This window comes from Nannobrachium achirus (genome assembly GCF_963921795.1).
Source record: "Nannobrachium achirus genome assembly, chromosome: 2".
NCBI lineage: Eukaryota > Metazoa > Chordata > Actinopteri > Myctophiformes > Myctophidae > Nannobrachium > Nannobrachium achirus.
The window spans coordinates 1,619,514-1,691,602 of NC_137811.1; the positions used below are offsets into that span (position 1 = coordinate 1,619,514).

At 41.4% G+C, this 72,089-nt stretch overlaps 1 protein-coding gene across 1 annotated transcript; it reads right to left on the minus strand.

Annotated features, from left to right (window-relative positions):
- Positions 1 to 4,608: 4,608 nt before the first annotated feature.
- Positions 4,609 to 46,893, minus strand: LOC308300811 (phosphatidylinositol 4-phosphate 5-kinase type-1 alpha-like; the record flags this gene model as incomplete). The annotated part of the gene is made up of 14 exons (XM_080744710.1): positions 4,609 to 4,680; positions 5,525 to 5,624; positions 9,382 to 9,444; positions 9,687 to 9,822; positions 13,902 to 14,081; positions 14,885 to 14,969; positions 16,206 to 16,254; positions 17,214 to 17,297; positions 18,642 to 18,916; positions 19,301 to 19,600; positions 25,587 to 25,739; positions 28,059 to 28,176; positions 45,204 to 45,334; positions 46,798 to 46,893. 14 exons carry the CDS (start codon positions 46,891 to 46,893, stop codon positions 4,678 to 4,680), a joined length of 1,773 nt encoding a protein of 590 aa, XP_080600836.1. The 3' UTR covers positions 4,609 to 4,677.
- Positions 46,894 to 72,089: the final 25,196 nt, after the last annotated feature.

The following is a 72,089-nucleotide window of genomic DNA, read 5'->3' on the forward strand; positions in this document are numbered from 1 at the left end:
ATACAATATCATGATATTTTCCCAAGCTGTATCACGATACACACTTTATCACGATTCTTTTTCACGTTGGCTTTTATGGTTATTTTTCAAGTTACTTGACAAAAACTAGACTCTCTGGGTTCCTTTTGGGAGGTCTAAATTGAACTTTACGTGTTAAGTGGAGACCTTGACATTTTAGAGTTTGAGAACTACTGATTTAGACCAAAATGCAGGTTTAAATTCAATTTGAATTCTGCAATGAATGTATTAAAGTTTAAACAGGATTTTTTTTAACAAGGCTCACTCATTGTATCACGATACATACAATATCTCTGAAAAGGCATATCGTGGAGACATTGTATCGTCTCAACGATAATTATCACCATATCGCCCACCCCTAGTCAAGCTTGAGTGAAAAATGCCAGCGTGAGAAAAAGTCCTTCAAAACCGAACTATTCATCTCCTGTCCTGCTGAAAGGTTCGATGAGTTCTGTTAACGCAGGGTTTAGAAGTAGACTTCTAAACCTTACAAACACAAAGTGTGAATGCTGTTGGCCTTGTAGAATAGCAGTGCATACAAGGCACAGGTAATCTGGACAAATCACTATAGAGGCATGATACCATTCTACTGCAAGTGAGTTAAAGGACAACTTTAGTTTTTTACAACGAGGGATTTTAGATTTTAGATTGTAATTAGAGAAAAGAAAAGATGTTTAAAATGTTTTCATTTACTGCTTTTTAACGTTTTATCCATTAGTATTTAGATTTCAGTGTGTGGGGGCATGCGTACAAGTGACTAAATATGTATTTTAGACACAATAAGCCGGCAATGTCTTTGTTACTATTTACACCAGCCCCCATAAGTCACATCTGCCCATGAAATATTGCAGTGCATCTTGGGAATGGGCTTATCGTGTCTAAAAATACATATTTAGCCACTTGCATGCATGTCCCCAACCTGGGGGCATGCATGCAAATCAAAACCGTTAAAATCACTAAAACAATAGAAAGAAGTAAATGAAAACATTTTAACACTCATCTTTTCTTTTCTCCAATGACAATCTAAAATATGAACCCTTGTTGTTAAAAACTAAAGCTGTCCTTTAAGTGGTTTTCAAGTGTCACACTGGAATCAGAATTTCGCACGGTTATCATTCAAGGCCAAACCCATGGCAAAACAATAAAACAAAATAAAATATTCGGTCAAACATTCTTTGTCTGCGATTAGGTCAGAACATCCAGTTTTCAGCCCGGTTCACTCTTGGTCGTGGCGCAAAAATAGCATATCTAAGAGCTAGGGCATTCACGAATAGTGATTTTTAGTATTCAAATTATTTGATCTCAAAGTTCTAATAGTTGAATATTCTACAGGACTGGCCAAATGGGCAAATATTAAGTAAGCAAGAGGCGAACATTGTGAAAATAGCCGATCTACATGCTCAAAACGCCTCGCAAAATATTTATCTGCGGAACAGAGTCACATTAAATGTAATACCTACAATTCCAAGTGCTTGTCAGGGTGGGGGTCCCCAGTTCAAATATGTTTATTTTGGGGGTCACGGCCTAAAAAGGTTTGAGAAGCCCTGGTATAGAGCATTAACAAATTCATCCACCAGGGGCATTGACAACTCATTCTTATGACTTCCTATCTAGCCAAGCTTTATAAACTATATATTTTTTAAAGATAAAAATAAAATAAAAAAAATGAATACGTCGAATCGTGACTTTGATATTCGAATATTCAAATATTTGGTGAATGCCCTACTGAGAGCTCACAACACGTTGTGAGTTTATTAGATGTGCTATTGTTGGCATGGAACACTAAAGAGTACATTCAGGCTTTTACACATCATGACTTGATGAGAACAGCATGGATTGGACCAGAGATGCACTTGAGGAACATGAAAACACAGATAATAAGCTTGGCACACATAGGGCCAGTGGAGGGAAGACCATGTAGACAGCAACACAGTCTGAATGAAGTGAACATTCTAATGTTACATTCTAGAAAGCTTTTCCCCTGCGCTCTGCAGCTGGGTTTAAGTTCCACGCATGGCAGTCAGGAAAACGGCTTGGTAATACAAACTCACTCGAACCCGGGCCCACGAAAAATCTTTCAAACTCGGTCATCTTTTTCTTTTTTTCAGTCATTCCCAGAAATGCATACATAATGACTACAGTAAACAGCAGCACCTGTTGCGGGTAATATTGTGTTACTTCTTTGAGTTAAATACAAGCAAAACGGGTTTGTTTTGCTCAGAATGCTGTGCGTGAAAACCGCTGAGGAATCTACAAACTTTTTTTTTAATCCAGTGTGAATCCTATCGGCTTCTGTTGCGTTTGGCTGGCGGCGATCCTCCCGCCGCAGAGAAAGCGACACACACACACACACACACACACACACACTAGTCAGTCCATGTCCTTTACAAAGCGATAGGATTGACGCTAATGGATATTGGGCAACGTTGCTCTTCGACAAAGTTCAAAGATGTTTGACACAACAGAAAAGAAGAGGTTGCGTGGGTGAGAGAGAGAAAGACAAAAACAAACTAATAACCAATTCCAGGCAGTGAAATGTACTTGGACCCGGGCAGCTTTGAACTCTATAGCAGTGGTTCTCTTTTTTTTTTTTTTTTCTAAATTTTTATCCCACGATTTTTGTAACCCATTTTTTCACCCGGTGCCAATTGCCTAAGCTGTGATCCTGGGCTCTGCTCTCCCTCTGCCAACCTGGGGAGGGCCCCGAACTGAGCTCATGCTTCCTTCAATGCATGAGGAGTGAGCAGGCCGCTTCTTATCACCTGACAGGGGGAGCTTCCCCGGTTGGACGTAGCGCGTGGAAGGAACACGTTATTCCAACCAGTTCCATTCCCCAGCAGTGGTTCTCAAAGTGGGGTTCAAGGACCCTCAGGGGGTCCCTGAAGGGGTTCCGAATGGAACATTCATTGTAGGTGTGCAACTCTGAAAGTAGAACCAAATGGACCCTTAGGGGTTCCCAAATGGAACCTCGTAGGTGACAGGTCCATTTGTACACTCTCAGAGTTATGGGGGTCCAAGGGATAAAAAAAAAAGAAGAAAAAAAAAAAAAAGCAAGAAACAATACTCTATAGCAGTGTTTTTCAAAGTGGATTCCAGGGACACTGTGGGTTCCTTTATGGAGCTCTAAATTGACCCATACAAGTCTGTAACTCTGACAATGAACCATTTGTACACCTTCAGAGTTAAGGGGAGACCTTGAAATGTGAAAGTTTGAGAAATACTGCTCTATAGGGTCTGAGGCACAACCACGGAATATTTCCCATGAGCTAAATGCTGGGGTTAAACTTAAAAAAAAAAAAGAAAAAAAAAAGTGTTGTTTCCTTCAAGGGCCAGTGAGCTGGTGAAGGAATGAACGTCTGTTGCTCACAGCATCCTGACTCGCTGGCTCCACCTGGTGGGCAATGTGCTTGGAACACAACGACTGACTCTGTACAGTGCACTCTGTTGTACCGCTAAATATAACATCAGGCTTAATAGGATATAGATTAAATCAAATAAAAAGATGAAAACGAAGAGCAAGAAAGCAATACACCCGTATCACTTCCTCCTCCCCAAAAAAAAACAACAAACAAACTCTAGAAGTATTGGTTTGTTTACCCCTGCAAGCGGTAAGCTGATGGCAGCCATTATCCTTCCATCTGGTATGGTGTGAGGTGTTCATGGGTCTAAAGCTCTACTATGATGACGCCATCTTAGCAGCACCGCGGTCCTAAAATGAACACATCAACTAAAATGGATTAATTCCACCTTGATAAATGCATACAATGTAAATTGCACCCACAAACTGAAGGGGGAAAAAATGGGGCATGAGTGCAACTTAGGACATTCCACGGTCAGTTTGCGGGGCTGTGCTCTCCGTAAATCCTTTAGCCCAGGGGTCTTTACAGGCAGAGGACCCCTTAGCTGAGAGAGAGATGAAGCAGGGACCCCCACGACCTTGTCATAGATTCCATATAGTTTCATTGTTTGACAGCACAATCATCAGTGTATTTTGGATTTGTGTCAATTTGTGTTTTCAGATATATTTAACCACTAGAAACCGTCAACACAAGTAATAAACTTGACCTTTCACTCTGTACTTAGTCTGCTCTTTTCCCCCTCTTCACCAAAGCTCTTAGCCAAAAATAGTGGCTAAGAAAAGTGGTTAATATAAAAAAAAGGAGAAAAAAAAGGTTTCTATCACTGAAAGACTTGGAGGACCCCCTGTAGTGACTCTGATGAGGACCCCCTGGGGGTCCCGGACGGACCACCTGTTGAAGACCCCCTGCTTTTAGCCTGATTCATACTTTAGTCGCTTGCCGAAAAACAAGCAGGGTTTTTTTCTTTTCCCGTTCGCTGTGCTCTCCGTCGAAAGTCCTGTGGTCGTTCCCGAATCCAGAGACCCTTGGTTTTTGCAAGCAGTATACCCTGTGTGTAGCCCCCCCCCCCCCCCCCCCGGATAGCCCCTCCTCCTCATCTGAACGTCTCTCGCAGGCATGGAGGAAAAAGAGAGAGAGTGTAGATTGGCCGTGGATGAGTGACTCTCTCTCTCTCTCTCTCTCTGTGTGTCTGTATGACTCTCGCCCACCTCTTCTCTTCCAGAAGTGTTGTTGTTGTTCGCGTCGATTCCTCGTCGTCGTGGATCCGGCTTTCCTTTCTTCTTTTGTTTATGTTGTTGTTTTACTGCGGAGGGAGAGAATTGTACACGTTAAGGATGTGCGCATGCAGGGACTCGCTGTTTTTTGGGGGCAGAGAATGAGTAGGTTAACCCAGGGGTTCCCAAACTTTTTTGTCTCAGGGCAGCCTGTGAATATTTTTATTATCCGAGGCACCCCTACATTATAATTTTTTCCTTCTATGTCCAAAATTGTTTGTTTTGTATTTATCATCTATAAAATGTATACTAAACTAGTGAAAACAGCAGATCTACAAGCACACAACGCGTTGTGTGCTTGTAGATCGGCTGTTTTCACTAGTTTTGTGCGACAGTCTTGTATGATGAAGCAGGACTTTGCTTTACCAAAAGACAAGTCGACTTCATTAAACAAGTCGACTCCCACCAGAGAAAGTCGAAGTTGAATAAAAAAAACTAAAAGACTTTAGTTTTGCGAGGCGTTGTGAGCATGTAGATCGGCTATTTTCACAATGTCTGCTTCTATATATTTGACAATTTGGACAATGTTTAATTTGTCATTTTAGAGGTATTAAAAAGTCCTTAAATTGTCACTTTAGAAATGTGCAGATACCCTCTAATCACTTAAACTTTATGTTGGTTTGTTTACAGTTGAGTGAGAAAACAATGTTTCACATTAAGTTAATCATATGGTGAACCCCCAAAATAATTGAGGGGTCGTGTGTGATGTGATGACGTCATCAAACGATAAAGTCGACTTCAACTCAACTTTTTACCGAGTCGACTCGCAAAAATCACAAGTCGTTAATGCCCTAGTGTGTGTGTGTGTGTGTGTGTGTGTGTGTGTGTGTGTGCGTGCGTGCGTGCGTGCATGTGTGTGTGTGCGTCTCTTACAAAGCAGATGTTGGTCTCAGGGATGATGTCAGATAGGGAGACCACGTCTTCACGTCCAGACAGATTGTCGGCGGCGTCCAGCAGGGCCTCTGCTCCCACACTGGACAAAGTTCAGATTAAAATTTTTTGCAAATATCAAGTTTGGGTTATTGTTAATCTTTAGCCTACATCAAGGCAAACTATGGTATGGAAATGAACACGAACTATCATCAGCATGATAAGGCTATGCATTAATAAAGAAAAAAGATGGTGCTACCTAATTTCTGGTGGTGCTACCTAATGAAAAGGTAGGTGGCACCAGTGCTACCTATGAAAAAGTTAGTCTGGAGCCCTGCCCTTAGTTGAGAGAGAGATGAAGCAGGGACCCCCACAACCTGTTCATAGATTCCATATAGTGTACATCAGTGTATTTTGGATTCATGTCAATTTGTGTTTTCAGATATTTAACCACTTGAACCGTCAATATTTAATAAACTTGACCTTTCACTCTGTACTTAGTCTGCTCTTTTTCCCCTGTACACCAAACCTCTTTGGTGTAGCTGATCTACAAGCTCACAACGCCTCGCAGCGCGAGGCTTGTAGATCGGCTATTTTCGGCTAAAGTTCTCAGAATATGGACGTTAGGGTTAAAGAGGTTAATATAAAAAAGGAGAAAAAGAAATTCTACCACGCAAAGATTTGGAGGACCCCCTGTAGTAACTCTGATGACCCCTTAGGGGTCTCAGACCCCCTGTTGAAGACCCCTGCTCTAAATAATTAAAACCTGCAAATATGGTTTACTGGCAAATTACACAATTGTAAAATAATGTAATGTAGTGTAATGTCAGGTATGCACTTGTACTGTATGTCAGCACTGTGTGTTTTGCACTATTCTTTTACATTTTCTGTATTTCTGTTTGTCTTGTTGTATGTTATGTACAGCCTGCAAGTCCAAGACAAATCCCCCTCGGGACCAAATAAAATAAACTTGAATCTTAAAACTGTATGAAACAAACAAGTCATACAAGATCTATGTCAATAGCTCAACCATAGACTAAAGATTAATGGACAGCGCCACAACAGTTTCTATCGACCGCAAATGAAGCTTATTTTTCAGCAATTTCAAATCCGCCACATCCTTCTATATTCAACGGGAACCCGGAAGTATAGGTTTCAATTCCAGCGCAACACAACTAATATTGAGTGGTTCCTCCGCATTCAACACAAAATGCCACTTTTAATGACTATTGCAGTGTCAGAATTATTCAAACCCTTAACTTTACCGCTTCGAACGTCAGTTTGGCTACAGCACAGATATAAGTGTCCATTGAAAAAGATTTGGTTTGGAAATAATCCATAGATAATTTTCTATAACATCGCAAAGGTAAGCTACTTTTTGATGTCACCAGCACAAATAAATAAATAATTGCGACCAAAGGTCGCATTTACCCTGAAAAACATTGTCGCTTGAGTGTACGTACGTACGTATGTATTCTGTACAGGAAGTGATGTCAGTGAGTCGAGACATCACTTCCTGTAAATGGCGGCTACACAAGACTAAGAAAGACAAAAAAAAGAGAAGGATACACAAGACTAAGAAAGACAAAAAAAAAGAAGAATAAAAAAGAAAAAAAGGAGGAGGAGGATAAAGATACCAAAGGAGAGAGAAGAAAGGGTAGATGAGGTACAATGTGCTGTATCCTCCTCCGATCTGATACGGGGCGGCTGGACTTAGATCACCTATGAAAGAATGTCCATCCACCTGGATAAAGAAAATGTAACAAGGAGGTGGCAACGGGGCGGCCAGATAAAGTTATTAGGCCTGGATCCGACTTTAAGTCGACGCACAGGATTCCAGAAGTGTAGTGCTTATTCGCTCTTGTATCAAACCGGTACTCGAAACGTTCTTAGAATTTAACATATTTTCTAACGTAAACATGGGGGCGGCTGTGTTAAGAACGTTTTGTTGTCAAGCTCAACGTTGGGCATTTGGACCTATACATGGAGAAATGGAGCAAACCTGTTTGGCCTAAACATGGAGATGTGGAGAACACTATATAAGGAGATAGTCCAGTCCATCATGTCATATGGGACTACCGTCATAGACAGTAGCCATTGTTAGGCTGGAGTCAATGGCTGTCTGACTGTCTGTACAGGAAGTGATGTCACATGACATACTTTTTATGCCCATATATGAGTCATTCTGTACCACATCTCCATGTTTAGGCAAACTCCACACAGAAAGGCCCTATCGCCAACCCCACCTAGGGTGTGGGCGATAGGGCCTTTCTGTGTGGAGTTTGCATGTTCTCCCCGTGTCTCCTAGAGTTGATAGCCTCACAAAAACATGAACAACTAGAATCGTCAGAGAAACGCTGTGGTTGGCCAGATGGTCAAGAATTGGCGCGACCTCGTCCTTTAGGGCCAGGTCGAATGTCACCCTGAGGTCGCATGTCACCCTCAGGTGTCTTACTAGTAAATATGGCACTAGAACTGTTAATGGCAAGTGTCTTAACCCATTTAGGCCTAGGATTATTGACCGCTTTAACAATTGAAAAATAGCAGATATACAAGCTCACAACGCGGCACCGAGTGCCGCGCTGCGAGCTTGTAGATCTGCTATTTTTGAAAAATCATGATATATTCTTTGCAAGTCTTTGAATATATCTATTTAAAAGCGAACATTTGTAACTCAAATATTTGCTTCTGGGTGGTCCCTGGAACAACATATTTTGAGATGGGGGTCCGCGGCCAAATACCTGTAATTTTGGGAAAAAGTTTGAGAACCACTGATTTAGAGGAAGGATTTAGAAGTCGGGTCACAGATCGGGTCAAAGATATTCAAAGACTTGCACACATTTTCACGATTTAAAAAAAACTAGCCCTTACCCGTTCAAAGATATGAGCTCTGAAATGATGTGCAGTGTGTGGGTTATGGGGTGTGCACTGTGCACACAGTATATGAGGGATGGAAAGTAACTTTAACTGGTGCTTACATGATAATATGTAGGAGCATCAATGTAAGAAATACCCGTTTCGTTTAATGGCTACAGAGATACTGTGTACCGATCTGCATGATTTTTGGACAACATCTATAACGGGGCCAGACAACCCCCCCACCACACACACACACACACACACAAACACACACACACACACACACACACACACACACACACACACACACACACACACACACACACACACACACACACACACACACACACAGCTGGTTAAACATGTTGCCTCATGCTAGATGCAGAATAGATAAGCCTCATGCTAGATGCAGAATAGATAGTAGATACACGATCAAAATGCTAATATACAGCATATGATTTGTGAAAGTGACAAACGGGCTTCACAGTTATGTCAGGTGTGTTCATATGCTTATGGTGATGCGATTTCAGATCAATTGCTCCAGCCATTGAGGAGAAACGCTGTGACAGACACTCAGACACTCAGACAGACAGACAGACAGACAGACACTCACTCAGACATTCCGAAAATTATATGTTAGATAGCAGATCTACAAGCTCGCAGCGCGGCACTCGGTGCCGCGCTGTGAGCTTGTATATCTGCTATTTTTCAATGGTTAAAGCATAAAAATAATGGTTAAAGTGTTTAAAATCTAACGCGACTCGGGCACGTTCCAGGTATTTGAGAGTTAAGTACTTTGTAGAGCAACCTTTTGCTATTATGAACCTGCTGGCAAACGTGATGCATAGCCAGGAAGCAGCTTCTAGCAGCATTCCTGGGGCATTCTGAGCCCCATTCCTCCCGTGTAGAGGCCTACTGTTCACCAATATTCCTGGGTTTGCGTTCCTAGACAAATAACATGTTCTACTGTTCTACTCCATGATGCCGTGCAGTAACGTTACCTTTGGGAAGCACTGTGCTCTACGTCTGTGTTGGCTGACTTGTGAACCTCTACACCGACAGACCTAGAGAGAGAGAGAGAGAGAGAGAGAGAGAGAGAGAGAGAGAGAGAGAGAGAGAGAGAGAGAGCGAGAGAGAGGGGACATGAATGGACGCAGACAAAACAATACAGTACAAGTAAAGCAACATCAGTGTTACCAGATGGGAAATGTTGAATTATCGTACCGGAGGCTCAGAATTATCGTATTTGACATGAAACTATCGTACACGGCCAAAAAAGAGAAATGTATAATGTATATAATGTTACCGTAGGGGGGGTGAGGAGGGGGCCAGTCCGTTGCTGCCTAGAGATGAGGTGGACAGGTTGGCCTCGGCGTCGCCGGTGCTTCCTGCGAGGGGAGGAGGCGTCCTGGGAACCAGGTCTGGTCTGCCTGACTGCACCTCTGTGGGTCAACACAAATTAACACAACTATCAAATGTCAAAATCGGACCCGTGCAGGACTCTGGCTCGGAGTCAATTTGAAAAAGAAAAATGACAATCGCGGCAATCAGTGCTTTTGTAACGGCCGGTAGAGAAGCAGTAAGAGCCGCTCACTCTTGACGTCCTCGTCCCGGACGACAAAGCAGACGCGGACGGAGCTGATGTGTGAGCAGCGGGAGCTGGCGATTGAGAACGGGCTGTGAGGAAGACGAACGGACGGGAAGAAGTTCTCACCCCCACTGAGGTTAAGGTTAGGGTTTGGGGTAGGGTTAGGTGGTCGTTAGAATCCACGTTGTCAAAGATAAAAGCACAAAAGAAAGTAGACTTCGGTAGCCAGGTTTCGCTAGCTCAGTCGGTAGGGCAGCATGAATGAATATTCGGGTCAGCATGTGTCGGCACATGCACACAACACGCGTACTTCGTCCGTGAAGCCGTCCGGACGAGGACGAGGAGAAAGAGCGGCTGCCTCTCTAGAGAAGGGCTCGTTTTAAACACGAACGTGATCTGGAGTTAGATTTACGAGATAAATCCACTTTTGTGAATCTCATAACACTGGCCTGTATAGGGGAACCGGACCTCCTGATCACGTTATCTGCCGTTGCATTCTGGGAATTGGAGTGTTTCTCGTCGTGGCTTACCCAGACATCAAGCTACTGTTTAATATAAAACCCTATCAGACACGTCGAACGCGGAGACATTAATGGCGTTTCCATAAAGCCTCTTAATGCGCATTTAAGGCTTATTTGCTAAATCTTTTTATGGAAACACTTCAAAATGCGAATAAACTTATTTTTCGCAAAAAAAAATATCCGCTTGGAGGAGGTGGATTTTGAGGCTTTATCGAATAAACTAAATGCGCATTTGTGAATGGAAACGGGTCAGACAATAAATGCGAATAGATTATGACGTTCTGGTCCATATCGTCCTCCTATAACACTTTCCCCCTCCGCTTAATTAACGTCCATTGTATAGCGTTGGCCCACAAAACAACCCGGTTGTTACACACGGAGTGACCCTTCGTCATCACACTGTGTTGCGCGTGCCAAAAGTGGCCGATCTACAAGCTCACAGCAGCTCGCATCTGCGACGCTGCAGGATGCAGTCTGCCCGGAGGACTCAACCCGGCGGTGGGCCGGCCGCCTCGGCCCCCGGCCGGGGTCGCTTGCTCTGTGCCCCCGCCGGAGGGATTTTCTCCGCGGCGGTGCGTCGCGACCGGCTCTGGGTCGGGATGAGTGTGCAGTGTGGTAGTAATATTTATAGTGTAACAAATAAGTGTACTGTATGTAGTCTACAAGAAAATCTCACTAGGCTACTACATTTAGATGTACCTGCTGCTGTCAATCTAACAGCTGACAACCATGGACTGTGACCTCCACTTCTCCTCTGTGTCAGCATAAAACCTGTACTAAGTGATACTATACATGGTCATTGCAACTTAACCAGTCAGCCTTATTATAAACTGTATGGTACTTAGTATAGATGCTTAGTTTCTATCTCCATCTAGGGAGAGCATCTTGGTGTATAAGAAGTGTCCCATATGACACTTGAGGAGGGTCTTCTGCCCAACAGGGCAAAGCTCTGGCCAGCAGGCCAGAGCTCTCTATGCTGTGTATGCTGTATGCTGTTTCTCTGATGCTGATGAATCTTCTTCAATAAATGGTTGACTTCACCCTGACTGGATATTAATATTTTTCTATCATATCTGGCGACCACGAAGGGACCCATATTTCATCTTTACCATAGATGGATACTTGGTCAAAAGAACTCTGGGTTGAAGAAACATTTTTGGAAAGGAGATTTTTGAAAGCAGACCTAAAGCAGGTCCACCACCATGAAGAACAAAGAGGAGACCGCTACAGAAGCAACTTGCAAGCTATGCAAAACCAGCAAGAACTGACTTTCAAGCAGATCTACAAGGTCGAGACCTCACAGATTAACAATAATCTTGTGATGACTGCAGCCTGTGGTGACAAGGAGGGCAGATTGCTATTCACCAACATGGAGAGCAAGTCGGGCACCAAGAAACAACACAGACTGACAGCGGAGGTGACGAAATCGACACCATGTCGAACACCAACATGACTTTTGCCACAGTAGGAGGGGACGAAGCCAAGGAGACACACATGCGGTGTGAGAGCCACTGAACTGGAGCCCCCCAGCCCAGTGGAGATCCAACAGAAGCAGAGACATTAACATAAGCCAAATGAAGATGGGCAGATGGAGGACAACGCCATGAAGACTACAACAATTATATGTTTGATATGAAGCTGAGTAATTTATATAGGAATAATGTTAGCTAAAAGTTGAGATCTAAAATATGAGTCAACAAGGCATTTGCCACTAATGTAAGAATATTTGGTTTTATAGTCTAAACTCTGTTGTTTCAACATTGAAGAGTTGTCAGGCAGCTCCGGGAACGTGGTGACTGTCAAGGAAAACGCTTGAGTCAGACGGGAGTACATGCGGGCTCTTGATTTTGTAAAACAGAGTTTCAAAGTACAAACAAATATAGATTCACATTTACTAAATTCTAACTTTCTCATATCTCAGCGGAAAAGTTCTGTTTAAGAAAAGGAAAAAACAGTACCTGTGTAACTCAGGGTGCTATTTAATTATAGCTTCACGGGGGAACCGTGGTAGACTAGAAATACCTTGCATGATAGAAGGTGTTTGCCGTATAGAACTCGGACGTGTAATACCTTAAGTCAAAGGTGTTAGCCGTGGAACGCGGACGTATAGCTATTTAACATATAGCTATCATGTGGAAATCATGAATTAATTATTTAAATTGCTATATCAACATGTAATTGTCTGAAAGGTCTATTGATTTGGCACTCTATAAATATCCTGTTGTATGTAAATGAATAGAGTATTCATTCACAAAAAAAAAGGATGGAATGTGGTAGTAATATTTATAGTGTAACAAATAAGTGTACTGTATGTAGTCTACAAGAAAATCTCACTAGGCTACTACATTTAGATGTACCTGCTGCTGTCAATCTAACAGCTGACAACCATGGACTGTGACCTCCACTTCTCCTCTGTGTCAGCATAAAACCTGTACTAAGTGATACTATACATGGTCATTGCAACTTAACCAGTCAGCCTTATTATAAACTGTATGGTACTTAGTATAGATGCTTAGTTTCTATCTCCATCTAGGGAGAGCATCTTGGTGTATAAGAAGTGTCCCATATGACACTTGAGGAGGGTCTTCTGCCCAACAGGGCAAAGCTCTGGCCAGCAGGCCAGAGCTCTCTATGCTGTGTATGCTGTATGCTGTTTCTCTGATGCTGATGAATCTTCTTCAATAAATGGTTGACTTCACCCTGACTGGATATTAATATTTTTCTATCATAGCAGCCCATCCCAGCTCTGTGCACTGTGGAAGTATTAAGCACGTCGGTCAGACGGACCCAGGCAGGATCTCCCAAGAATCGCATTTCATCAGTTTAATGGAAACAGGCATTCATGAGATAGAAGCCTTCAAAGTCAGACAAAACAAACACTGCCACCTTCCTAAATTTCTAGTGCACGGATCAATTTTTAGTGCACGGATCGTACACGCCCATGCCTAGATTTTTAACTGCTTTCAAACCAAAACATCCGCTTGGAAATCCGTTCAGGCATTCATGAGATAGAAGCCTTCAAAGTCAGACAAAACAAACATTTTGCCATTTTGAAAGATGTGTTTGTTATAGGGCTAAACATGCAATTTCGCGATTGCGATCATGCCTAATACATTTTAGGCATTTTTGGATTTTTTTTTTTTTCAAAATGGCTGCCAACTCGGGAAACTCGGGCCTTGGCAATCATTAATATGCATTTCTGATAATTCGCTTCCCTAATTCGAATAAGTTTATGGAAACATGGCTATAGACAAGTTTGGCGCGTGCACACATCGTCAGCAGAGTGTTATTTAAACATTCATCAGTTCATAGAACACTGTGTGTTAAAATGGGGAGAATCATTTTGTAAAAAAAAAAAAAAGTAAACTGCATTTAAAGTGAACCAAAACAAAGTGTAAGTGAAGTTGCGTACCAGCGTCTCCCTCGGTCTCGGTGCTCCTGTAGTGGCTGTGGTAGAGCGGCCGGGGGTCCGGGTGGGCAGCAGAGTACCCGCTGGCGTAGGGCAGAGGGGTGGGGGCGTTGAGCGTGGGGTTCCTCCTCAGACCCCCGGGGACCCCCCCGCCTCGACTCTTCTTAGACGGAGAGGGCTTCACTGAAACCACGGAGGGAAGAGGGACACGGGATCAATAACGCCATTATGATGTTAAACCCACCAATCCTTTACGACAAGGGTCTTCAACAAGGGGTCTTTTATTTGGGGTTTTGGGATTTAGAGGACATTTTGAAGATGCAGCAACAAACATGTTTAACCCATTCAAGCCTAGAATTATTGAATGCTTTAACCAGTGAAAAATAGCAGATATACAAGCTCACAGCGCGGCACCGAGTGCCGCGCTGCGAGCTTGTAGATCTGCTATTTTTGAAAAAAACGTCGTGAAAATGTGTGCAAATCTTTGAATATATGTATTTTCAAAGCGAACGTTTGCAACTCAAATCTTGCTTCTGGGGGGTCCCTGGAACTAGATATTTTGAGATGGGGGTCCGTGGCCAAATACAAATCATTTTGGGGGTCCTTCAAATGAAAAGGTTTGAGAACCACTGACATAGTAGTCTCTCAAGAACAGACTAACTGAGCTCCAGTTAAGTGAAAATGACCTTTTCTTTGACGATGGCTGGCCAGATTGCTGACATAGAAACATAGGTTTTTAAAAAAATCTTTGAAGGATTCAAAAGACACTCATAGAATCGTGTCAAAATTCCAATTTTCATGATTTTTCAAAAATAGCAGATCTACAAGCTCGCAGCGTGGCACTTGGTGCCGCGCTGTGAGCTTGTATATCTGCTGTCAATAGTTAAAGCATAAAATAATAATACACTATAATGTGTACCTGTTCTAAATGGGTTAAGACATTAAGACATGTTACATGGGATCATGTTTATAGCATGTAGACTTACATGGGATCTTCTTAAAGGCAGTGTTGCACATGAACTGCTGGAAGCGCTCAGCGTAGAAGCCAGGTCTGTGGACCGACACTGTGTCCTGTGCACACACACGCACACACACAGAGGAGACATAATTTTTTTTAACTTAATCTACAAGCTCACAAGGTGCCCTTTTTGACACAGCTGAAAGTGGAAATGTCAGTCACCCCAGCCAAATAAGGAACACACACGGGAGAGTGTTTTCTGCTGGTGTTTCAGTCCGAGTGTATCAAAGGGTGCGTTCGGAAATGCGCACCGGTTCTGGTTAGGGTTAGTTTTAGGCATAGTTTTACTGAGGTTAGGGTTGGGTTTAGGCACTCACTACACTGAGCACACACCCTGTGCGTATTTCCGAACGCACCCTTTGATACACTCGGACTGAAACACCAGCAGAAAACACTCTCCCGAACACACACAGACCAAATTTGGCCCATTCATGTTATTTGTACCAGTGGTTTCCAACCGATTTGGCATTTTTGCATCACAACACACGTTAGGACTTTTGTTACATTGCGAGAAAATGACCGAACCAATCAATGACTTTGACTTTCAACTGCTGTCTGTACAACAGTGAAAAGCGGCCCCTGATTGGTCCGGTCATTTTCTGATTTCTCAAACTCACTGCCTATGGGCCGAAAGTCCAGACTGATACCGTGAAGGAACGTCATCAGTACGGATGGGACGATATGAACATATCATGTCACGATTATTCATTATTGTGACGTTCATTATTTGCGATGCGTTGTGAGCTTGTAGAGATGCTATTTTTTTGGCAGAGAGATTTGATAGAGAGTGAACAAAGAAAACCTGTATCAAGTACGTTATTTCCACGTCCGTTTTACCAATTCTAGAGGGTTTAAGTGGTACCAGACATGCAGCTCGCCAAATAAAAGGTGAATTGATCCCAGTGCATGATGGAGGACGATATCACGATAAATTAAATCTCCACGATACGATTATCGTGAGTGTTTTTTTATCACGATAAACGATAATATCACTCGTCCCATCCCTAGTCCCCTGGAACTAAATATTTTGAGATGGGGGTCCATGGCCAAATACATATAATTGTGGGGGTCCTTCACATGAAAAGGTTTGAACACCACTGACATGGAAACAAAACAAACCTTTAAACCTTCTTTTCAAAAGTAGCAGATCTACAAGCTCGCAGCGCGGCACTCGGTGCCACGCTGTGGGCTTGTATATCTGCTATTTTTCCAATAGTTAAAGTACCCAGGGCCCAGAAATTGGTGCGACAAGTTACCCCTGCAACCAGTTACAGTGTATAGGCTCTTACCCCATCATGGACCAGGGCCTTCCACGAGTGTTCCAACTTCTTGATAAATCTAAAACAAATCACATTAAAACAGACGCGACCTGTAAATTCACTGTCAACATTTCATCATCATTGAGTTATTGTGAACGATTACATCAACAGAGTAAAGGGTTTAGGGAGCCCCGTTTAGACGGCTGTCAGAAGAATGAGGGAAACAATGAGTGCAAACATCTTTCAGACGTCTATTCATGGGCACATAAAAACAGGGATTTTAAAGGTGCGTTATTGTTGCTGTCTGACACCTTGTATCTCCATACTTAATTGTGTTATGTTTTTTTTTGTAAAGTAATGCCCTGCTTCGTCTTAAGCCCTTTGCACACAGACGCGTTTATCCGCACGGATAAAATAGATTGTTTTCTTTTTTTTTAAAGAAAACAATGATTCTCTACGACCTCATGCACACCGGATCCGAATTTGCCGTGCGACGAGTGGCTGCGGCTGTGCGCTTTTTTCTCTCTCGATCGAACCCAGTTCGATTCGTGCATCTTGTCACTCAACTCAATTCTCCTTTTATGACTCCTTTTGGGATCCGCAGCGCCGATTCCGCACAGCCTTGCACACCAAATCCAATGTGTTTTATTCATGCAGCAAACGAAAAAAACGCAACTGTCCTGTGTGCAAAGGCCTTTACAAGTGTGGCATAAAAGGGGAAAATCTTGATAGTCCGACGTCCCATTAGTCCGATTTCGGGTTAGGTTTAGGTTTAGGTGTTTTATACATAGGTTTAGGTATAGTTTTACTGAGGTTAGGGTTAGGGTTATGGTGTTTTATACATATTGAACCAATGAAAAGTATCAAAAACTCAAATTTTAGCTACATTGGATCCACTGGAAAACGGGGTATAACAATGTTGGACATGCAAGGTTTTCACCCTTCAAAGACGATATTATAGTACAGTAAGCATTGTGAACACGGTGTGCATTGTGTAGAGCTGGATGAAACATCATGGGTGTGTAGAGACATACTGACCTGTAGGACTGCAGGATGTCGATGATTCCAATGTACACCAGCATCCTCTCTCCTTTGGTGTTCCTCGCTGGGATGCCCCCCATGCTGGAAAGGACATGGTCACAGTTTAAACTCGTTTAGGCCTAGAATCATTAGTCGGGGCGTTAGGGATATTTCGCACTATATTAGTCTAAAATTTTGCACAGATGTAGCCCAGGGCATGCTCTAATATTTTAGCTAGGACGCCCGAGTCGGCGACCTTCGGGGTCGCCACAGCGGCCAAATCAAGTTGGGCTCCCATCGACGTTCTATACAGGAGGAAAATACCCAGAAAAAAATCTGCTTTAAGTAGGATGTGAGGGGTCTAACTAGGGGTTTGTGATGATGCTGAATCCATTGTAAGCATTTGTTTTGCACAAAAAAAACATTCCTTGGGCTATAAATGGCCCAAGAAAACGCCCACCAAACGGTGAAAAGTGATGACTCATCACTTTTCATCACTAAACCATCGTTTTCTGGGGCCATTTATAGCCAAAGGAATGTTTTTTCTGCAAAACAAATGCTTGCAATGGATTCAGCATCATGACAAACCCCTAGATAGACCCCTCACATCCTACTTAAATACCCAGAAAAAATATGCTTTTCTGGGTATTTTCCTCCCGTATAGCTAAATCATTAGAGCATGCCCTGGGCTACATCTGTGCAAAATTTGGCCATGTTATCTCGCTAACGCCCCCGACTACATTGAATGCTTTAACTATTGAAACTACCGAGTGCCGCGCTGTGAGCTTGTAGATCTGCTATTTTTGAAAAATCTTTTTTTATTTATTTATTTATTTGCAAGTCTTTGAATATAATCTATTTAAAAGCGAACATTTATAACTCCAATATTGGCTTCAGGGGGGTCCCTGGAAAAACATATTTTGAGATGGGAGTCCGCGGCCAAATACATGTAATTTTGGGGGTCCTTGACATGAAAAAGGTTTGAGAACCACTGATTTTTCACGATCTTTCAAAAATAGCAGATCTACAAGCTCGCAGTGTGGCACTCTGTGCCGCGCTGCGAGCTTGTATATATCTGCTATTTTTCAATAGTTAAAGCACAACAAAATGGTTTAAGTGGTTAAAACGCGACTCGGGCGCATTCCAGGTCTTTGAGGGTTTTATACAAGCTGACAACACGTCACATGAGGTGAGCTCTTTGCCAAAAATAGCAGATCTACAAGCTCACAACTATTTTTGGCTAAAGTTCTCCAAATATAGACGCTAAGGTTCAAGTGGTTAATATTAAAAAGGAGGGTAAAAAAAAAGGTTTCTATCACACAAAGATTTGAAGGACCCCTGCAGTAGCTCTGAAGACCCCCTAGGGTGGTCCCGGACCCCCTGTTGAAGACCCCCGAAGTAGAGGAAGACGGCATTGACAGCAGAACAGAACAGAACAGAACTCACTGGTCCTCAGACTCCATGGCTCCCTTCCCCCTCGCCTCCCCCTGGATGGACTCCATGGCCGTGCAGTAGAGGCTCTTCTGGGCCTGGGGCCGCCGCAGCTGGTCCGGGGTCACCGCCCCCTCCGACCCCCCGCTGTCCCCCGAATGTCCCCCGCCTCCTCCTCCCCCTCCCCCGCCGCCGCCCCCTCCCCCCCGCTCCTTCTCCCGGCTGGCCTGGTCCAGGTTGTGGATGCCCATCAGCAGGCTGTAGTCCATGATCTTGAAGCTCTGCAGCAGCTGCACAAACACACAAGAAATAAGGATGTCCGATATTGACTTTTTTTTTTACCGATAACAGATAATATCCCAACACTTAAATTCCGATACCGATATTAACCGATACCGATATATGCTAATAAAAATATCTAGCAGTGATTCTCAACCATTTGAATTTCAAGGACTCCCAGTTATTTTTTTTTTATTTATTTTTTTTGTCTTTTTATGCCTTTATTTGATCACCCTGTTGACAATATGCCTTCCGGTTGGTTCTAGCGGAAGTGGCGGAAGTCCTGCATTTAACGGAAGTTACGTCATGCGGTTGCAGTCTTCAGTCTTGTTCAGGTTCAGGGTTAGTGTTTAGGGTTAGGGTTAGGGTATAGCGTTAGTTTTAGTCTCTCTCACCAGACAGTCTCGGTGGATGGTCTTGTTCAGGGCGTTGTAGTTGTCGGCCTCCAGCAGCAGGCCGTCGGGCAGGTCCTGGATGAAGTCCAGGTCCTTGTAGGTGGGCACCGGCTTGTCGCGCTCCTTGGCCGAGGCACGCCGCTTGTACGTGGAGCCCTTCAGGTCGTACTTGAGGTGCATGGGCACCGAGCGCGGCAGCAGGTTGTTCATCACCACGATGCGGATGTTCTTGCCGCCCGCCTGCACGCAGTACAGCCCGTAGAACTTGGGCAGCAGCGTGCGCTTGTTCTGGTTCAGGTTCTGCGAAGGGCAGACAGTGATGGAAAAAGTTAAAGCGGTGGTTCTCAGACTTTTACATTTCAAGGTCTTCCCTTAACTCTGACAGTATACAGTATACCTAACGCGTCCATTTGGTTCCATTTGTATACTATCAGAGATACAGACAGGGTTCCCACGATTTTTTACCAATTAATTTCCAAAACTTGTCCAAAACTTTTCCAGAATATTTAACTCAATTTCCAGGACTATATAACAATAATTCAGCTCAATAACAGGTCAGCTCAATAACATGCTCACAACGGCGTTGTGAGCATGTAGATCGGCTATTTTCACAATTTCTGCCTTTAATAATGGACAATTTGGCCCATGTGTAATTTGTCATTTCAGAGGTATTAACAAAATCAATAACCAAGGACAATGCATAGATATTTTTTTCCAGGACCTTCCAGGACCCTTGATAAATTCCAAAACTTTTCCAGTACTGAAAAAAAAAAAATCTAATTTCAAAATATTTCCAGGAATTTCATGACCGTGGGAACCCTGTACAGACCTCTATGTGTCAATTTGGACCCCTCTAAAGGAACCCTGCAATCCACTTTGAGAACCACAGAGTTAAAGTATCAATACTGCTATGTAGAAATACTCTGTTACAAGTAAAAGTCCAGAATAAAAAAAAAAAAAAAAAAAACTTGAATAAAAGTAGGCCTACAAAAGTATTGCTATCAAAAAATACCAAAAGTAGAAAGTACTTCTCATGCAGAAAGTTCAATTTCAAAAAATTTAATAAAAAAAAATAAGTCTAAATAAATAAAATAAATGGTGCATTTTATATAGCGCTTTTAATCCAAAGCGCTTTACATAGATTGTGCATTACATTCACCCATTCACACACACATTCATACACCGGTGGCGGAGGAAGCCATGCAAGGCACCAACCTACTCACCGGAGGCAATTAGGGGTTCAGAGTCTTGCCCAAGGACCCTTCGACATTAACTCAGGGGGAGCCCGGATTCGAACTGGGAACCCTTCGGGATTTATACCCTTCGTGCTCTAATACCAGTTTCTCTACCCCTGAGCTATGCCGCCCCTAAAGTCTACAAGCTCACAATGTGCATTGTGAGCTTAACTCATTTAGTGCCACCCTATCACCACTAGAGGGCGCCCAGTGGCCATAGAATAATAGAGATATGCTGGTAATGCATGCCCAAGCCCTGGAGCCATGACTTGCCAGAACACTTTCCTTTGTGCATGTACAGGAAGAGAATGAAGTTAGCTTGAAGTTAGCTATTGGCTACCAAGCATTTTAGAAGATCTATTTTCGGCAATTTAGCCACGATTAAACCTTGCACACCTCATGCATGGGAAAAAAACAGAGAAGAATGAGCTCTAAAAAATCCAATGCAACCCTGGATTGCATTGGAGTGGATTTGTGCAGTTTGTTCACAGCTTTCAAACAAAAAAATCCGATTGGAAATCCGTTCAGGCATTCTTGAGATAATAGCCATTATGTTTTACATGTTATGTAAACAAAAATGGCTGCCCTGTATGTTAGATGGGGTTGTATGGGGGTGGAACATGCAAAATCGCGATTGAAATCATGTTCACTAGATTTGATGGGGTCCAAAAAAAAATTTTAAAAAAAAATGTTTCAATTTTTTTTTATTTTTTTTTAATATCCCGAACTAGTTCGGGATAGGCACTCAATGAGTTAAGTGCTTAAGTGGTTATTGTTTTTTTTTTTTTTTGTAAAAGTTTGTGCCAAGATGTAGGCCATATCTAGGCCAGATGTAGGCCACGCTTCAGTTTACTTTATCCCCAGACATTTTTTTTTACAAGTGTTTCTCCTTGTTTTGACTGGACAAACAAGATGTTGACTCTGTAGCACCTGTTCCAGAGGCAATGCTAAAAAAGTAAAAGTATCAATACTGCTAAGCAGAAATACACTGTTAAGTAAAAGTCCAGAATTCAAAAATGTTCCTACCATGAAATAGCCAGGAAGTATATTTGTTTAGTTGAATGGTAGTTAACACTTTGACCGCCACAGAGGTCATATGACGTCACGCTTTTACACCCCCCGCGCTGCCACCGGCGTCATATGACGCCGGAATGTCTTTTTTTTTAATTAACACAAGATTAGGAGCATATGTATCACTGACGCTTGGATTCAGCCGTCCTGGGCCCTGGAATGACTAAAATCACAATGTTTACCATTGTGTGGCCAATCAGCTTGTGTTACCTTGTGTTACCATGGTGATTTGGTACATGACCGTCCTCCCCAGGCCTGGGATTGCTGGATGGACGGCAACTTTGGCAAGAAGCAGCAGCCATGTGTTTGGGGGGGGGTTTAGTTTAGTGCTTTACTATACTACTGAGGACTACTTCTACAGCCGTTACATGTGATCTGAAAAGTTTTACTGGATCGTCATGGTTCATCGACCAGGCCACCAGGGACCACCGAGCCGCGGCGTCGCAGCGAAAAGAACTGCTATATAAAGTAAGTGGTTGTTGCTAGATTGATTGATTGATACATACAGTGGTGTGTTGGCGTGTTTGGGGGGTCGCGACGTCGCTCCGAGAGCAAGCATGAGATGAGAGATGATTATGCTCATCTCGGATCACAACAGGTGGTCCGCGCGCGGACCACCGATCGAGCAGGGCGTTTAGCTCAGCGGCGTCAGTTCAGAAAAAGCTAAGTTATGGCAACTTGACTGGTGTCTTTCACGCGCGCGAGGCTCGCGTGCAAGACACCAGTCATGTTACATACCTTTACAACAGGCACGATTACAGTACATTTTATTATATTCCCCCTGTAGCCAAGGTATGGCAGCTGCCATAGCTTGCCATACCCAATTGACGCCTCTTTAGCTTAGCTTGGTGAGAAAGGAGGACAGATGCTCCATTTAGTGCAAAACAAACACATCCCAGCAAAACAACCACTATAAGTCACTCGCAAACGTCGCAGTCTGACCAATCCAGCGAGATGGATTGGTCAGACCTTGTACCAGTTCACTGGTACAAGGTCTACTAAAAGGAGATCATGAGATCCATGAAAAGACTAGGCTTATTTCCATAGTAAACCATTGCAGTATCTCATATAACATTGAATGACAGACGGATAGAACACAGTACTATGCAGTAGATATAGTCAGGAAAAAAGGGGGAAATAAAAAACAGTATAAAAACATACAGTAGGTAAATACAAAGAAGGGATTGATTGATTGATTGATTGATTGAAGACTATTAGAAGTTTGCATAGGAAAAGGTACAGTTTCATGACGGTACAGTTCACTGGTACAAGGTCTACTAAAAGGAGAGCCATGAAAATACTAAGCTCATAGTGCCTTGCTGGGCTATGAGCTTGTAGATCGGCTATTAGGCATCATATGTAAATGGCAGATCTACAAGCTCATAGCGCGGTGCCGGGCTATGAGCTTGTAGATCTGCTATTTTGGAAATATATGTACCTGTGTATATAAAATGTATAGCAAATAATTATATATACCTTATGGTAATTATGTTTTTTTTTTTTTCATAATTACTCTTACTTGCAGTTGCCTGGTCTGGATTCTAACATGGTGAAGTTTGTCGCAGTTGGCTTGACTTTGTCAATACAAACATTTCCATATGAATGTACATCAATTTTTATTTAATTTTATGTATTATGACTTTGAATTGCTCAGGGTAGTTTGACCGTTTTAGTTTGAAGTGACTAAAATGATGATTGCAATGGAACACATCTACAACTATACTTGAAGTGAAACAGCAATATAAAGTTTTTTTTTGTTATCTTTATCAGAGTTTTTATCTTTATTTTTGAGATGTCTGATGTCTAACTGAAGGCTTGAATAAAAAATCCCAGGTCAAAACACAGTGGATTCTACTCTGTCTCTCCTTCATCCTGGGAAGATGAAAAAAGAGCCTCTGTCAGTCTCCTGGCTTCTTCCACTTTCCTGCCTTATAACTAGACCACGGTACAACCTTTTTTAACTTTTTTTTTTTACAGCATTATGGCCTGCACCCTGTTCTTCATTTAGAGGTACTGTGTGTTCTTGTACCATTTACCAATTTGTTTCTAGGGCTTCTGAAAGTTTTTTTCCTTTGACCTCAATTATCTCAGAAAGTAAATTTCTGATGCTCCTTTTTCATCTGTACAGCTTTCGCTCTCCCTCAGGTTTCTCCACAGCAGAACACCACAGCAGGACGAAATTTTTATGGTGAAAGCTAAGGTTCCGACTCTATATTCTCTGAAATTTTTGTCAATTTTCGTACATCCTACCATTTTCAATTTATTCCGTCAAAAATGAATGGCCGTCTATGGTGGCAAGGGTTTTACCCTTAAAACCCTTAACATTGTGGCAGTCAAAGTGTTAAGGCTGTCCCGATTATGACATTTTACATGACGATTAATTGTCACTCAAATAATTGCAATTAGCAATATCATTGTGTTTTTGTTTGGCTTGTAGGCTTTGCATATGGCAGATATGCCACATATTTGACGACTTTATACTTCAAAAAATAACATTGATAGTGGAAACAGCCGATGTACTAGCATTTTTCAACATGTAACCAATTATGACAAAAAAAAATTGATTATGTCAAATAATTGCGATTAGACCATTGTGTAATCATTGTGACGGGCCAAATGGTACAATTTACAATTACAATCTAGCCATTTAGCAGACGCTTTTAATCCAAAGTGACTTACAATAAGCAGGTAATACATCGATATAAAAAGCAAGCTAATATGTCAGTACATCAACAATAATACAAAAAATGCATATGAATATCATCTAGAAAAACAATATCATAGGTAGACCAGGCACCTAATCAGTACAAAAACAAAAAATCTAAAACCTACAAATGCTATCTCGCTTCATGTGTGGTCGTCGAGGGAAGGGGAGTGTTACAGTAGTGCTATGGTTTAGGCAGGGGCGTCAATTGGGTATGGCAGGGGTATGCAGCTGCCATACCCTGGGTCCAGTGGGGGAAATAAAAGTTACTTTTAAATTTAAATCCATGAATGTCTCTTTGTCTATCTGTGCTGGTTATTATGTTGTTAAATTACAGTAAAATAACTACAAATGCAAAATGTAACAAAATGGTCACTTTAACAAGGTATTATAATTATATTCTCTACACTTGTATTCTCCCCATCTTGACAGTATGGTATATTCCCAGGTTCCGCAGGTCAGCTGCACACACAGGTGCAATGCATTATTGTTAATTGTGGCACGTTTACTAACATGCTAAGTTTAGCTGCACTTGAACAACCGTTCCAGGCTGCCATATCCAGCCCAAGAAACCATATAAATCTGTGTAAAAAACTGACAAAACTTGTTTTCTTTTTTTTTCAGACATTGTGAAAATAGCAGATCTACATGCTCACATGTAGATCTGCTATTTTCACAATAGAACCGTGTTATCCAAAATGTAATGCCTCTTTTCCATGAGGACTCCCATCTTTGCCATACCCTAGCTTTTGCTGAACTGACGCCAATGGGTTTAAGTGGAGTCTGAAGAGGCGAGTTTCAGTCCACGGTGGAATGGTAATTAGAGATGTTACCGATCAATCGGCAATGGATCGGATCGGGCCGATCAAAGCGTGATCGGCGATAATCGGTGGTTTAGATCAAAAGGTAAATTCACCGATCCGATCGGTGCATCCGATCAACCAGCCGTTCAGTATGCCCACTTGAGGCCATTTTGGGGTATTGATTTCCACAGTGCTGAAGGAATAATTAGTTACTGCTATGATAATAAATACATAGTAATGCTGGTAAATAACTATAAGGCAAATATATAAATGAATTCATGAGTGAATTAATTAATTAAAGTTAAAACATTAACATTTAGAAAATATAAATAATATATAAATAATAACTTGATCGGATCGGTGATTGATCGGTATCGGGTGATCAAACTTTTGTGATCGGTGCTCGGTGATCGGTTCCAAAAAACCTGATCGGACCATCCCTAATGGTAATGATAGAGGTTTTGGGGTCTTACCATGAAGTATCCAGGCAGCAGCTTCTGGAGGAACTCGGCCTCTTTGTGCTGGACAGTCTTGATGATGAACTCGTCGTCGCTGGACACGTAGAACACAGAGCCACTGGCCCCCGGGTTGGACAGCTCTATTAGAGGCTCACTACACAGAGCGTACTGCAGGGGGAGACAGAGTCCAAGAAACTTCAAACTGACTGATTTAAACCAGTGGTTCTCAACCTGTGGGTCTGTAACTCTGACAGTGTAGAAATGGAACCAAATCAAACCATTTGGTTCCATTTCGGGTTCATTTGGCTCCATTAGTACACTGTCAGAGAGTTAAAGGAGTAGTTCACCCCAAAATGACTTTCTTTATAATGATTACTCACGCCATGGAGACTTGAGTTCAATATATTTTTTTTCGTATTTGTTACATTCCTAACCCCCCCCCCCCCCAAAAAAAAAGTATTTGAGTAAATGTACGCCCATTGATTCCTGATGGGGACCCAAATGCATTCGGGTCCCCATCTACAATCAATGGGGGTAAATGTATTGTAATAAAATGTTTGTCTTAGGAATGCGACAAAAATCAAAAGAAATATTATTGAACTCAAGTCCATGGCATGAGTAATCATTATAAAGAAAGTCATGTTGGGGGTGAACTACTCCTTTAAGGGAAGACCTTGCAATTTGAAAGTTTGAGAAACACTGATTTAAACGATCGTTTCAGAAAAGAATCGCTTAAAGCGTCCCTGCACTACGATACTTAGAGGAATCTAGGTATATTATCAGTGTAGGCCAAGGGTTCCCAAACTTTTTTGTCTCAGGGCACCCCATAAATATCTTTTAAATCACCCCTATATTATAGATTTCACTCCCAGCACCTTATATTTATAGCATATCGTCGTTGTCGGGTGGAAACCTTGTACGGTATGTCCAAAACCGTTCGTTTTGTATTTATCATCTATAAAATGTACTAAACTAGTGAAAACAGCAGATCTACAAGCACACAACCTCGCGAGGCGTTGTGTGCTTGTAGATCGGCTGTTTTCACTAGTTTTGTGCGACAGTCTTGTATGATGAAGCAGGGCTTTGCTTTACCAAAAGACGTACACATTTGAAACTTGGAGATACAAGGTTTCTGCCTGAGAGTGACGATATTTTAGTGATTATGTTGCGAGGAAAACGTTGAGATAATAGCCATTTTGGTTAGAACTGACTGAAACTAACTTTGTACTTCAAGTTTAAAATGATACTAAATATTTAGTGGCCAAATAAATTCCAAATATTATCAAATGATCTCGCGGCACCCCTGGACTGCTGTCACGGCACCCCAGGGTGCCCCGTCACCCACTTTGAAAACCCCTATGGCACAAAAAAATAATAAAAAAGGGGAGTTTTTCAGTTCAAACATTCTGATAAACATTTGAAGGACCAGGGCAAATAAAGACTTTTAAAATTGATGAAAACAGCATGTCATATTGAGCTTTAAGCACACTATATTATTTTAGCCAAAAATAGCAGATCTACAAGCTCACAACTCGCTGTGTTACGACCCAGTGTGAGCTTGTAGATGGTCTATTTTTGCTTGTAGGAAATACTTTATTAGTCGGAAAACGTAAACAGCACGGATGTACAGTAAAACATTTGGGCTTTTTCCCCTCCATTGTGGTCCTATGTAATCAATTCATCGCAGAGCATAGATTAATTGAATTTAGGTGGTTGATCAATTCAATGCTATATGATATAAAATAAAGTCACTCTTCTTGACTGTTCTATTAATCAAAAATGGATTCGATAAAATTATAGCTGCGAAAATAATACTGCCCTAACAAGCCAAAAAGTGCAGTAACTACAACATAAGTAATTAGTTGATAAATGGGTTTAAAAGTGTTTCAACAGATCAGGCAAAATGAGATGTCACGATTATGACATTTTACATGACGATTAATTGTCACTCAAATAATTGCGATTAACGATTTAATTGTGTTTTTGTCATTGACAATTACATTTCTGTTTGGCTTGTAGGCTTTGAAGTTGCACATGGTAGATACGACACATAACCTACAAATACAAAGAAATTACATATTTGACAATTTTATACTTAAAAAAGAACATTGATAGTGGAAATAGCCGATCTACAAGCTCGCGACGCGTTGTCAGCTTGTAGATTCCACAATTTTTTACTTAAAAATATACATGAACATTTTTCAACATGGAAACGATTATGAAAAATAATCCCGATTATGTCAAATAATTACCATTAGACGATTATGTAATAATTGTGACAGCCCTAACTGGAATATATGTTCTTGAGGTAAGTGTTTATCCTCTAAATGTGACCTTTGGGGTACACAAACAAGTCGGGGTTGTCCACAAATGTCGTTATTGCACTTTGGCTTTTGTAATCATCATCTATACATAAAAAAAACAACAACTATTCATTCACAACTGGCGTTGACAAGCATTTAGCAGTTGCTGAGGTGTGGAACTGACCAAGTAGTCGTCGGGCCGGATGCCAAACATTTCTCGGAAGTAACGGAAGGCGATGGGAGCGTACGTCTTGAAGCGAAAGTCACTGTAGTGGTGAGCTGGAGTCAAGTTACTGCCTTCACTGTTGAAACATGAAGGGAGAGGGAGAGAGACAGAGAGAGAGAAGGGGAGAGATAAACAAGTTAAGCAATTCAGGCCTGGGATTATTGAATGCTTTAACTATTGAAAAATAGCAGATATACAAGCTCACATCGCGGCACCGAGTGCCGCGCTGCGAGCTTGTAGATCTGCTATTTTTGAAAAAGTCGTGAAAATGTGTGCAAATCTTTGAATATATGTATTTTTTAAAGCCAACGTTTGTAACTCATTTTTTTCTTCTGGGTGGTCCCTGGAACTAAATATTTTGAGATGGGGGTCTGTGGCCAAATACATATCATTTTGGGGGTCCTTCACATGAAAATGTTTGAGAACCACTGACATAGTAGTCTCTCAAGAACAGACTAACTGAGCTCCAGTTAAGTGAAAAGGACCCTTTCTTTACAATGGCTGGCCAGATTGCTGACATAGAAACCTAGGTTTTTTCAAAAAACCTTAGGATTCAAAAGACACTTATAGAATCGGGTCAAAATTCTATTTTTCAAAATAAAATAAAAAAAAACAAGCTTGCAGCGCGGCACTGTGAGCTTGTAGATCTGCAATTTTGTCAATAGTTAAAGCATAACATAATAATATGCAATAACGCGTACCCGTTCTGAATGGGTTAATGTCAATCAGGTGAAAGAATCAAATTGCTAACAGTTATTTGCACACAGCTTTGGGGTAATGCTGTCGATTGATGTGTTTATTTTCGTGTCCTGCACACAAAGTGCCCAACCCTCATGGGTTTCAAATATAATTACAGAATAATACATTCCATTTACAGCTGATGATTATACAGTCTTCTCTCCCAATAAAATCTGCAGCAACAAAAGCCTGTACAAACAAACAAAACATATCTCAGGTTTTTCATGATCACCTAATCAGGGGTCCGGGACCCCTAGGGGGTCCTCAGAGTTACTACAGGGGGTCCTCCAAATTTTTTTTGTGATAGAAACTTTTTTTGTCTCCTTTTTTATATTAACCACTTGAACCCTAGCGTCCATATTGTGAGAACTTTAGCCAAAAAATAGCAGATCTACAAGCTCAGCTTGTAGATCGGCTATTTTCGGCAAAGAGCTTTGGTGTAGAGGGGAAGAAGAGCAGACTTCAATATTACAGAGTGAAAAGTCAAGTTTATTAAGTATTAACTGTTCGAGTGGTTAAATATCTGAAAACACAAATTGACATGAATCCAAAATACACTGATGATTGTGCTGTCAAACAATGAAACTATATGGAATCTACAAAAAAGTTGTGGGTGTCCCTGCTTCATCTCTCTCTCAATTAAGAGGTCCTTGGCCTGAAAACGTTGAAGACCCCTGACCTAAATCAAGGAAATCAAAACATATAGAAGACATCTTATTAGCAAATACCTCTCTTATATCATCATATGTAGGGCAATAAAACAAAAGGTATTGCAGGTGGTCCCTGACCATGCATGATTTAGTACATTAATGTAGAAAGATTTTTTAGATTTTCTTTTCACTAGTTGAGAGAAACAGTTCGGCTGTAAGAGGGCAACAGTGGCTCCGGAGGCAGAGCGGCTGCTTAGAAACCGGAAGGATCCCAGTTCGATCCCGGGCTCCCCCAGAGTTAGTGTTGAAGTAGTCTCGCGTAGCCAGACAACTAATCCACAATCTCTGAATGAGTCTAGAACTAAAGCTCCTGAACGGCGAGTAATGGAAACTGGCATTTCCGTTCATGAAAATATATTTTCAAAATACAATTTCTGCTGAGCAGCAAGCCAAATATGCTTAGATGATTTTTTATTTATATTAGGTATAATGTGCGCCATATTAAAAGCGAAGCGGAAGTGGGGAGGAGGCTTCACTTCCGCTTTAACCGGGTACTCATCACTAGTAAGACACCTCAGGGCGACAAGCGCCACATTGATGTGGACATCAGGGATGGGTTGATCCATTCCAGGAGCAGACTATCGGAGCGTTCTATCGGATGAATTACGATATGATCCGATATATACGTTTTTAGGCTCATATCGCACCGATATGCGATATATATATCGTATCGCGGCATCCCTACATGAGACTAGTATTGAAGTGTCCTTGAGCAAGACGCTGAACTCCTAGTTGCGCCCGGTGAGCAGGTTGGTGCCTTGCTTGTATGTTTGAACGGATGAATGGGTGAATGTACTGTAATGCACAATCATTGTAAAGTACCCTGGATAAAGGCGCTATACGAATAAACCATTTACCATTTTATTTACCATTTAGTTAACTAAATGACCCTGTGACCTCTGATTACCGTTGATGCAGTAATTTTCTGGGAAGTTGGAGGTCATGAATTTCAACAGAAAAAGGGAGTCGGCGTCTCAAGAAGGGGAAGTGCACCGGATTTCTAGGTTGAGTCATCATTATTAGGAAATGTGCCCATATAATCGAATGCGTATGCTCAGCCATAAATGAGTTACAATCAGTATATCAGTTAACATGAATTTAATATGGAAGAGAGGGGACTGCAACTGTGGCCCCGTTTAGACAACATTTTCTAGAGAAACGTCAAAATAAAACATCGGATGTGCCTTCCATTTAGACGGCAGCGGCTTTTTCAGGCAATACGGGGGAACTGGCAAAACGTGTGGCATCATGGCTCACGTCGGCTCACCCCGCACAACTATGCTGTCAGGCCAAAACCTCCTAACTCCAAAATGTTTTCGGGAAAATGAGCTCAAGTGAAGTTAGGAGGTTTTGACTGAAGGGCTTTTTACTACTTTCCATTGGTTCAATATTATTTTAACAACACTCAGATGTAAAGGGTGTTCAGTAGCCCTGATTTATGCCAAAAAAAATGGAGTTAAGAGGTTTTGGCCAGACAGTGACGATATGCTATTACATTGGTGTAAACAAACAGCTGTGATACACTGCAAAAATGAATGAACTAAGCAAGATTTGCAATCGTATATCTAGCCATAAATTCTTATTGGTCTAGTTTTAAAAATTATATTCTAAAGAAGATAAAATTGTACAAGATGATGATTTTTGTTTTAAGAAAATATTTCTTTTTTTTCTTACCATGATATTAGATCTTAAATTATAATATTTCACATTTACATCAAGTAAAAATTACCCTCTGAGACAAAGGTTGAATCCACAGTGTCACTTTTAAGAAAATGAGTAGCTCCGAGTACTTATTTTAAGTACCAAACTAGTAAAATACCCTATTGTCTTTATGTATGGATCTCAGTGTTTGATTAGGTCATATGGAAATACAATGACTACAATATGGGCATTCCCAGATATGGGGTTAATATTGATGACACCATATATGGCATATATGGATATGTCCATGGGCTTTGCCAGATATGGGCTTAATATTGATGACATCAGGGATCTCCATATATGGATATGTCCATGGGCTTTGCCAGATATGGGCTTAATATTGATGACATCAGGGATTTCCATATATGGATACATGGGCGTTGCCAGATATGGGCTTAATATTGATGACATCAGGGATCTCCATGCTGCATAAGGGCAAAAAGGGGAGTCCTACATCTTGGTCAGTGAGTCAGAGTGATGTCACAAGATCTGCACGGTTTCAGAGAAACAGCGACCGAAGGTCACAATAACTATTTTCACACTACATATTGGAATGAAAAATGTTGTTCAACATCACGTTTATTCACATTTAATTAAGTACAGTGGCTTTCAAATGGCAAGATCAGAGTACATGGAATAAAGTAAATAATAAAGCAAATATATAGAAATCCCACCTCAGCCAAACCTTTAAATATAACATGTCTCTCGAAGTGGTGTTCAAATACATCATTTTGGGGGACCTTGGCATGACAATGTTTGAAAACTAAGGCATTTGTAGAATCAGGCCCAGGTCGTATGGCTCAAGTCATAACGGGTTAATTACACCACACTCATTCCTTTTGGGTTCTTAAAGGAGTAGTTCACCCCCAAAATGACTTTTTTTCTATTGATTACTCACCCCATGGAGACGTGAATTCATGGAAATGTATTTTTTGTTTTTTTGTCACATTCCTAAGCCAATAAAGCCTAAAGCCCCCATTGATTCCGGTAGGGGACCCAAAGTGTCTTTGGGTCCCCTACCCCTACATTTATTATAATCAAATTATTGACTTAGGAATGCGATAAGGGTAATAATAATAATTATTATAATTATTATTACCCATATATATATATATATATATATATATATATATATATATATATATATATATATATATATATATATGGGTAATAATAATAATAATTATTATATATATATATATATATATATATATATATATATATATATATATATATATATATACATGAATTAGAGTCTCCATGGTGTGAGTAATCAATCATTTTGGGGGTGAACTACTCCTTTAATGGTAATTTTTCAGTGCAATTACGTCATCAATGTCATATGGAGCAAATAACGCAATTCAGAAATGACATAAATAAACAATACATTTTCTTTTTGTAATAGCCTGGGCATTATTTTAATGTATTATGTTAGGCTTATTTCCACAGGGCTTATGACGTAAGCACGTAAGCGCACGTTAAGCGCACGTAGATAGGCTATTTGAAAACGTCACATCCGCTTGACTTCATCATCATCATCATCTTCTTCTTCAAACTCCCAACCGCTAACCTATGCCGCTAACGCTAACAGCTGTGGACTTGGAGTGGAACCGAACGCACGCACGGTAAGCTATTATTCTATTATATTCTACTTTGCACACGAATGTTGAGTGCCATAAAACAACAAGACGAGGCCACAAGCCACAAAGCCTAATTTATATTTTGCACGGCGACGGTGTCGCACGCTGAAAATAACAGATCTTGCAGTGTTATACAAGCTCACAAAGCCGACCACGCTATGCACGGAGAGCTTTTAGATCTGCTATGTTCAGCACCGTCGTGCTGCTAAGTACTTAAACATGCAATTGCACCGTGTTTTGAACTTGTGTATGGTTCATTTTTATAAATTAGGGCTTTTGCCACGTTATCATGCAAAGTGGAGGGCCTGTTTATTATGATTTCAGGTTAACCTACAACAATAAAAGAACAATGATGATAAAAAAACGTTTTATTTTTACGATGAATAACAGAACAGTAAAGTTGTCAGAGTTGCAATTGGTCCCTCCTGATGTGATCATTTTAAATGATGCCATAGCATTTCAGTGAATTCACCCCCCCCTCCCTGTCTGCCAGGTACAATATGTGACAACATGTACTGCATCATGGTTAAGCTGGAAACTACCACACTATCCATTTTACAAGGTATGTTGATATTCAGCTGATTAAATTAATGCATGACAGACCTAAATGTGACCCTTGCGGGTACATTTGAGGACCCCCACCCCAAAAAGCACTTATAATTGTAGGATTTGAGGCATTACATTTAGTTGAAGCTTGTGGATTGGCTACTTTCATCTTGGCCAATGTTGGACCATTTAGCTGGCGACCACCTTAAAAGGATATTTTACTTTCATAAACAAATGTGGGTAATTGTTGTCGACCCATGCTTTTGTGAACACCCCAGACTGTTTTCAAGTTGTTCAACATAGTATGCAGAGCATGACATCGAAGGCTCTGTTCAATATAGTGAAGTGTTTCTCAACTTTTTTTAATTTCTAGGACCCCCATAACAGTATGGTCAAAAAGAAGCCAATGAGGGTCTACTCACTTAGGTTCTCCTCACTCTGAGTTACACCTATTTACATATTGATATTCATTTGATCAGACACGCCCCTTCCTATTCAATCCCATTGTAACTTAAACCATGGTGGATATTTTTTTTACTATTTTGAAAAGAATTTTAAATGGTTCAAATAGCTGTGTCAATGTAGCTATCCATTTGAAGTATTTAAAAACATATTGTTCAAAGTGGTAAAAATATTGTTCAAAATGGTAGAAAAGCCTAAGAGGTTAAGCAAAAAAAATAAAAATAGAAATTGATAAATACTGTATTGAAACAACACAAAACTAGGTATAAACTAGTCCCCTGGGGATTTGCACAGTATATGGGGGATTGATTAAATGTAGGGGTGTAGGAGTCTCAGAATTAATGGTGGAGAACCCAGACATATCAGTGTCATGTCAATGCCCATATTTGGACATTGTTTCATCATGCAGCTGTTACCATGGTGACGACACTGTTTAGTTTCAGTGCAGACAGAGATGGACATACATTCCGTAAATTAATAGTTATTATATTATTGATGTGTTCATTTTGCTTTACATTAGAAGCAGACATGCTACGCACCCTCACCCAAGAGGATTTGATGGAGGTTTTTCCAGGCCAGGCTGACTTTGGCCACAGAAAGCGCTTGTGGGCTCCAATTCACCCAGAGGTATTATAACTGCATTGTTTGGCAAATATCAGTGACAGAGTTTTAAATTGGGTCAGTTATTTACCACTTTGTAAATGTTTTATCTGCTTTACTTAGAATGAGAATCCACAAGACAAATCTGGCCCTGTTGGATCCAGAACGTCTTCCTTCTCTCCACTCCCACGGTAGGAGTACATCCCACCACTCCGACATGTCTCCTTTCCGACATGTCTCCATTCCGACACTAACCCTATCTCTAACCCTAACCTGAACCCCCATGGGAGTGTTGCCACTCCGACAATAAGAAGCCAATTTCGGAGTGGCGACATGTCGGATTGGAGAGAGCCTCCCCCACGGTAGATAATTATGTAACTTTGAAAAAAAAAAAAAAGATCTACAAGCTACAATTAAAATCACACGACACGACAAATCATATTGGGACATGGGTCCAAAAATACATTTCAGTCTTGGGATTTCTTTTTGCTTTTACCTCTACATACAGCAGTTGTTTCAATGTTTTTTTTGTTGTTTTTTTTTTTACTTTTTTTCTAGGTTAAAGATGAGCTACGTCGGATCTTGGCAAAAGATAACCCTAACTTCACTGAGGCCAAGAAGAGGTGGGATAGCTTCTGCTGCCAGGTCCAGTTCTACGCTGCCTGGAACAAGGCAAGCACAGCTTCCTTTGGATGGAGGTAAGTGATTTTGCTCTCATCCACTCGTCCTAGACAAGTCGCCCTTCTGGCACCCAAAATGTGTAATATCTTCCTGTTGCTCTTAGAACTACAGACCCACTCTCTAGGTTCTGCCGTGGTCTGAAGACTCACCTCTTCAGACTCCATCATAGCCCATAGCACCTGCTCTTTAACCTTAACTATAAGTTAGATTGCATTTTTGTTTACTTTAGTTTTTTCTTAGATTACAATGAGTTTGATGTATTGACCTTGCTTAATGTATGTCGCTCTGGATTAAGAGCGTCAGCTAAACGCCTTAATTGTTTACAGTAGTACATTTTTGAGTAAACAACACTGAGTGAATAGATTTACTAAGCACTTTTATTTTTGTCTCAGTTGAATTTGCTGTAGGGAGAATCAAGGCACCCTGTTTCCCTCCAGCTCCCCACCACCAAAGAAGCTGGGAGGACCCAGTGAAGCGTTGCTCCACATCCTTGAGGTAGGAGTGTCACACCAAATAGACAAAATAGCTGATCTACAAGCTCAAAACATGTCCGTGTGGTATGTTTTATGCTTGTATATCTGCTATTCTTTTTTTATTTTTATTGGAATTCTGAAGTGTATTTTCTAATGCATTTATGCAAGGTTTATTAACTTAAATGAACTTAACTACAAATACATTGGACTTAAAAAAATACTGAAATCAATACTATATCGGTTTTCTGTTATTAAGTGACAAGTCGGTTTGCCAGTTGCCCATTTATGTTTACTGAAATCATTTCTATATTGTTTTTCTTTGTTTTGCTGTAGCCATCTGAAGACCCAAATCTCTACCACCAGAAGAGACCCCTCCAGAGCCCCGTCCTGATCCTGGATAGGCCCCGCTGTTTGGTTGCTGTGGGGAACACTCCCATCACCATCTTTCCAGAGGAGCAGCTGATTGACGGTCTGATCTATTTACTTGGCTATTACTACACCTTCCATCTCACGTACCCCAAGTGCGTGGCTACACTCCTGTCTGTCGTGCAGACAGAAATATTATGTGATGACATACATGACCGTGACACCACTCCATCCTACAAAAAGCCTTGGCAGAGTGGAAGACTTTTGTTGATGGGAAGTAGTGAGGTGCTAGTGAAGTGCAATAACGGATGCTGTATTTTTTATTTGTTTTTATTTATTTTATTTGTTGATGTAAAGTAGAGGTGCTTGTAAAGTACAATACCAGGTGCTGTAATGTCAAGTTAACACACAAATCCATTCATTCAAGGAGTTATTGTTTTTAGATATATTTCTAAGCCAATAATTTGACCCGCTCAAATTATAAGCCTGTGAACTGATGAAATCTTCAATGTTGTCATGCCAATTTAAGCACAGAGCCCCTATTGCAGCCTATTGCATGATCAAAATAACAACCTGTAGTATAATGTAAACCTATCACTTCACTTGCATGTTTAAGATCCTTGAAGCAAGGATATGCTTTAAGGATCTTTGCAGGCCTGTCTTCCTTGTTCAGTGTTTCATCGCTGTCTATGAAGGCCCTCCTGGCATCGAGCTCCAGCAGTTGTGCCACGTCACTCTGGTTTGGTTTAGGCCTTTTTAGCAATTCCTGAAGCGTCTTGTAATGCCTGGCCTGTGCTTCACGGCTGTCTTCGACAGTCAACCTCCACTAGTTGACTCTCCTCCGCTAAAATCGAGAACACAATACACAAATCATGGTTATAGGTTTGGAGTCTCCCAAAAAAGAAATCATAGAAGCAGAGTGAAATATTTACATTATACTACAGGTTGTTATTCTGATCAAGCAATAGGCTGAAATAGGCTCTGTGCTTAAATTAGCATGACAACATTGAAGATATCATCAGTTCACAGGCCTAGTGGATGCATCTGTCCAATGACCTGGTGAAATTATTAGCTTGGAAATATATTTAAAAAAAGAGAACTCCTTAAATGAATGAATTTGTGTTTTAACTGTGCTACACACCTATATTAACATCAGTTATTATGATGGTACTTGGAAAAACATTTTCTGAGGTGGTACCTGGTGTAAAAAGGCTTAGCCTATAGCCAAATCTACTTGCATGCAACAGGGCCATCAGGTCCATCATCTGGTGCTGGGCTCCCCAAAATCCCCAGAGGTCTCAGTGGTTTGGGACAAAATGATGGTTGAGCCACTGGATTCGTCATCACTGGGAGAAAGGTTGAGGCGACGTCTCTTCTTGGGGACGCCTCGCTTAGGTGTTGGCCCTTGTTTCTTCGGGTAGCAGTGCTTCTGTCCATGTTCACTGGCTTGCAGTATCGCAATCATGCTAGTGACTGTATTTCTCACTGTGGGGGTGTCAAAGATCTCCTGTATTTTTTGTAAAGTTAAAGTGCTGCTATTATGTTAAAGCTCTGGTACCTTTTGTTGTTAAAAGCTCTGGCAGTTTTATTTTTGCTAGTTAAAGTGCCGCTATTATGTTAAAGCTCTGGTACCTTATGTTGTTAAAGCTTTGGTGGTTTTATGTGAAAGCTCTGTAAGTAGTAATCTCTATAGTGTACGTATCTACAGTGTTAAGTCAGCAATCTCCAAATTTAGGCCTATCCAGGATCAGAACATACTCTTAAGATGTTCTGTCCGTCCGTCTGTCATGTCGGTCATCTCTAAATTTGTTAACTGTTTCCGCATGTGGGAGTATCTGATGTGGGCACTGTTTAGTGTCGGTCGTCAGCCATCTCCAAATGCGGGCTGACTTCAGTGACTTGGCAGCCATTCAAAGTTTAAAAATTGAATTGCTCTGTAAGCACTGTAATACTGTAATGACAATGTAAAGAGCACTTTATTGTCAAGTGCTTGGAGTGCCCTGACTCTGGCAAATTCAGTTGTCAGCCAATTTAAATCCAGCCTGAATCAGATCTGGGCCACATCCAGATTGGAATCTCATCTGTATTAACAACACGTGACCATTAAAACCGATCGGATTCCAGTCTGGATGTGGCCCAGATCTGATTCAGGCTGGATGTGGCTGCACTGTACATGGTGTCTTAATGACGTCAGTCATCTCCAACTTCTGGCATGTTTCAGCATCTGGCTCTTGTGGTGGTGTAGTGTCAGCATGCATGGCGGATGGACAGAAAGACATTGTGACACTGATCTCTGGTTTGGTTTGGGTCTCTTTATTGTCAAGTGCTGGGAGTGCCCTGACTATGGCAAATTCAACAAAAATAAGTGCTTAGTATGTGTTTACTGAAAAGTAAACACATACCCAGCTTCTTTGGTCGTGGTGAGCTGGAAGGAAACAGGGTGCCTTGATTATCCCTATAGTAAATTCAACTGAGACAGAAATAAAAGTGCTTAGTAAATCTATTCACTCAGTGTTTACTCAAAAATGTACTACTGTAAACAATTTACTGTAACACTCTCACACTTAATTGTTTTATAATAAATTTTGAGAACATTCATTATGCCTTCATTTATTTACTACATTTCAGGATTTGCTTTTTACCGCTTATTTGAGTAGCTTTGGGGTATTTTGGAAAGGGATTAACACTTAAATTTCAAGACCTTTAAAGGAGTAGTTCACCCCCAAAATGACTTTTCTTCTTTTGTTTACTCACGCCATGGAGACTTGAGTTCAAGAATATATTTGTTTGTATTTGTTGCATTCCTAAGACAAAATCCGATTATTGTAAATTTACCCCATTGATTCCGGATGGGGACCCGAATAGAAAATTCATTTTGAGGTGAACTACTCCTTTAATGGCTAGTTATTAGTCTCTTTGACTTGGTATTGTGCTTGAAAGGGGATTTTACCACCGATTTCAAGACCTTTAATGGCTAGTTATCAGTCTTTTTGACTTAAATATAGTGCTTGGAATGAGTCTGAACAACTTATTTGAAGAGGTTTGCCAACTAATTTTGAGTTTCTATGACTTAAATGACTAGTTACGAGTTTATTTAACTTACATTTAGTGCTTGGAATGAGTCTGAAAATCTTATTTGAAGAAGTTTGCCAACTAATTTTGAGTTTCTATGACTTAAACGGGTAGTTATGAGTCTATTTGACTTGAATATATTGCTTGGAATGAGTCTGAAAAACCTATTTGAAGAGGTTTGCCAACTAATTCTGAGTTTATATGACTTAATTAATTACTTGGAATGGGGTTTAATGAACTTATTTTAAGAATCCCTGACTTCCCTAAAGCCTTGATATATTTTCTTATTTCAAGAAATCTTACCGGGAAAAATTTTCTTACCCCACTGGCAGATAATCTTACTTGTTTTTAGTTGATTTATACTCAAAAACATATTTTTTTTCTTATATTTAGAGTAGGTTTTTTTGCAGTGTAGGGAACCAAAGTGGTTCTACGCATGCGTGACAGGTCTATCTGGCAGCATGTCACACCGCGTACAGCGTTTTCATTCACGGTTGTGTCTCCGTGTAAGCACAGCATTAAACAGGCACTTTGTTTGGGTGGTTAAAACCGTCAAGATGGCGCCGTGGCATGGCGACACGCTGAGAGCTGCTCTGGCCTTATTGCTTGTTTTAATGTTGTATATCACTGTTTTTGCACGTAACGCGTCCTGTACGATGACCTACGATCGCCAGACGTTACTGGACTTGAGATTTGTTGCTTCAGACGTTTTCAGACCGGATTTGCCGCGAGAACTGCACAACAACAACAACAGCACGGTTCCACCATGGCGGGGCCATAGGAGGAAGAGAGGGAAGCGAGGGGGTTCACTGGTGAAGCTACGTGGACGCCCTTCGCGACCACCCATCCCCAGCATATTGTTGGCAAACGTCCAAGCGATCGACAACAAGATGGACGACCTCCGGACCCGGCTACGCGTTGAAAGGGATATAAAGAACTGCTGTGTGCTCTGTTTCACGGAGACGTGGCTGAATGTTGACGTTCCTGACAGGGCGGTACAGCTAGATGGCTTCTCTGTGTTCCGCACAGACCGTTCGATGGCAAACACGGGGAAGACAAAAGCGGGCGGTGTTCTGTTTCACATCAACGACTCTTGGTGTACTAATGTGGATATAGTCTCACAGCACTGCTCGTCGGTGCTGGAGCATTTAACACTACGGTGTAGACCGTTCTACTTGCCCAGGGAATTTCCTTGTGTGTTGCTGACGGCTGTTTACATCCCACCAGAAGTGAGTGCATCCGAAGCTATGGACGAGCTGAGCGATGTCATAGGCAAGCAGGAAAATAAGCACCCGGAAGCCATATCAATCGTGGCTGGGGACTTTAACCACTGCAACTTGAAATCGGTGCTGCCACACTTTTACCAGCACGTTAAGTGCCCAACAAGGAAGGAAAGGACGCTGGATCATTGTTATTCCACCATCAAGGCTGCCTACAGAGCGGTCCAACGGCCCCACTTTGGGAAATCTGACCACCATGCGGTGCTACTGCTACCTGCCTACAAGCAGAGAATGAAGAGCGAGCAACCCAAGGAGAGGTCTGTTCAGTGCTGGTCCACAGATAATGTATCTAAACTACAGGGCTGCTTTGAATCGACAGAATGGTCCATCTTCAAAGACTCAGCCACAAGTTTGGATAACTACGCTGACACTGTCACCAGCTATGTTAAATTCTGTGTGGATAATTGCATCCCAGCGCGAACCGTTCGCTCTTATCCCAACGAGAAGCCGTGGATGAACCATGATACTCGTCTGAAGTTGAGAGAGCGCCGAGCCGCCTTTCAATCTGGGGACGAGGAACGGTACAAAAAATCCAGATACGACCTGAGAAGGGCGATCAGAGACGCTAAGAGACAATATAGGGACAAACTGGAGAACAACTATAGTGGCTGTGACGCACGGCGTATGTGGAGAGGGCTGCAGGCGATTACGGATTACAAACCGAAGCCGGCTGTTATTAACACCTCGGACTCTCTACCGGACGAATTGAATAACTTTTTCGCCCGCTTTGAAACTCACAACACGGACCCAGTTACACCGGTGCGGGGAACACCCGGTGCGGTGGAGCTGCAGGTGACACAACGAGATGTGAGTAAAACTTTTAAAAGCGTTGGGACTCATAAGGCGGCCGGCCCTGACGGGATTGCCTCACGTGTCCTTAAGTTGTGTTTCGACCAGCTTTCGGGAGTCTTTACTGACATTTTTAATATGTCGCTGTCATTGTGTGTGGTACCGTTGTGTTTTAAGGAAACCATAATTGTACCCATAGCAAAGAAAAAACCTGTCGCATGTCTTAATGATTATCGCCCTGTGCTAATAGATCAGTCGATGATGCTATTTCTCTCGCACTACACATTGCCTTGAAACATCTGGAGAATAGGAACTCTTATGTCAGACTACTCTTCATAGATTATAGCTCTGCCTTTAACACGATTGTACCATCTAAGCTTGTGTTGAAACTCAGGGGTCTTGGTCTTGGCAGTAGTATCTGCAACTGGCTGTTTGGCTTTTTGACAGGCAGGCCACAATCTGTACGAATAGGGAACAAGCATTCATCTAAGATATTGACCAGGACTGGAGCGCCCCAGGGCTGCTGTCTCAGTCCCTTGTTGTATAGTCTGTTCACCTATGATTGTGTTGCCAGGTGTGGCAATAATTCTATTCTCAAATTTGCAGATGACACCACGGTTATAGGACTAATATCCAACGATGATGAGAGGGCCTATAGGAGGGAAATTGAAGAGCTAACCCTATGGTGCCAGAATAACAATCTCTCTCTAAATGTTAGTAAAACAAAAGAGATCATCGTTGACTTTAGGAAGTCTAAAGTCAATCACAGTCCCTTAACCATAAATGGTTCACCTGTAGACATAGTGGACAGTTTCAAATTCCTGGGTGTTCACATAACAAACTCACTCACATGGTCTCAAAACAGCGAAGGTATCCTTATGAAAGCGCAGCAGCGATTGTACTTTCTGAGGCGCCTCAGGAGATTTGGCCTGAGCACCAAGGCTCTTGTTAATTTCTATCGCTGTACCATAGAAAGTGTTTTGACAGGATGCATCACAGTGTGGTTTGGTAACGTGACTGTTCAAGACAGTACACAGTTACAGAGAATTGTGAAGAGAGCTGCCAAAATCATTGGCACAGAATTACCACAGCTACACACAATCTATAACACACGCTGTAAGAAAAAGACAGAGAACATCTTAAAGGACAGCTGTCACCCCGCCCATTCCCTGTTCTATCTCCTCCCATCCAAAAAACGTTACCAGAGCATCAAATCTCACACCACCCGTTTCAGTAATAGTTTTTACGCTCAAGCAATCAGGATGCTTAACGAAGAGATGGAAGCGAGACGTAGGTAGTCATGTGCAAGATACGCAGTTTTTAAACTGTACACTGTTACACTGTATGGTTGTTTTGTTGTTTTTGGGTTGTCCTGGGTGACCTGTTGTTGTCTTGTTCTTTTGTGTGTAATAAGGCTGAGAGTGCTCTTGGCACAAGCATTTCAATGTATGTCTATACTAGAGCCCGACCGATATATCGGTCAATTCGATATATCGGTCGTTTTGGAGGTATCGGTATCGGTGAATTATTCCACCGATACCGATATTTTTTTTTTTTTGATTTTTTTTGACCCCATTAAATCTAGTAAACATGATTTCAATCGCGATTTTGCATGTTCCACCCCCCATACAACCCCATATTTCATACAGGGCAGCCATCTTTGCTTACATAACATGAAACGTAAAACATAATGGCTATTTTCTCAAGAATGCCTGAACGGATTTCCAATCTGATTTTTTTGTTTGAAAGCTGTGAACAGCCTGCACAAACATGGTGCATGCTCTGTGCATGGGCGTGCATGATCTGTGCACTATAAATTACATGGAAGTCTATGGAGATTTATGGCAGGGAGAACCCAAAGAAGGCATATTTAATTGGCAGTAACTGAGTTAATTGTCTGTAACGTGTCTGCGGATAGAGCATGAAACCCTGAGTTATAAAGGCCTATGTGTGGGCAATACCAGAATTATCCAGCAGAGTGCAGTATAATAGTCCAAGATGCAAGCCAACACTACTGGAGCTGCTGCCTCTCGTGTGTCGTTCACTCACCACATGCACTGTCTAACTCTGATTTTTCATGTTGCGGTGGAGGAAGGTGTGTAGGCCTATGTGAAAATCCACAGAGAAATATAGATGTCTGACTATAGACTATAGAACTTGTGTTGTTTAATTGCTTGGCAATGCATTTACGTTTGGATAAAAGACACATATTAATTCATAAACGAGACAAAACACAGCAGAACCCCCAAATTAAAAGAGTATTATTATCCAACAAGCAATAGAAATTGATAACTGCGACCAAACTTAAAGTTTGACATGAAAAGCACAAAAAAAGCAATAATCTGACCATTTATCCGAGGGGCGAGCTGTCAATTAAATGATCTTAAATGAATAATTTTTTTTTTTTACAAAACATCGGTATCGTATCGGTATCGGTGCTCTAGCACTCTCCAACATCGGATATCGGTATCGGTCGGAAAGTGAGTTACTAGGGCCCAAGGTGGAGGGACCCTAATTATTTTATACTTTAGCTATTGAAAAATAGCAGATATACAAGCTCACAGCGCGGCATCGAGTGCCGCGCTGCGAGCTTGTAGATCTGCTATTTTTGAAAAATCGTGAAAATGTGTGCAAATCTTTGAATATTATGTGTTTTTTTTAAGCGAACTCAAGTTTTTTCTTCCCTGGAACTAAATATTTTGAGATGGGGGTCCGTGGCCAAATACATATCATTTTGGGGGTCCTTCACATGAAAACATAGAAAAAACCTTAGGAGGATTTAGAAGGCATTTATATAATCGTGTCAAAGATATTCAAATCCCTGCACACATTTTCAAGATTTTTCAAAAACAGCAGATCTACAAGCTCGCAGCACGGCACTCGGTGCCGCGCTGTGAGCTTGTTGGTCTGCTATTTTTTAATGGTTAAAGCAGTGTTTCTCAACCACTGTGCCTGGGGACCTTTGGTGTGCCCCTGAGAAGGGTCAAGTGTGCCCCTTGAAACTGCTTGAAAGCCAGTATTGTATTTATAAATTTAAAAAATATTTAAACTAGTGAAAACAGCTGATCTACAAGCACACAACGCCTCGCGGTGCGAGGCGGTGTGTGCTTGTAGATCTGCTGTTTTCACTACTGCTGTGCGACAGCCTTGTATGATGATGCAGGGCTTTACTTTGCGAAGAAACGTACAAATTTGAAACTTGGAGATACAAGGTTTCTTCCCGACAGTGATGATATCTACACCCCCGTATTATGTTGGTGTGCCCATGGATTCTTGGGACATGAAAAGTGTGCCCATGCAGAAAAAAGGTTGAGAAAAACTGGGTTAACACTTTGCCAGCCGAAATAGAATGGCTTGTTGATAGATTAGCCGTGAAATTTCTATTATTGTATTATGATCTGAGACATGAGCCCGCCACCCCTCCTTCTTGGACGGCGCCGTTTTTTCTTTTTTTTCGATCCCCCGGTCGTTAGCTCACCATGAATATCTGGATCTCCATTGGGATAGAGTGGCGGTTTTGGCCGAGGCGTCTTCTCCCCGTGCGTTTCGCGTGCGCGATCCGTGCGCATATAATCCAAGCATATGGTCCAGGTATGACGATGTCGATGTGAGCATTTTCGCTAGCTTAGCCCTTAGCACTCCAGCTATGCTAATGTTATCGTCTGAACAGAAAGTGGATGGCTGCTGGGAAGCCTCTGCAGGGAATGGACCTGACTTCACTTCTGCTTCATGTCAGAGGAGCCATGCGCTATCGCTGGACGAGCGGTGACTAGGGAAGGTTAGACGATCGCCGGTTTTCGGATAAAAATCATTTATTCCGTTTTTAATGACCCAGTACGGTAAAAGACGGCGCGGCTGCGATGTCCTTGCTCAGATGTCCGGTATAAAACGGTTTTAATATCGGCATCTCCATACGGCTGTCAAACTGTTAAAGCACAAAACAATGCATAATAATGCTTTCCCATTCATGGGGGGCCCGCAGTGAATCCTTGTACCCAGGGCCCAGGATCTGGTGCGACAGCCCTGGTCGCAGGCATGTACCAACCTTGGGAAGAAGATGCTCTCTACCACCACGAAGTCCTGCATGAGAACGTCTCTCTCTGCCTTCTGACTGAGGCTGCCCACCGTGTGGGTGATGCCCAGCTGGATGGCACCTTTCAGGGCAGACGAGGTGGTCTGGAGAGGACATTATGACAAAAGATTACATACAGTTAGGGGTGGGCGATATGGTGATAATTATCGTTGAGACGATACAATGTCTCCACAATATGCCTTTTCAGAGGTATTGTATGTATCGTGATACAATGAGGGAGCCTCATAAAAAAATCCTGTTGAATTGTAAATACATAGATTCACTGCAGTATGCATTTAAACCTGCATTTGTCTAAATCAGTGGTTCTCAAACTTTAAAATGTCAAGGGCTCCACTTAACTCTGACAGACCAAATGGACCCGTAAGGGTCCATTTGGTCTGTAGTATACAAATTGGTTTCATTAAGTGTGCCTGCCATGCAATGGCAAAACACTTATTGTATTCCCCCATACTTAAGTCAGTCAGTAAGTCAGTAATGTTCTTGCAAATTTCTGCTCGTAATAACTGCCGCACGATTTACGCCACCCCCGCAATATATACATCAAAATGTGCGGCTCGGCCGGGAATGGTGTGCTACCCCACTTTGAGGACCACTGGTCTAAACGGTCTGTTACTCCTTTTTCTTTTAGTGTTTGTTACCTTGAACTGTAGGTGGTTGTACTGTTAAGTAACTTGAAAAAATACCCATAAAAACCAACATGAAAAAGAATCGTGATAAGATCGTGCATCGTGATACAGCTTGGGAAAATATTGTGATATTGTATTTTTCCATTTCGACCCACCCCTACATACAGTTGTGCTTGAAATTATTCACCCCCTCTGACAAATTTGTTCATTAGTGTAGCCACTGTTCCTTTGACTTAGAACTTGTGAACTATGCTCAAAACTGTACTTTTTGGAACATTCAGTGTCTTTGTAATTGTTTCATATCCTTTTCCCTTTTTGTACAAAGCAATGATCTCTTCTCTGAACTTTCCCGGCCATTCCTTAGACTTAGCCGTGTTTCTAACTGCTCTTATCACAGTCAACAAGTCAACAGACTTCTAGTCATGCCAGTTTGCACATCTGATGCAACTATTTAAGCCGTTGATTAGTCGATTGCAGTTGATTACAGATGTTTTCTGGTGTCATTAAGAGTTGAATAATTGGAAAAAGGCGTTGAAAGTGGCATTTAGCATTGAATTTGAACAAAATTAATAACACAACAAATGTTACTTTTGTTGAGCCATTTACATTGTTAGTGTATGATTTATTTATTTAATTCCGTTGTCAGTTTGGTTTGTGAATTTAGCCAATAAACCAGATTTGCAAAGGGGGGTTGAATAATTTTTAGCTCAATTTGGTGATTTGGTGTAGGGGGGGGGGGGGGGGGGGGGGGGGTCTGTTTTGATAAAAACACTGAAAAGTGAAATCAATTTAGTTGTCGCTTCAATCACTAAACCTAAAACACATTTATTTTGAACAGTCTAGGATGATTTTGTCATCTGTAGCATGGGCTCGTGAAGGGGACACTGGGTGTCACCGGGCCCCCTCCTGTGTGCTCTGACCTTTTTATAGGTGGTCTCGCCTGTGGTGGTCTCCACCCCACGATGACCGATGGTCTTCTTCATGCTCTGCTGGGCGGTGACTGAAGAACCAGGCATCTAGCAGGACATAGAAGCAGTGACACACTGGTTAATGACAGTTAACAACCCATCAACACCCAATCTGGCTAACCGTCGTCAAAGAAAGGGGAACGCCCTCTATCAGAGTCTGTCTCGAGAGATTAATCGACACCACCTGAGGCCCCATTCTACAAATACCTTCTAGTTCTCAAACCAGAATGATATTATGTAGAACAGGGGTCTTCAACGTTTTCAGGCCAAGGACCCCTTAGTTGAGAGAGAGATGAAGCAGGGACCCCCACAACCTGTTCATAGATTCCATATAGTTTCATTGTTTGACAGCACAATCATCAGGGTATTTTGGATTCATGTCAGTTTGTGTTTTCAGATATTTACCCACTTGAACCGTCAATAATTAATAAACTTGACCTTTTACTCTGTACTTAGTCTGCTCTTTTTCCCCTCTACACCAAACCTCTTTGCCGAAAATAGCCGATCTACAAGCTCACAACGCCTCGCGCTGCGAGGCGTTGTGAGCTTGTAGATCTGCTATTTTTGGCTACAGTTCTCAGAATATGGACACTAGGGTTCAAGTTGTTCATATAAAAAGGATTGGAAAAAAGTAACTCTGAGGACCCCCTAGGGGTCTCGGACCCCCTGTTGAAGACCCTTGATTGCGACCGTCATACTCCACCGGCTGTCTGTCCGTCTGTCCGTCAGTCACACGTCACACTTTTGCCCTGCTCATATCTCCGCAACCGTTGCCCCGATCCATGCAAAATTTTGCACACACACTCCTTGCCTGCCAAACCACAACCTCCACCCATCAATTCTCCCATGGCCCTCTTCTAGCGCCACCATGAGGCCGATTCTTGCAAAACACATTTTTGGACACTGCTCCTACAATTTTTGCCCTAAAATCACGCAAATCGGTACACAGTATGTCTACACTCAGCTCATCAACATGGATCTGTCCCATTTAGCGCCACCTTCAGGCCGATTTTTTCAAACACATTTTTGGACACTGCTCCTACAGATTTTGCCCTAAAATCACGCAAATCGCTACATAGTATGTCTACACTCATGTCATCAACATGGATCTGTCCCATATAGCGCCACCATCAGGCCGATTTTTTCAAACACATTTTTGGACACTGCTCCTACACATTTTGGCCTAAAATCACGCTGCGACCTGACGGTCGCTTATCTCCCGATTAGGGAGTCTTACTGGTGTAGCCTAATTGTCCGCGGACCCTTCCCCATCTGAAAATGTTTATGCCAGCAAAACCCAGAGGAGAAGATTAAAAAAAAAAAAAAAAAATCATAATTATTTTTCGAAAACGTACCAAAATAGCAGATGTACAAGCTTGCAGCTCGTTTAAGAACCAGGGCTTCTCAAAGTGGGATTGGTGGCACCCTAGGGTGCTATGACTTGTGTCACAGGGTGCCACTAATAGCTTTGCTAATATTAGGAATGTATAAATATCACTTCAGTTTAACAACTCTATACTTGCACTGTGCTTGGTGCGTTCTTTATTCAATATACACCAAATCTCTTCAACACAAATTGCAGGTCTGCAAGCTTCAGGGATGCCGGGGATGAAAAAAGTCATTTAGAGGAACCAGTAAGACTCCCTAATCGGGAGATAAGCGTCCGCCAGGTCGCATGTACTGTATACACAAATTGGTCTGTCCATGTTGATGACATGACTTTAGAGATCTGCCCCTAACAACAACAGAAGGTACTGCACTAAAGGAGGTCACTGACTTCAAGTACCTGGGCGCATGGGTCGGCTCCACAGAAAAGGACCTTAAAGTGAGGAAAGCACTCTCCTGGAGAGCTCTTAACGGCATGACCAGTGTGTGGAAATCCAACCTCCCCAGACACATCAAGATCAGTTTCTTCTCTGCAACCGTGGAGTCCGTTCTCCTATATGGCTGTGAATGCTGGACACTAACGCAAGCCCTACAGAAGTCCCTGGACGGGTGCTACACCAGAATGTTAAGGGTGGTGCTGAACATCAACCAGGACGAGCACATTACCAACAAGCGTCTGTACGGGGAACTGCCAAGTGTATCAGAGAAGATAACAGTCAGGAGGATGAGACTAGCTGGACACTGCCATCGACACCAAGAACTCCCAGTCAAAAGGCTTGTACTGTGGGAACCAGCACACGGGCACCGATCAAGGGAACGTCCCACACCTACTGTACCTACGTGGACGTACTAAAGAAAGATGCTGGAGCAGAAAGCACAAACGAGCTGTCCAGATGTATGGAGAACCGAGATGACTGGAAACGACGATGGAGGGCTCGTCTGAGGACGACGTAGAGAGAGAGAGAGAGAGTGTACCTCTTTGCGAGATTTTAGGGCAAAATTTGTAGGAGCAGTGTCAAAAAATGTGTTTTGCAAAAAATCGGCCTGATGGTGGCGCTAGAAGAGGGGCATGTGAGAAGATGAGGTTGTGGTTTGGCAGCCAAGGAGTGTGTGTGCAAAGTCTGGCATGGATGGGGCAATGGTGGCGGAGACATGAGAAGGGCAAAAGTGTGACGTGTGACTGACTGTCAGCCGGTGGAGGTTTTGATAGTAGTTTGAAGTGAGCGGTGGTGTGTGTGTGTGTGTGTGTGTGTGCGTGCGTGGTCGTGTGTGTAGCTTTTCATTTCAGGGTTGCGCGTGTGTGTGTGAAATCTATTCTATGTGTTCTAGATCTATATTTTTAAATTCTATTTGATCTAGATCTATGAATTATGTGTTCTATGCATGTACATTTCAAGGCTGCTCAACAGCACCTCTCTGGTCACCCAGCGGTACTCAGGCTACATACAGACAGACCGACAGCCACGCACGGCCACTTATAGGAGACGGTGTGACCACCGCTCAAAAAGGAATAAAAGAGTTTGAGAACCACTGCACTAAAGAAGCAGGCATGGAGCAGGACACAATAGCACGACAGTTGTCAAAGACGCTAACGAATATTAGTAATTAATTCATAAATAGTAATGAATAAGTCATTAACGTTACAATTATTATTATAATGAGGCAACCTACATAATGTAAAATTAAAAATGTCAGAGAGAGAGAGGTGACCAGAAACAATCAAATGTGCGGACAGCCACGCGCGTGGACGTGGACGTGGACACACACACACACACACACACACACACACACACACACACACACACACACACACACACACACACACACACACACACACACACACACACACACACACACACACACACACACACACACACACACACACACAGTAGATAGCTCCTCTCGGTTCAAAGCCGACTGGAGTCAACATTGACTTTACGTAACCGGAGACTGTGTTGCAAACACACTTCTGACGGCTTGTCAACATGCTACTGTCTGAGACCATGTTAGTACTGTAAACACATGCATTCATACTGCAGTGTGACTGGAATCCATTTCAACGCACGCCTGAGTTCCGGTAATTCTAGAGATTTGCTGACACACACCCCTTTTTGGTTTGTTTCTTGTCATGTAGACTTTCTTGTCAAGGATAGGGATGGGACGATACGCGATATTATCGTTTATCGTGATAAAAAACACTCACGATATTCTTTTTCACGATATAGATTTAATTTATCGTGATATCGTCCTCCGTCATGCACTGGGATCAATTCACCTTTTATTTGCAGAGCTGCATATCCCGTACCACTTAAACATTCTAGAATTGGTAAAACGTACTTATAATATACGCACTTCATAGTCTTTTTTTCCACTTTTATCAAATGTCTTTGCCAAAAAATAGCTGATCTACAAGCTCACAACGCGTCGCGTTGCGAAGCGTTGTGAGCTTGTAGATCAGCTATTTTTTTGGCAAATGTTCCGCCCCAGGATAATGGATTTTGATTATCGCGATAATATTGTGAATCGCGATTGATTTTTTCCCAATAATCGTGATGTGAAATTTTAATATCGTCCCAACCTTAGTCAGGGACCCCTAAATAATACATTTGGCCACGGACACCCATCTGAAAAGATTTTGTACCACGGACCCCCTTTGTGCTGTTAACTCATTGAGTGCCTATCCCGAATATGTTCGGGATATATTATCGCATACCAGAGTGCCTATCCCGAACATGTTCGGGATATTAAAAAAAAAAAGAAAAAAAAATTGATTTTTTTTTTTTTTTTTTTTTTTTAATTTTTGGACCCCATCAAATCTAGTGAACATGATTTCAATCGCGATTTTGCATGTTCCACCCCCATACAACCCCATCTAACATACAGGGCAGCCATGTTTGTTTACATAACATGTAAAACATAATGGCGATTATCTCAAGAATGCCTGAACGGATTTCCAATCGGATTTTTTTGTTTGAAAGCTGTGAACAAACTGCACAAATCCACTTCAATGCAATCCAGGATTGCATTGGATTTTTTAGAGCTCATTCTTCTCTGTTTTTTTCCCATGCATGAGGTGTGCAAGGTTTAATCATGGCTAAGTTGACGAAAATAAGGCTTCTAAAATGCTTGGTAACCAATAGCTAACTTCAAGCTAACTTCATCCTCTTCCTGTACATGCACAAAGGAAAGTGTTCAGGCAAGTCATGGCTGCAGGGCTTCTGCATATACCAGCATATCTCTATGGGATTTTCTATGGCCACTGGGCGCCCTCTAGTGGTGAACGGGGTGGCACTCAAAGAGTTAAAATGTAAAAAAAAAAAAAAAAAAACATCTCAAATCTTTGCTTTTTATTTGGGGGTCCACAGCCAAATCTATACTATAATTTTGCGAATGTCTGTCTGAGTGAGTGTCTGTCTGTATGAAACAGCGTTTCTCCTCGGTGGCTGGAGCAATTGATCTGAAATCGCATCACCATCAGCATATGAACACACCTGACATAACTGTGAGGCCCGTTTGTCACTTTCACAAATCGCATGCTGTATAATTGCATTTTTATGGTGTATCTATATCTATTTAGCCTACAGTACCTTTTGTGACCACACATGTTAAGGGAGGGGCGCTGTTGTTCAGGCCATGCACAATCACACACAAACACACACACACACACACACACAGACACACGGGGGGGGGGGGGGGGGGGGGTGTGTGTGTGTGTGCAGGCGGGCGGGCGGGCGGGGGGGGGGGGGGGTTAGCCATTAAACGAAACGGGTATTTCTTACATTGATGCTCCTACATATTATCATGCAAGCACCAGTTAAAGTTACTTTCCATCCCTCATATACTGTATGCACAGAGCACATCCCATAACCCACACACTGCACATCATTTCGGAGCTCATATCTTTGAACGGGTAAGAGCTAGTAGATATAATTTAGGGGGTCCTTGACATGATAAAAAAACTGTTAATCGGCATTGGATCTTAAAGGACAACTCCATACTAAATAAGATCTAGGCTCATTGTCCTACTTTAGTCAGGGAAAATTATCAGAATACCTGTCAAATTTGGGAATAAATTCCTTACCAAACAATTTCTTCACCAATGTGTTCGTAAAGGTGTCTAGTAACATATCTAACAAAGATTGAGATTCAATATCCCTAGCAAAATGTTTGACAGCTAGCTAGGGTAATTCTGGGTCTCATTCACTTACTATACACTATACTATAAGGGAAAAAATCACTCCCAAAAATATGCTTTAAGTGGGGTGTGAGGGGTCTAACTAGGTGTTATTAATTATTCTGAATCCATTGCAAGCATTTGTTTTGCACGAAAAACATTCTTTGGGCTAAAAACAGACCCAAAAGAACTATGGTTTAGTGATGAGTCATCACTTTTCACAAGGTGTATGGGGTCCATTTTTGGCCAAAATAATGTTTTTCGTGCAAAACAAATGCTTGCAATGGATTCAGAATAATTAAAAACACCTAGTTAGACCCCTCACATCCCACTTAAAGCATATTTTTGGGAGTGATTTTTTTCCCCTTATAGTACAGAGTATAGTAACTAAGTGAATGAGACCCAGAATTACCCCAGCTGTCAAATATTTTGCTAGGGAGGTTGAATTTCAATCTTTGTTAGATATGTTACTAGACACCTTTATGAACACATTGGTGAAGAAATTGTTTGGTAAGGAATTTATTCCCAGGGTTTTATTAAAAATCCCTGACTACTTGTATTGATCCCAAATGACTGACCATGGGGTCGTCCAGTTTCCTCTGCAGGCCTCGCAGCATAGTGTCGTCATTTGGGATCAAGTAGGAAAGCCTAGATCTTATGTTGTGCGTAGTTATAGGAGCAACATCATTAACCAATACAAGCTCAATACTATACTATATTAGGGCATTCACGAATAGTGATTTTTAGTATTTGAATTATTCGACCTCAAAGTATTCGAATAGTCGAATATTCGACAGGACTGGCCAAACTGTCAAATATTAAGTAAGCAAGAGGCAAACATTGTGAAAATAGCAGATCTACATGCTCACAACGCCTCGCAATGTAGATCTGCTATTTTCACAATATGTATCTGTGGAGCCGAGTGCTTGTTAGGGTGGGGGTCCCCAGTTCAGATATGTTTATTTTGGGGGTCACAGCCTAAAAAGGTTTGAGAACCCCTGGTATAGAGCATTAACACATTCGTCCACCAGGGGCATTGACAACTCATTCTTATGACTTTCTATCTAGCCAAGCTTTATATATTTTTTAAAGAGAAAACAATAAAAAATAAGCAAATATTCGACTCCGGGGAACAACGTCGTATAGTGACTTTGATATTTGAATATTCTAATATTTGGTGAATGCCCTATACTATATATCAGCTAGTCACAACCTCACAATTTGATTGGCTGAGACAAGCATTCTAATGAGAATATTATCTCCGTGTAGCCCTCCTCCTAACGCATCCAACCTTGTTTACTTTACGTGTAACCTAGCAACAGCCGCAGCCACCTGCAGTCTTTGCATGTATTTCACTTTTCTAATCATAAATCTATCTTCGCTGAAACTGTGGAATAACTGCAATAATACACTGAAGGTCATGGATTATGTAAGCTATGGCTGCAGCACAACACTGCCAATATCTCATGTTGTTAGCACTCCCTCTCTGGATTATTACTTAATAAAATAAAAGTACTGATGAAAAGAACTGATTTGAGGGCAATAATTACTCATTTGAAGGCAACAATGATTAATTTGAGCAAAAATACTGGATCAAAATATTATCCTCTAATCCAGGGGTCTTCAACAGGGGGTCCGTGACCCCTAGGGGGTCCTTAGAGTCACTACAGGGGGTCCGCCAAATGTGTGAGCTTATAGATCCGGAAAAAAGAGCAGACCAAGTACAGCGCCAACGGTCAAGTTGTCTCCAAAATGTCTTTTGCAAGAATCTGCCTCATGGTGGCGCTAGAAGAGGGCCATGTGTGGGAAATGGAGATGGAGGTTATGGTTTGGCAGCCAAGGGGTGTGTGTGCAAAGTTTGGCATGGATAGGGTTAACGGTGGCGGAGATATGAGTAGGGCAAAAGTGTGACTTGACGTGACTGACGGACAGACTGACTGACAGCCGGTGGAGCTTTTCATAGTAACTTGCGACCTGACGGTTACAATTACTGTAATGTGGTAAAAGATACGTAACAGGTAGAAAGCTACTTCACCAAACCCCAATGTGTTTGCTGCGTATGTAAATTAGCACATTTGCCAAGATTAACACATTTATTGCCACCCCCGAGCAGGGCTCCAGACTAACTTTTTTCCCTTACGTCCCGGGACCGTCCCAAAATACAAATTGAACCGTCCCCAAATGAATGTAATCCGTCCCAAAAAATAATAAAAAAATAATAAATTATTGCAGGTCTATTAGTATTACTATTATAATAATATCTATTATTATTGTTACTGTTGTTATTATATTGTTGTTGTTGTTGTTGCTGGTGAAATTGGCTTGACAATCCTTTCTATTTTTATACTGTCATTTGTGGCTTCTAAAAATCTTGGCTCAGCCAGTTTGCTGGTGTGATTGTCATATACGGTAAACTAAAGAACCAATCATGCACGACTGTTGGAGGAATTACGGTAAAACTGGGTTTGTACTTTGTCCGTACGAACGTGTTGCACGTTAATCTACAAGCCTACAACTAGACGCATCCTCGGGGCTATATGCTCACCGCACCACACAACACCGTCGTACTGAAAGAAGTATAACCAGTGTCATGCTTCATCGAGTGGAGACGCGTGCAGTCTGCTCTGTGCTTAGCAGCAAGCGGTTCAGATGAACTGTAGCCGAAATGGAGTTATTTATTATGAGCGGACGCGGACCGGTTGTTTTTGAAAGTTAAATAAGAGACGATTACTGGAGAAAATAAGCGGCCACACAGCACGGGAACTCTGTGAAATGAACGCCAGCTTGCACGGCTGGTTGTGATGAAGTTGATTAGACGAACATAACAGTGTCTTCTCATGCCACTGCCCGAGTTGTCCGAGTTGTAATTTTATCATAATTAATGATTTTACATTAATTACTTACAGTACGTTGCTCCAGTCCCGTGTGAATCGGTAAAAGTCCGCGATTCGATTACAATGCACGTTGGGCGTGCATGTGAAGTGAAGCCCGGCCATAGAGAATCCATTATATGCCCAAAAAGAATCAAAAAGAGACTGTTCAATCCAAAACATGGCAAAATATGCATGTTTACATCTCCATCTGACTGTCTGTCTGCTGCGGCCATGTTGAACTGTCATGTGACCCACGCTGGACCAATCGTGTGTCTAGATCGGTTACACAATTATTCATCATCATCATTATCATTATCATTACAAGGCCCCTCGCTGCAGGAAAAGACCCAACCTCCCCCAGCCAATCACAGTCAAAGCATTGGTGATTGCGCAATCTCACTGGCACTGAGGAAAATATTAACCCTTTGTTGCTGGCGGCCGTTGAAGTGTGTAACTAGAGACTCTCATCTTTCATATGGTGCATGTTTTGACATTCTCACACCAACAGAGAATTAGGAAAAAATGTAAAAGGTTGGTGGAAAGTCGAGGGCAAGTCGATGTTTAATGGTGGCAATAAATGTGTTAATTCTGATATACTGTTGATAAATATGCAGGTGCCCCGTCTAAATAAAGAACATGATGAAGTCACTAAGACAAAGTCCTGTATTGCTACTGTGTTCTCAAAACAGGCATTGTGAGTGTGGCAGGCCCTACCTCTGGAGAAGCCATTTTCCGTGTCCCCATCGACCCTAAAGGAGAGAGAGAGAGAGAGAGAGGCAGACTTTATTGTTTTGATTTGTTCATTTCAAGTCCATATGAATTCAACCACTTAAAGGAGTAGTTCACCCCCAAAATGATATTTTTTTTCCTATTGATTACTCACACCATGGAGACTTGAGTTGAATAATATGTTTTGTTTTTTGTCGCATTCCTAAGACAATAATTATTACAATAAATGCACCCATTGATGACCCAAATGCATTCGGGTCCCCAGACGGGATCAATGGGGGTAAATTAACTATAATCAAATGTTTGTCTAAGGAATGTGACAAATACAAAATGATATTATTGAACTCAAGTCTCCATGGCGTGAGTAACCAATAGAAAAAAAGTCATGTTGGGGTTGAACTACTCCTTTAAAGTTTAATTGACAAGAGTTCAATACTCTAGGTTCAATACTAACCCCCCTCCTGTTTTTGAACCATCATCCCCAAAAATAGACAAATGGTTGTTGATTTGCTGTCTGCCTACAAGCTCACTACGCATCGCGATGCGACGCACTGTGAGCTTGTAGATCGGCTATTTCCACTGTCAATGTACTTTTTTAAGTATAAAGTTGTCAAATATGTCAGTAATTTCTTTGTATATATAGGTTATGTGTCATATCTGCCATGTGCAACTTCAAAGCCTTAAAGCCAAACAGAAATGTAATTGTCAACGACAAAACACAATTAAATCGTTAATCGCAATTATTTGAGTGACAATTAATCGTCATGTAAAATGTCATGATCGTGACATGTTCCTGAGACAATAATGTTCCTGAGACAATAATGTGATGACCGGTGGAGTACCGAGCAGCCACCCGGTCATATGTATTGGCTCAGGGATACTACTCCTTTAACCCATTTAGGCCTAGAATTATTGAATGCTTTAACCAGTGAAAAATAGCAGATATACAAGCTCACAGCGCGGCACCGAGTGCCGCGCTGCGAGCTTGTAGATCTGCTATTTTTTTGTGTGCAAATCTTTCAATATATGTATTTTCAAAGCAAACGTTTGTAGCTAGAATTTTGCTTCTGGGTGGTCCCTGGAACTAAATATTTTGAGATGGGGGTCCTTCACATGAAAAGGTTTGAGAACCACTGACATAGTAGTCTCTCAAGAACAGACTAACTGAGCTCCAGTTAAGTGAAAAGGACCTTTTCTTTGACGATGGCTGGCCAGATTGCTGACATAGAAACATAGGTTTTTGGAGTGGTGAAAGCACTCCCAATAGACAGGTATGTCCGTGGGTATGTCCGTGGGTGGGTGGGTGGGTGGCTGGGTGGCTGGCTGGCCGTGTCCGTCCGTAGCCTGGCAATACCTTGAGTGGCCACACATAACACACTAGTTAAAGGAGGGGCGCTGTTTTGTGCAGGCCAGGCACACTCAACACACACACACACATACACGCACGCACGCACGCACGCACGCTGCTCAGATTCACCACTCCACTTCGAACCGAGGTTTGATTTTTTCAAAAAAAACTTTCAAAAGACACTTGAATTGGGTAAAAATTCAAATGTTCACGATTTTTCAAAAATAGCAGATCTACAAGCTCGCAGCGCGGCACTCGGTGCCTCGCTGTGAGCTTGTAGATCTGCTATTTTTCAATAGTTAAAGCAGTCAATAATCCTAGGCCTAAAAACAAGCAACAACATAAAAACTCTGGAGGCCCTCAGCCAGAAGCTTCTTAGTAAAGCACCAAAACAAGTTCACAGCTCACTAACTGTATTATGCCAGATGGGAAACTTGGCTTGCAACAGGTCATCAGCCTAGTTGTGACCAGTGTTGCCAGATTTTGCGAGGCAAATAAGCAACCAGGTCTATGAAAACAAGCCCAATAGAAGCGACTAGCCCACACGAGCGCTAAACCTATACTGTTATTAAAAACATTTTAATAGCCGGTCTACAAGCTCACAACACGTCACATCGTGAGCTTGTAGATCTACAATTACATTAACATGCATCTTAAGGCTCAATCTACACATTATAGGCCGCAAAACGTCACAGCAGAGGGAGACTCGTCAAACTGCATTAAATGTGTTAATTTGAGCGTCCTTGACATGAAAATGTTTAAATCACCGGTTTAAACAACATTAGGAAAAAATAATAATAATCGATTAAGCGGATTACGGCACTTATTTCGCTATTACCTTATATGTACATTAGATTTGGGGTTCTTTTAGACTTTTTAGATGTTTTAACTAACAAAAAAAGACATTAAAGATGAATAATTCATTCAAAAATACATAATTTATTACATTTTGCTCAGCTGCCGATTGTTACTAAAAGACAAAATATAAATACCTTTTTTTGACTGCATACTGATTAAAAACTAGCTACACATTTGTCAAGCTAAAGGGTAACAGTACTCTTAAAATAGGTCATTTAAAAATAAATATTCAAGTCATATTCTTTGTTTTTGACCCTATATTTCGGCACGATATTAAGACGAATTCCAGCGATTAGTTGCCGATTCGATTATGATTACTAAATTAGTTTCCAACTAACTGAATAATCGATTCGATTACGATTAATCGTTGTAGCCCTAATATTTACAAGCAACGTTACAGAAAAGCAAGCCCAAAGAAGTTGCTTATAATAAGCAGACATGGCAACACTAGTTGTGACTATCTATTCAGTAGCGAAGTGTGATGTCACTTCCGTGAAATGGCGTGAAATGTCGCCCTCTACGGGGTTCATGCTGGTATTGTTTTGTATTCAAATCGCCATTGGGGAATTTGCGAACACCGCATATAAGAACTGTGTTAAAAATATAAACACACCATGCTCTCGGATTGACCCAAATGGATATGAAGCATCGACTAAGGTGGAAATGTACAGATTTACCCAAAGAGTAACACAATAAACGCTAGAAACGAGTTACACAGGCTATATCAGATATGAATGAATATCATAAACTATGCAGAACCCCCCCGCTGACAGAAACACGCACATGGTGTGTTTATTTTTTTAACACAGTCCTTATATGCGGCGATCGCAGATTCCCCAATGGCGATTTGAATACAAAACAATATCAGCATGAACCCCCTAGAGGGCGACATTACGCACAAATGACGACATGGCTTCGTTTCTCTATTAGATCAGTGTTTCTCAACCACTGTGCCTGGGGACCTTTGGTGTGCCCCTGAGAAGGGTCAAGTGTGCCCCTTGAAACTGCTTGAAAGTCAGTATTGTATTTATTATTTTAAAAATGATTTAAACTAGTGAAAACAGCCGATCTACAAGCACACAGCGTTGTGTGCTTGTAGATCTGCTGTTTTCACTACTGTTGTGCGACAGCCTTGTATGATGAAGCAGGGCTTTGCTTTGTGAAGAAACGTACAAATTTGAAACTTGGAGATACAAGGTTTCTTCCCGACAGTGACGATATTTACACCCCGTATTATGTTGGTGTGCCCATGGATTCTTGGGACATGAAAAGTGTGCCCATGCAGAAAAAAGGTTGAAATGACACTGTATTAGATATTCTGTTAGAATTCTAGCTTGATACAACGTGGTCTGCCTTCTTTTATTTCTTCCCACCAGGCAGCCAAGGCCGTTAACATTGAACAGATTCAGGTCAGGCAGGCTATAAAACAGGCAGTCATCTCACATAATTATCACCACTGTCGGGTGGAAACCTTGTATGTCCAAAATGATTACTTGTGTTCCAATGGCACACTAAAAAGCAGTGCTATGTAACTTTCCTCTTCTACCCTGGAATTGAACCCGGTGCTGACATGTTCACCATTGAGCTAATAGCCTGCTTGCTGAGGGGATGAATTGAATCTCGACCATCAGGTAAAAATTCATGTCAGATCCTATCCTAGGCAGAGCCGTTTCTGGGCCCATGGGGGCCCTAAGCATGATTCTGCTATGGGGCCTTCCTGCGGGCGCGAGCGTAGCGAGCGCCCGCGAAAAAATAATAGGCCTAACATTTTTTATCGTTTTTTAATCCATTTTATAATGGCAATATATATATGTATAAAAAAGTATATATAAATGAATAAATAAAAAACGACAACAACAGGCAATGTATTTTTGCTTGATTTGTTCTTTTCTTATTTAAATAAAAAATGAAAACTTCCCCATAGGGGTGCTGCAACACCTGCAGCACCCCTAGTTCCCATGCTGTTCCCACGCTCCTGCACAGTGGCCACTGTGCCAAAACATCACATTCACTTTCTCTTTCAGCGGTGTGGAGATGCGCGGAAGCAAAGAAAGTCACCACAGTTTGATTTGATCATTGCTTTAGTCAATTATGAAGGGATTTTAAAAATTAAAACGTCTCCATATTGCTTGGGAAGTCTACTTCGCAGAGAAACCTTTGCGATTCGCTAATCGCGGGATTTCACATCGCGATTTCGGTTTGAAAACGATTAATGCATGCTTTTTGTCGGCGGGGCCCTACGCAGAGTGCGTGGTCTGCCTATACGGCCCGCCGGCGCTGATCCTAGGAGATGACGAGACGTGACCTTTGATACAATATGAATGTCCCAATAGAAGAGCAGGGAGACTATATACAACCTCCCCAATTGCATAAGTTATATTTTATTAACATACTAAAAAAAGTTATATAGTGCGGCCTTTAACTACTTTCACTTAAAACAATTTAAAACAATAGTGATCTACTAGCTCACAACACGCCATATCGCCATTTGCATTTGAAGATCGGCTATTTTTGCAACTTGTGTGTGACAATGTAATATAACAACTGTTTTATTATTATTATTATTACAGATAAAAGGTTTCTGCCACACACTGCCAGACAGCAACAACACCTGCAGGGGCGTCACAAGGGGGAAAAGTGGGTCTGAGTTACCAGGGCCCAAAGTGGAGGGGCCTGAATTATTTCATACTTTAGCTATTGAAAAATAGCAGATATACAAACTCACAGCGTGGCACCGAGTGCCGGGCTGCTTGTCGATCTGCTATTTTTGAAAAGTAATGAAAATGTGTGCAAATCTTTGAATATATATGGTCCCTGGAACTAAATATTTTGAGATGGGGGTCCGTGGCCAAATACATATCATTTTGGGGGTCCTTCCAGTGAAAAAGTTTTGAGCACCACTGATATAGAAACATAGGTTTTTTCAAAAAACCTTCAAAGACTTGCACTCAGTGCCGCGCTCTGAGCTTGTATATCTGCTATTTTTTTGATAGCTAAAGCACAAAATAACACAGTGAATCCTTGTACCCAGGACCCAGAATTTGGTGCGACACCCCTGACACCAACCAACAGTGCTTGTAAGTCAGTAGAATGTGAATGTAGGCCGTGTGCTGCTGCTGTGACACAAACAGCATCTCGCTGTTCAACCACAAGGAGAAGCTGAGGACTGAGGACAGCAGTACGTCTGTATCGTTCACAGTGCACACTGTAGCTCCATGAGAAGGAGTCTTTTCAAGTCTCATTGGTGATTTGGGCAAGTCCCTGCTTTCACACAAAGACCAATGCAACTTATCTGCCTTAAGTTGTTCAGTCATAGACTGAACATCTTAAGGCTCAATCTACAAATCATAGGCCACAAAGCACAACAGCACAGGGAGAGCATTGTCCTACTCTTGAGTCTTCCAGGCAATGATATCGTTTTTTATAGGGATGGGACGATACGCAATATTATCGTTTATCGTTATAAAAAAACACTCAGGATGATCGTATCGTGGAGATTTAATTTATCGTGATATCGTCCTCCGTCATGCACTGGGATCAATTCATCTTTTATTTGCCGAGTTGCATATCCGGTACCACTTAAACCCTCTATAGGTAAAAGGTACTTATAAATATACATAATTGATAGTCTTTTTTTTTCACTCTATGAAATGTCTTTGCCAAAAATAGCCGATCTACAAGCTCAAAACAACTCAAAACGCGTTGCAAAGCGACGCGTTGTGAGCTTGTAGATCTGCTATTTTTTGGCATATGTTCCACCCCAGGATAATGGATTTTTATTATCGCAATAATATCGTAAATCGGGATTTCTTTTGTCACAATAATCGTGATATGAAATGTTTATATCCCTAGTTGTTTATTGGCCAGAATTGAGTGCATCCCTAATAGCAGTTATATCACTTGTTGGTGCCAAAACAGGGCAAAGAATGCTAGATACAGTACCAGTAATTACTGCTAGAATCACCTTAAGTTACAGTACAGTGAACATTGTGAGTTCACTATAACAATGCCAGATTCATCTCCATAGTTGTACAGGTATTTCTTAGCCTATGTAATGAGCAACACAGGAGGAATTTGCAGACTGTTTTTCTTTTTCTTTTCTTTTTTTGTTTTGTTAAGCTTATTTCACTGCTATGCATTCGGTGCCGCGCTGTGAGCTTGTATATCTGCTATTTTTCAATAGTTAAAGCATAAAATAATAATACACTATAATGTGTACCCGTTCTAAATCAGGCTTAATGTTGGCCCCGGTTCCTGCCTGCTGCTCCCAATAGAAGAGCTGTGGTGAACTAGATCTGCTGTTCCCCTGAGCTGCATGCTCCACTTTGTTTCAGCTTGGTGGCTGATAGGGACCACTATCTATCTCCATTCTCTGGTAGGAGAGTCACAATTAATACATGATCGCCTAGTCGCAATAATTTGGGATGATCGCGATAATATTTTGCACAATAGTCTTAAAAGGATCCCTGGCTAATACGACAAATATGCCTTAATACGATATAATTGTCCTTTATAACTACAATGTAAAATTAAAAACACCTTAAATGTTTTATTTCTTCTAGAAATAGTTAATCTTTCACTCAATAGGGGAAATGTCTGTCGCAAGTTGATGATGTCATACATGTGTGATCTATCCCTATGGAATTGATGACACGCATGTGCAAAAAAAAAGAACAAACACACACACTTGAATACGTTTTGTGTTTTTTGCACATGCATTCTATAAATTCCATAGGGATAGATCACACATGGTGTTCTGACATCATCATCGATGGGCATTTCCCCTGTTGAGTGAAAGATTAGCTATTTCTAGAAGAAATAAAATATTTAAGGTGTTTTTAATTTTACATTGTAGTTATGGAGGACAATTCACTAAATCCCGCCCCATTCTGCTCTGTTACTAAGTGGTACAAAATACCCAGGGCAGATTGTTTTTATAGTGGCAGTGAATGGGGGGAGGGGGTATTTTCATTGCCTCATTATTGCTATTTAAAGTACCAAAGGAAAAACATCTAGGTGATATTAATAAAAAGGGAAGACAAAGATACAGTAGTTACATTGCAAAACAGGGGGTTTCCCCCGAAAATATATGTTTTGATTAGTTTAATCCCAGTGGGACAGAAATACCAGGCCAGACTGTTTTTATATTGGAAATGAATCATGGGGAAAAAATATTTTTCATAGCCTCATTATAGCCATTTTATAGTACCAAAAAAAACACATCTACGTGATATTAATAAAAAGGAAATGAAAAAAGTACAGTAGTTACATAGCAAAACAGTAGTTTTCCCCCGAAAATATATGTTTTAATTAGTTTAATCCTCTGGATCAGGCAGAGGAGATAAATAGAAAGAGAAAGTGCAGTGCATCTTGGGTAGGAAGATGACAGCCAGCCTATAGTTCTACTACATAATAGGCTGGCTTTCGTAATTCTGCCCATTTAAAATATATGTACTCAATCGAAACTCTTAGTTACATTGATAAGGTCCATGTGAACTAGTCTGTTGAAGCTTATTCATTATAAAGATCGAAATCGCTATGGTCGCGCGTCGCCGTACTGCACGCTCGCCGTGCTCCGCAGTGCGCACCGTGGTGAAAGACGCCAGCAACATTCTCCCACTGCACAACTCCACCCCCGATAGCAAAAAGTGAATGATTTTTTCTGGTTGGCTAGTCAGGGAGTCTCAGGGACCAATCAGAAGGCTGACAAACGGTGATGTATTAAGGCATATTTGTCGTATTAGCCAGAGATCCCTTCAATTGCCATAATAATGTCCATGTAAAAAAACATACACATTTCATATTCAATATTTTAAGCATTGCAACAGTGAAAACTAAGCATTATTCAAAAAACAGCATAACAACAAGCCGATATCACTCTTCATTGTAAGTGCTATTGGGTTTCCCACACTTGTTATTTGATATTCTAAATGTATACCAAAAGTGAATACAAAGCAATTTTGTGATACTGATATTGTGCATGGTCATACCACGATGTGTGTATGTGTGTGTGTGTGTGTGTGTGTGTGTGCGTGCGTGCGTGCGTGCGTGCGTGCGTGCGTGCGTGTGTGTGCGTGTGACACACAGATGCTCTGTGTTAAACAGGACATGTGTAGATGACAGATTAATCCATTAGATGATAATGAGGTCATGCTCACATCAGCTGTTCATATTAAACAAGCATATCAACAGATTATAAACACGCACACACACACACACACACACACACACACACACACACACACACACACACACACACACACACACACACACACACACACACACACACACAGTTAGACAGATGGCTGGCTAGACAGACAGACACCATTTTAGAAAAAACATAATCTGTTATGTTTTGTTAGTTTTGCCCCTTTTTTCTTCACAATTTAGTCGTCCGTTGCTGCAATTAATTCTTACCCAGTCTACTTAGTCGGAGGCCTTACGTTTTATTCGCGCTAATCAGTCTAAAAGCGCAAGATTTTGCACAGATGTAGCCCAGGGCTTGCTCAAATGATTTAGCTAGGGCGCCCGAGTCGGCGACCTTCAGGGTTGCCACAGCGGCCAAATCAAGTTGGGCTCCCATCGACTTTCTATAGAGGAGGAAAATACCCAGAAAAAAATTGGCTTTAAGTAGGATGTGAGGGGTCTAACTAGGGGTTTGTCATGATGCTGAATCCATTGCAAGCATTTGTTTTGCACAACAACATTCCTTGGGCTAGAAATGGCCCCAGAAAACGCCCACAAAACTGGGAAAAGTGATGACTCATCACTTTCCATCACTTTTCATCACTAAACCATCGTTTTCTGGGGCCATTTTTAGCCCAAGGAATGTTGTTTTGTGCAAAACAAATACTTGCAATGGATTCAGCATCATGACAAACCCCTAGTTAGACCCCCTCACATCCTACTTAAATACCCAGAAAAATGTTCCTCTTGTATAGAAAGTCGATGGGAGCCCAACTTGATTTGGCCGCTGTGGCGACCCCGAAGGTCGCCGACTCGGTCGCCCTAGCTAAATCATTAGAGCAAGCCCTGTGCAAAATTCTGCGCTTTTAGAGTGATTAGCGCGAAATTACGTAACGCCCCCGACTAACTGACTCGCCTACCAGTGAAGGAGCGAGGCGTTGTGGGCATGTAGATCTGCTATTTTCACAATATTCATCTGTGGAACCGAGTCAGATTAAATGTAATACCTGCAATTCCAAGTGCTTGTCAGGGTGGGGGTCCCCAGTTCAAATATGTTTATTTTGGGGGTCACAGCCTAAAAAGGTTTGAGAAGCCCTGGTATAGAGCATTAACAAATTCATCCACCAGGGCCACAGACAACTCATTCTTATGACTTCATATCTAGCCAAGCTTTATAAACTATATATGTTTTAAAGAGAAAACAATAAAACATCATAGAATATTCGACTTCGGTGAACAACGTCGAATAGTGACTTTGATATTTGAATATTCAAATATTCCAATATTTGGTGAATGCCCTAGTATAGGTACCGTGTCCCAATATGACTTAATCAAGTCATATTGGGATATCGGATATCGGACACAACGTCACCGATCCAAGTCACCGATAAAAAAAGAAATAAAAAAGGCTCTGGCGTCCAAAATGCAGCCCAATAACAACATTTTATGCGGCCCGCGGCTTCATTCCTAAATTGAACTATAAACGGCCCACCAGCAACGCCAAACAAGAATATTCGATAGTATAATTTGTCAGGATTCCTCGTTCCCTGTTTTTTCATTCTGAAGGGGTCAAAGAAAGGCTATTTTTTTGCATCTTTTACCTTGCATGTCTGGTTACATGCTGCCCATTGATATTAAATATTGATGATGATAGGTTAAATAAAATTGTAATTGCGATGCAAATGTATGTGACTTTGTTATGGTCCGACCAAAAGTACATTTTGTCAGGAGACACCGGCCCTTGGGTTTTTAATATTTTCTAATGTGGCCCCTTTTGAATAAAGTTTGGACACCCCAGCCATAACCAAACATTTTAGCATACTTAAATAATATAATATATAAATTAAATAAATGAAATCCCACAATCTTATCCAGCAAATCTTTTTCTGTGCTCCTCCACTCTCGAGACGAGACATGTGTTGCCATTGCATTTTGCACTCTGGTATTTGAACTGAAGCCTATCCTACAATTAATAAATGGCTTTAATTGAAAGGTGATGCATTGTCTTTTACACTTTCTGTGTAGCCTACTGTATCGGGTATCGGTAAAGTATCGGGAAATATCCAAATGTATATATCGGATCGGATCGAAATTGAAAAAACCTGTATTGGTGCATACCTAATTGAAGTGGGTGGGAGTGGTGGATCAAGATATCGTCCTCCGTCTTGCACCTTTTATTTGTAGAGCTGCATATCCGGCACCACTTCAACCCTCTAGAATTGGTAAAAGGTACAAATGTCTTTGCCAAAAAATAGCAGATCTACAAGCTCACAACGCGTCATCCCAGGATAATGGATTTCGATTATCGTGATATCGTAAATCGCGATTTCTTTTGTCACAATAATCGTGATATGACATTTTCATGTTGTCCCATTTCTAGTGTGAGTGAGCCCATAGTCATATTCAATCATAGCTATGTAGTTATTTGGATACAAATTTAGGTATGACAAATTGATTTTTTTTTTATTTAATTTTTATCGTACAGCCACAGAAACTAAATAAGTGGTGTTAAATTGAACAGTAATTCAAATGTTAAAATAGACAATTCGATTAACTTTTTGAGCAAGTGGGCATGACCTTTGGTAGACCTTTGGTAGTAGAACATGACCTGTACTTTAGTGTCAACCCCTGTACCATCCACTTCAATTGAGAAAGATTTTTTTTTTTTTTTTTTTTTTTTTACTTTATCTTCATCTTGTCTGGTGGGAATGACCCTTACCCCAAAACACTATCACTCCTGATACAAAGTATATCACAGATTCATAATTTCATATAGCCTACTGTACATGTGCAACATGTCCTACTTAAAACACCCCACAGATCACCTGTGTGAGGAGGATGGAGAAATTCTAAATCTAGATGAAAATTAGACATGCACACAGGTTTGTATTGCCATTTTAGGATGACATTTTTATGAAAGTCTTTTTTAATCAATCCAGCCATTTTAACCGTAAGGCTAAAGCCGAAAAAATAGCTGATCCACAAGCTCACATGTGACGCTTTGTGGGCTTGTAGATCAGCTATTTTAACTCCAATTCCACCCTTAAACTCAACCTCTAGTCCTAACACTAATCTGAATAGTTTTCTAATTGTAAACCTGACTAATTCCTTACCAGAAAACAACAATTGCTCTTGTGAGGACCATTTATCCATTTATCATATCATCTATCACCACACTGGGCACACACACACCCCTCTTAAAAGCTCACTAAGTAAATAAACACAGCATACCACAAACTCCTCCATGTGTTCCAATACCGACCTGACATTTAAATAAACCAACATTAAAAATCCCACAGAGTGGCAGCATTGCAGGCAGCATATTGCCGTTGTCAAGTAAAAAGGTAGCGGAAAATAACCGATCTACAACTTTTTGGCTGCATTTCAAAAGGGAAAGTGGTTACGTGTGTCTGTGGGTTTGAGTGAGCAAATGAAAAGAGCTAGTGACTAAATAATGACTACCTTGGAGCCCACTGTGACGATACTATAATATCATATTGTCACTGTGGGTCTGTAGTACAGGGGTTTTCAAAGTGGGTGACGGGGCACCCTGGAGTGCCGTGACATAAGTTGATAATATTTGGAATTTATTTGGACACTTGAACAAATATTTAGTATCACAGTACACCAAAATGGCTATTATCTCAACGTTTTCCTCGCAACATGATCACTAAAATATCGTCACTGTCGGGTAGAAACCTTGTATCTCAAAGTTTCAAATGTGTACGTCTTTTGGTAAAGCAAAGCCCTGCTTCATCATACAAGAAACAAAACTAGTGAAATTAGCAGATCTACAAGCACACAACGCCTCGCATCGTGAGGCGTTGTGTGCTTGTAGATCCGATCGGCTGTTTTCACTAGTTTAGTACATTTTATAGATGATAAATACAAAACCAACGGTTTTGGACAACAAGGTTTCCACCCGACAACGACAATATGCTATAAATATAAGGTGCTGGGAGTGAAAATTATCATGTAGGGGTGCCTCGGATTAAAAAAATATTCATGGGGTGCCCTGAGACAAAAACGTTTGGGAACCCCTGGTATAGAGAGAGGGGTTCAGGGAAACACACTCCTACAGCACTATGGGCTAAAGGCCCCTACATGCTCCGAATTAAGGGTGGGTGGATTACTACAAATTATACAACAGGTAGTCGGGCTCTCAATGAAAAACAGGCTCTCCAACCGTGCATGTAATGAGCACTACTGCACTGTCTCATTAGCTGTGCGCTCTCCCTCTCCCCACACTATGCTAGGCCCTAGCCCTAACCTCCGTGGGGTGAGACGCAAACCCTCCCGACGCTCCTTTGTCGAAATGACGGTCGTTCGAAAGAGCGAGATTTCACCCACCTACGGAACTCGCCTTCGGCTCGTTCCTGCAGCAAGACTGTAGTGCCAAATAACCGTGATAATGCACACCCTCTCGTGTAATATTGCTTAAATGACACCACTGATTCCTATAGGGCAGGGGTTCCCACACTTTTTTTTGTCTCAGGGCACCCCATAAATATTTGTTTTTAATCCGAGGCACCCCTACATTATAATTTTCACTCCCAGCACCTTATATTTATAGCATATCATCGTTGTCGGGTGGAAACCGTTCATTTTGTATTTATCATCTAATATATGTGCTAAACTAGTGAAAACAGCAGATCTACAAGCACACAATGTGCTTGTAGATCGGATGTTTTCACTCGTTTTTGTGCGACGGTCCTATAACTTGGAAATACAAGGTTTCTGCCCGACAGTGGCGATATTTTAGTGATTATGTTGCGAGGAAAACGTTGAGATAATAGCCATTTTGGTTAGAACTGACTGAAAATAACTTTGTACTTCAAGTTTAAAATGATACTAAATATTTTTTTTCCAAATGAGTGTCCAAGTGAATTCCAAATATTCTCAAATGATCTCGTGGCACCCCTGGACTGGCATCACGGCACCCCAGGGTGCCCCGTCACCCCTGCTATAGGGGCTTCAAATGGACCACCTTAACTCTGAGTGTACAAATGGAACCAAATGGAATTACATTTCAACACTTGCCAAAATCAGTTAAGCCTGTATCATAGTCGGGTGTAGTCTTTTCGAGTCTTTTTGAGTCATGAAACTACAACGTTACATCATTCCTCACGGTGTAGAGCTTTCCACCGCGAGTCCCAACACATCTCTCTGTTTTTACTATCAGACAGACAGGCTCTACACCCCGTTCACTGATTGGTCGACCTGAACCGGTCTAGACAGGGTAAAGGACTTCACCGTGGGCCGCGACTATGATGTCCTGCACTTATTTTCTGACTTGAGGTGGAAAGCTTTCCACCTCAAATTTGCGGTGGATAGCTCTCCACCGTACACTCTGATACGGGCTTTAGTCGATCCAAGTGCCCCAAAGATAGGGGCACTTTTTTTTTTAATCAATCAAAAAGTAGTTTACTTTTTTTAGGGTTATTGGTGTTCTCAAATAGAATCAATTCCAAAGCTTTTCAAATTCAGGGGGGTTCTGGGAAATGCACACCTAGACCAAGTATCCACCGTGATAAGGCAGCAGTGATAGTGGTAGTGTTGTGTCCCTTGCCAAAAATAACTTGTCTACAAGCCAACAACAAGTTACATTTTGGCAAGACCACCATGGCGTGACGGATTCTAAAGTGGGCGTTTAACAAGATGCCAACACAATGTTTACATGAAAATAGGTGGTGGCCGGGTTGCTGAGGGATACCATTTAACTGTCCCGTAACCAACGCATCACAGGTTGAATTCCCCACTATGGCCAATGTTTTCTGTGCGTGGTCAATCCTGTCTGCCTGTAGTCGGAGGCCTTAGGGTTTTTTCGTGCTAATCAGTCTAAAAGCGCCACATTTTGCTCAGATGCAGCCCAGGGCATGCTCTAATGCAGGGGTTCCCAAACGTTTTTGTCTCAGGGCACCCCATATTTAGCCACTTGCATGCATTCCCCCAACCTGGGGTTATGCATGCAAATCAAAATCATTAAAATCACTAAAACGATAGAAAGAAGTAAATGAAAACGTTTTAACACTCAGCTTTTCTTTTCTCTCCATCTAAAATATGAACCCTTGCTGTAAAAAAACAAAGTTGTCCTTTAAATAATGCACGATACAGATATGGTAAACGGTCAACTCCTTTTTCCCTGCAGACCAAATCTTGTCAACTAAATGAACAGATGAGATCACAACACAAACATGTAGCACCCAAACTCAAACTTTAGTGATTACACAGTGGCCTAAATACCACTAACTAAGTTACAAGGTGCTTAGACAAAGCAGGACATTGTTAAAACAAAATTCACCTTTCCCTAGAGAGACTAAGCTATTATGACTAAAACAGAAGACTGAATATATTTATGTTTGGTTGTGCTCTGAAAACAGCAGATATACAAGCTTACATTTTGCTATTTTCAGCATGAAACCAAATGTAAAATCTGCCATTACAAGGCCTGCCAAATAGGGCTGTCACAATTATTACATAATCGTCTAATCGCCATTATTTGACATAATCGCAATTATTTTGTCATAATCGGCATACTCGTTTAAATGTTGAAAAATCTTCGTATTTTCAAACGTTTTCAAAAATAGTGGAAATAGCCAATCTACAAGCTCACAACGCGTCGCATAAGGTTCTTAAGTATGAAGTTGTCAAATATGTCAGTAATTTCTTTGTATATTTAGGTTGTGCAACTTCAAAGCCTGCTGATTGGATTAAAAAAAGCATGTGATATGGCATTTAAAAAACCACGGGCAGACCTATTAAGAAAAAGTGAGAGAAAAGAGAAAAAGTTTTCAGTAACATGCATCACCACTTTCTCTCCTCACTCGGGAGTCATAAAACCAGTTTTTAAAAAACACTGGCATCTTTTGACATCTGACCCCGCTCTGGCCCCTACTTTTGTACACAAGCCTCTTTTTGTGTACAAACGTGGACAGAATTTAAAAGACATGTTAGTTCATGCTGATCAGAGATCTTCTCCTGCCCAGCCCAGCCAGAGGCTCTTAGCCCCACTTCCAAATGGCAATTATCGGTGTGGGAGCTGTGCGCAATGTAATAACACATAAACTGAAACATTTCGCCATCCTCATTCAAAAAAAAAAAACTCTTCCCGATTAAAAGTGTCATAACCTGTGCTTCTACTCATGTTGTGTACATGTTGCTTTGCCCATGTGGTTTAGCCTATGTGGGCAAAACCACTAGAAAACTAAAATTAAGGATTAGTGAACACAAAAGCTCTATACGTAGAAACGATAGGGACTACCCAGTGGCTGTACACTTTAACGATCATAAGCATGACATCTCAACACTTCGTTTTTGCGGCATTGAAAGGGTCGATCCGCCACGCAGAGGTGGTGATCATGACCTGCTGCTTAAAAGACGTGAAGCATATTGGATTTTTAGTTTGCAAACTTTGGCACCAAAAGGCCTGAATGATGAATTACTGCTAAATGTCATGCTTTGATTCGTTCTCATCTTGATACGTTTTTAATTATGGTGTCATTTTCTAATTTTTCTACTTATGCTGGTTATTTCTATTTTAAGCTGACCTGGTTGTATTTTAAACTGTTTCCCTTCTCTCTTTTACAGGGACAGTTTTTCATGATGGTTCCACCAGCTTTTTTGCCTTTATTATTTTGTTGATTGATTAACATGATTTTTGTACTATTTATACTTCATATTTGGCATTTTG